This window comes from Urocitellus parryii, chromosome 8 (assembly GCF_045843805.1).
Source record: "Urocitellus parryii isolate mUroPar1 chromosome 8, mUroPar1.hap1, whole genome shotgun sequence".
Lineage (NCBI taxonomy): Eukaryota > Metazoa > Chordata > Mammalia > Rodentia > Sciuridae > Urocitellus > Urocitellus parryii.
The window spans coordinates 70,743,110-70,815,198 of NC_135538.1; the positions used below are offsets into that span (position 1 = coordinate 70,743,110).

At 38.5% G+C, this 72,089-nt stretch overlaps 2 protein-coding genes across 4 annotated transcripts in view; one reads left to right on the forward strand and one right to left on the reverse strand.

Moving 5' to 3' along the window:
- The first annotated feature begins 377 nt into the window (after positions 1 to 377).
- LOC113198448 (gamma-aminobutyric acid type A receptor subunit rho1) lies at positions 378 to 37,264 on the forward strand. Of its 3 annotated transcripts, XM_077801915.1 has the most exons (10): positions 378 to 499; positions 16,503 to 16,556; positions 18,802 to 18,908; positions 20,806 to 20,873; positions 22,112 to 22,335; positions 27,298 to 27,380; positions 30,158 to 30,298; positions 34,437 to 34,589; positions 35,805 to 36,007; positions 36,971 to 37,264. In XM_077801915.1, the coding sequence occupies exons 1-10, from the start codon at positions 378 to 380 to the stop codon at positions 37,262 to 37,264; spliced, it is 1,449 nt and encodes a 482-aa protein (XP_077658041.1). The 3 variants fall into 3 exon arrangements, with proteins under 3 accessions (XP_077658041.1, XP_026266985.2, XP_077658042.1); XM_026411200.2 differs by lacking the exon at positions 16,503 to 16,556; XM_077801916.1 differs by lacking the exons at positions 378 to 499; positions 16,503 to 16,556 and having other exon boundaries at positions 18,860 to 18,908; positions 35,805 to 36,020; positions 36,945 to 37,264.
- A 23,471-nt stretch (positions 37,265 to 60,735) lies between these two features.
- The window catches only part of Pm20d2 (peptidase M20 domain containing 2), a 19,523-nt gene continuing 8,169 nt past the window's right edge, over positions 60,736 to 72,089 (reverse strand). The window contains exons 4-7 of the mRNA XM_026411086.2: positions 70,381 to 70,535; positions 67,634 to 67,769; positions 63,249 to 63,356; positions 60,736 to 63,032 (exon numbers count right to left, since the gene is read on the reverse strand). Coding sequence (XP_026266871.1) covers positions 62,878 to 63,032; positions 63,249 to 63,356; positions 67,634 to 67,769; positions 70,381 to 70,535 — 554 coding nt within the window. The 3' untranslated portion in view covers positions 60,736 to 62,877. The remainder of the gene's footprint in view (positions 63,033 to 63,248; positions 63,357 to 67,633; positions 67,770 to 70,380; positions 70,536 to 72,089) is intronic.

Genomic DNA, 72,089 nt, shown 5'->3' on the forward strand with positions numbered 1-72,089 from the left:
TTTCATTTTGGAAATTGCTGTGGTCCGTTTTTACGTCCTTCTATGCAATGGACAAGAAAATACAGACGTTGACTAACATATTTGCCCCATTTGATGATGAACTAATTTAGACCAGCCAAAATAATTGTTCCCCAGGGACACAGGAATTCAACCTCAGTTCAGAAAATCCCTGACATCTGACGTAGGAGGATTTATAGGTTTAGTGGAAATTGCTTTCTCCTGCTTGCCAGATTACATACTGCCGGTTAATTTTTTTTTTTTTTTGCATGAGTAAACATCCTTCCAATAATGAACAGACCAATAATGTCTTAAGAGAGAAAAGAACATCCGTTTCCTTTTTGTGGTTTCTTGAGAGACGTGTTTGGATTTTGAAACCCATGTTGGCTGTCCAGAATATGAAATTTGGTATCTTCCTTTTGTGGTGGGGATGGGTTTTGGCCACTGAAAGCAGAGTGCACTGGCCAGGAAGAGAAGTGCACGAGATGTCTAAGAAAGGCAGGTGAGTGAACATTGAGCGACAGAGGATTTTAGGGAACGAGGGTGTGCAGAGCAAGCTTGGGCATTGTTCTGGGAACCGAGCATCATTTTCAGTTTCTGTGTTCTGTGTGGATGCCCTTTCCCTTTGTTCTCCCATTTCTCCCCTTTTCTTTTACAATGATGCGAGATTAGATGATATTATCATCCTATATTCTTAAACTCTTAACTAATAATTGTTCTGAGTGACAGAGATTCTGGAAAAAAGAATATATGCACATTTTCTAAAATATTAAGGGCAATTCTTTGATATCCGTATCCTAGGTTTAGAACAAATCTGTGAGTTCTCAGATCACCTATTGGACCTTTAATCTTGGAGAATTATTTTATTATTTCTATTAGATATGTGGGTCCCTTCTTAATCTTAAAAAAAAAAGGTAGATTGTGTGACTTGAAGGACCATTTGATCATTGCCTACCTGTAAACTGGGAGGGGGCAGGGATGGAGCTTGCCAACACAGTACGTGCGGCCCCAGCCGTACCAGCTTGTGCAGATGGAGCTTAGACAGGGAGCGACTCCCCACCGGCCCTTCTGCACTTGGCCTCACCTGGGTGCTCTGATGGCAAGGTTGCATGTATGTGCACTGCCCACCTGCTTGGATGCCATTAGTCAATAAAGCAGGACTGTGGAGACAACCTAGTCCAGCACTCTTTCTTGACTGATGAGGAAATGAAGTCAGTAAAGGCATCTTTGATTTTTGATCCTTAGCCTTAGCTCCAAGTCTGATTTTGGCTTTCTAGAAGAGCTGGAAATACCAATGAATATGAAAGGAAATTGAGCTTTTGGAAGTTTAGGGCTGGGGGTAGGTTATGTCTTGCTTCTCAGTGCCCTGCCTCTTGGGATTTGAGAGACACTTATACGAATGGGCTCCTACACAGCCAGTATCGCTCATAGCACTTATTTCAAGCTGCTTTGCAACATCATAAAACTAGGAGCTTAAATATCTAAAGGCTACCATGAGCCCTGGTGTACTGAGAAAGCCCACTGTGCCCACCAGGATCAGTGGCAAACAGTGTAATTTGTGGAGTGAAACAACCATAGAGATTGCTTGAACCAAATATGCTCATAGGAATTAAAGGTAACAATAGCAATGAACCATATTGGTTGTCATCAAAAACTTCTCATCCTCTCTCCCAAGTTAGAGTAAAAACCTATTAGCAAATGCGGGTGATTAAGAAGTCACAGTGAATTAGACTTTTGTTTAAAAAATTTTTAAAAAGTAAAGATTTTAATTTTATTTATTAATTTTTTATTTTATTATAAACTCATAAATTATAACTATACATTTATGGGGTATAAAGTGATGCTATTTTTATGTATTACATATATTTATATGTGTATAAATACATACACAATGCAAAATGATTAAATCAAGCTAATTAACATGTTCATCACCTCAAATACATTTCAGGGTTTTTTTTTGTGTGTGTGTGTATGAGAACATTTGAAATGTATTCTCTTAGTAATTTTGAAATGTAATGTTAATAACTATAGTAACCATGCTGTGAAATATATTGCAAAAAAAACCACTAATACCTCTGTCTATTTGAAATTTTGTCCCCCTTGACCAGTATCTCTTCCCAATCCCCCTCCCCACGCGCCTCTGGAAACTGCATTCTCCTTTCTGGTTCAAAAAGTTCAGTTGTTTTAGATTCCACATATAAGTGACATCATGTGGTATTTAGACAGGTCTATTTTTGGACATTAAATTTAAGAAAGTGGTCAGATAGTCTGTGGAGATCTCTTTTAGGCATTTAGAAACAATTAGTCTATTGGAGTTGGGGCTTAGAAAGGAGACAGAGTCATTGGCTTTAGGTATTTGTCTCTGTGCCTGACTTGTTAAACCCAGAATAATATCTTCCAGGTTCATTTATTCTGTCACAAATGACAGACTCCCCTTCTTTTTTGAGGCTACCATTCATCCAACAATGGACCCCTGGGTTGCTTCCGTATCTTGGCTATTGCAAATAGTGCTTTCAGTGGACCCGGAAATGCAGGTGTCTCTTCAACATCCTGAACTCGGATCCTTTGGGTATATACTATGAAGTAGGATTGCTGGATCTTATGGAAATTCTATTTTTCTTTTTTTTTTTTAAAGAACCTCCATACAGTCTTCCATGATAGCTGTATTAATTTATATTCTCACCACTAATGTACAAAGATTTCCTTTTCTTAACATCCTCTCTAATGCTTAGCATTTATCTTTTTTATAACAGCAATTCTGACAGGTGTGATGTAATATCTCATTGTGGTTTTAATTTGCATTTCCCTGGTGATTAATGTTATTGAGCTTTTTTCTTTTTTCATTTATCTGTTGGTCATTTTTTGTCTCCTTTTGAAAAAAACAAATTGGCCCCTTGCCCTTTTTTAATAGTTGGGGAGAGGGGGTCTTACTGTATTGTCCAAGTTGGTCTCAAACTCCTGGGCTTAAGCAATTCTTTTGCTTCATCCTCCTGAGTGCTGGGACTATAAACATATATTGCTGTTCCTGGTTTGCTCTTTGTAAAATCAGGTTATTCACCAGGCATGGTAGTGCACGCCTGTAACACCAACAACTTGGAAAGCTGAGGCAGGAGGATTACAAGTTTGAAGTCAGTCTCAGCAACATAACAAGACTCCATTTTGAAACAAAACAAAATAAAAAACTTAAAGGGTTGTGGATGTAGCTCAGTGGTAAAGCACCTCTGGTTTTCATCCCCACTGCCACCAAAAAATACATAAAAATTAAATCTAGTTATTTGCTTTTTTACTATTGGGTTGTTTGAGTTCCTTATATATTTAGGGCAGTAATTCATTCTCAGATGTACACCTTGCAAATATTTTGTCCTGGTCTATAAGTTAGCTCTTCACTCTGCAAATTGTTTCCTCTGCCGTGCTTTTTAGTTGGATGTAATCCCATTTATCTTGCTTTGGTTACCTCAGCTTTTGGAGTCAGATTTTAAAAAATCATTACCTAAACCAATGTCTTATAATTTTACTGCATGCTTCCTTCTAATATTTTTATAGTTTCGGGTCTTACATTTAGGTCTTTAATCCTTTAAGAGTTGATTCCCATAGGATGTGAGATGAGAGTCCAAGTTCATTCCTCTGAATGTGATCCAGTTTTCCCACCACCCTGTATTAAAGAGACTGTCATTTTTCCATCATTGTGTTCTTGGGACCTTTGTTGAAAATCAACTGACTATAAATGCACAACTAGAAATACTGTATATTCTGAGCCATTGGTTGATGTGTCTATTTTTATGCCAAGATCATGCTGTTTTAAATACGATAGCTTTGTAATACAGTTGGAAATCAAATAGTATGATGCCTCCAGCTTTGTTCTTTTAGCTTAAGATTTTGTTTTGGTTATTTGGGGTCTTTTGTGTTTCCATGAACAATTTTGGATTGTTCTTTCTATATCTGTGAGAAATACCATTGGAATTTTCATAGGAATTGCATTGAATCTATATATCGCTTTGAGTAGTTATGAATATTTTAATAATATTAATTAGATGGGCACAGAGGTACACGCCTATAATCCCAGCAGCTCGAGACACTGAGGCAGGAGGATTGCAAGTTCAAATCCAGCCTCAGCAAAAGTGAGGTGCTAAGCAATTCAGTGAGACTCTGTCTCTGAATGAAATACAAAATAGGGCTGGGATGTAGCTCATTGGTCAAGTGCCCCTGAGTTCAATCCCCAGCAACCCCCCCCAAAAAAATAATATTAATTATACCAATACATGGGGCTGGGGATGTGGCTCAAGCAGTAGTGCGCTCGCCTGGCATGCGTGCGGCCCAGGTTCCATCCTCAGCACCACATACAAACAAAGATGTTGTGTCCGCCAATAACTAAAATAAATAAATAAATATTAAAAAATTCTCTCTCTCTCTCTCTCTTTAAAAAAATTATACCAATTCATGAATGTGGAATATCTTTCTACTTACTTGTGTCTTCTTCAATTTCTTTCATCAGTTTTTATAATTTTTAGTGTAACTGATACCTCCCTGGTTAAATTTATTCTTAAACATTTTATTCATGTTTCAATTTAGCTATGAGGCTGTTTTCTTTATTTAATTATTAGAATATATAAATGGGGCTGTTTTCTTTACTTCATTATTAGAATATAGAAACCCCAATGATTTTTGTGTGTTGGTTTGTATCCTGCAACATTAATACATTCAAATATTAGTTGTAACAGTTTGGGGATGAAATCTAAGTTTTCATTTGTAAGATCACATTATTGGAGCTGGGGTTGTAGCTCAGTGATGGAGCCCTTGCCTGGCATGCGTGAGGCACTGGGCTCAATCCTCAGCACCACATAAAAATAAGTAAATAAAATGGGTGTATTATGTTCATCAACAACTAAAAAAAATTAAGAAAAAAGATCATATTGTCAGCAAACAGCAACAATTTCATACTTTGCTTTCTTTCTTTGGATATCTTTCATTTCTTTCTCTTGTGTAATTGCTCTGGCAAGGACTTTTAGTTCTATAGTTAAGTAGAAATACTGAGAGTAGACATTCTTATTTCTGATCTTAGTGAAATAGACTTCCTTTTTAAAGATTACTTTTCAAATTTTCTTTTTTTATTATGTTGACGCATATAACCAAAAATCTTCCACATTTTTATCGGTGCCTTAGGCATAATGGTGAGAATCATTGTTACATATTTGTACTTGCACACAATTAACAATATAATTTGTTCAGTATCTTTTCTAGTAATTCTGCTTTCCCTCCTCTCTTTCCTCTCCTGGTTCCTTTTCCTCTACTCTACTGATATTCCTTTAATTTTTATGAGATTCCCTCTCTCCACACACACATACCTTTCTTTTCCTTTTTCCTATCTCGTTTCTACATATGAGAAAAAAACATACACCCCTTGACTCTGAGTTTGAGTTGTTTCACTTAACATAAGGTTCTCAAGATCCATCCATTTTTCCTGTAGATGACATAATTTTCTCCTCCTCCTCCTTTTCTTCTTCCTCTTCCTCCTCCTCCTCCTTTTTTTTTTTTTTTTTTTTTTTTTTGTACTGGGGAGAGAATCCAGGGTACTTAACTACTGAGCAATATCCCCAGCCCTTTTTAAAATTTTTAGTTTGAGGCAGGGTCTCTCACTAAATTGCTGAGACTGGTCTCAAACTTGTGATCCTCCTGCCTCAAATAGCTTCCCAAGCTACTGGGATTACAGGTGTATGCCATTTTTTCTTTAAGGCTGAATAGAACTCCATTGTGTGTGTATGCTACAGTTTCTTTATCCATTCATCCACTAATGAACACCTAGGCTGATTCCGTAACTTGGCTATTGTGAATCGTGCTACTACAAACATGGGTATGCACATATGGCTATAGTATGAAGACTTTAATTTTTTAGGATAGACAGTAAGGAATGGTATAGATGGATTGTATGATGGTTCCATTTCTAGTCTTTTGAGGAAACTCCATACTAATTTCTATCGTTGTTGTACTAATTTACAATCCCACTGAGAGTGAAATGTATTCCTTTCCCCCAACATCCTCTCCAGCATTTATTATTATTTGTATTCTTGATGGCTTCCATTCTAACTGGAATGATGAAGTAGCTTTGATTTTCATTTCCCTCATTGCTAAAGAAGTTGAATGTTTTTTCATACATTTATTGGCCATTTTTATTTCTTCTTTTGAAAAGTGTCTGTTCAATTTATTTGCTCATTTATCAATTGAGTTATTTGGTTTTCTTGGTTTTGTTTTGGGTGTTAAGTCTTTTGAGTTCTTTTTATATTCTGGGTATTAATCTTTTGTCAGAAGAGTAACTAGCAAAGATTTTTCTCTCATTCTATAGTTACTCTTATTCTTGTTTCCTTTGCTGTGCAGAAACTCTTAAAATTTATGCCACCCCTTTTATTAATTCTCAATAATATTTTCAGAGCATTAGCAGTCCCATTGAGGAAGTCATTGGCTGCACCTATATATTGGAGTGCTGACCCTGTTTTCTTTGAGGAGTTGCAAAGTCTCTGATCTAATTCATAGGTCTTTTATACATTTTGAGTTGACTTTTATATAGGGTGAAAGTCTCATTCTTCTATATATGGATAACCAGTTTTCCAAGCCCTATTTATTGAAAAAAAGTGTGTTTTAACACCTTTGTTGAGGACCAGATATGACTCTATCTGTGTGGGTTTGTCTCTGTGTCCTCTATTCTGTACCATTGGTTTATGCATTTTTTATTCCAGTACCATCAGTTTTTATTAAAATAACTTTGTAGTATAGTTTGAAGTCAGGAATTATGATGTCTCCAGCATTTCATTTTTGGCTTAAAATTGTTTTGACTCTTCTGGGTCTCTTATTCTTCCAAATGAATTTTAGGATTATTTGTTCTAGTTCTGAGAAGAATGTTATTGGTATTTTGAGAGGAATACTTTGAATCTATATATTGCTGTTGGTAGTATTATCATTTTAACAATATTGATTGATTTTTCCAATCCATAAACGTGGGAGGTCTTTCCATATTCTAATGTCTTCTTTAATTTCTTTCTTCAATTTTCTATAGTTTTCATTGTAGGGGTCTTTCACTTCCTTGGTTAGATTACTATTAGGGTATTTTTTCTTTTTTTTTTTTTTAATGGCTACTGTGAATGGAATTATTTTCCTGATTTCTTTTTCAGCAGACTCACTATTGATGTATAGGAAAACTTGATTTTTGTATTCTGATTTTGTAACCTATTACTTGGATGAATTAATTTATTAGCTCTATCAATCTTCTAGTGGAGCTTTTTGGATCTTCTAAGTATAGGATCATATCATATGCCAACAGTGATAATTTATGGGAAAACAACTTTAAAACACAAAAATTACCCATAATCCTCAATCCTGGAAGGAACTTTGTTAGCATCTTAGTGTATTTTCTCCTGGTCTTTTTTCTAATTATATATTGAATATTGACTGGTTTGGGGTTATTCTATGTCTATAGTTTTTAACCTTTTTGTATCTAATATATTACCTGCATGTTTGCTTATTTTAAAAGTCTATAGAATTCTCAATTGATTGGCTGCACAATAAAGTAAAATATGTATAATAATACACAATGTGCCAATACTTAAACATTTTCCTTTATGTATATTTAGTTGCTTCTTCTTTGAAACTATAGATATTCTGTATGTACATCTTTGCACATAAAAGTAGTTATCTGTATACATGAATATTTAATTAGGAGAGACTCCTGGGTATGTTCTGCACTAAAATGTATTCCTTTCCCCCAACATCCTTTCCAGCATTTATTATTATTTGTATTCTTGATGGCTTTCATTCCATGAGAACATTTAAAGTTCTAGGTATATTTGGCCAAATTTCTTTCCAAAATGTCAAGTGGACCCAATTTATAACCCATCAGACAGGTTAAATTTTATTTTATGTTGCCTAAACTTTTAAATGGCCCACTTAGTTTCTCCCAGACTCTAAACCCACAAGCTGCTGATAATAATTCATGCTTGTCTTCTTTTCATGGTTCATGCTAATAAAGTAGGAAACAAGGTAAACACAGACATACCTGGGGTGAGGAAGCTGAGGTTCCTAGGGTGCAAAATTTAGGGAGGTGCTTGCATAGCCCTGACAATGACTGTCTCTTTCGATTTTGCCCTAACTTCTGACTGTCTCTTTAGATTTTGCACCTCACTTTTCTAACTCTAGTCTCTACTCTGGCAAATAACTCATATGTTTTCACAAAATCTCCAGGGAAGGCATATCCAGGTGGGCTCACTTTCACAAATCAGATGGTAAAGATCAGAATGCCACAACATTGGAAAGTGTTTCTAGAATGATTCAACATTACTGTCTCTCTTCCTCCCTGAAGGAAAGGAAACATAACCTGTTCATACCACAGGCTCCAGGAAAAATGACAGCTCAGGCTCTAGGAGAGCAAACTGACCATACCAGAAGCCAGAAGAACAATTATTATACATTCTTTGCAATGCTAAAGAATTCACATTTATAGTGAAGGTAAAGAGGATCTGACCAGTAGATTTCCATTTGGAGAGAGAATGATTTAGGATAATAATAATGGAATAAACAAGGATGGAGGAGATTGAGATGAGAAATTTTATGGAGCAAGAATTGCCAGAATTTGATTGGCATCAGGGTGAGAGAGAAGTTTAGGTATTTGGATTGTATGACTGGGTAGATGGTGGTGCGGGAACTAGCAAACAGGAGAAGGAGTTTCAGGAGTAAAGATGATAAATTCAATAGAACCTATGGATCTGGATGTACCTGCAAGATACCAACAGACACCTTACCAGTAGCAGGAGGGGATATAGGTATGCAACTGAGGAGGGATATTGGGCTGGAGATATGGATTCCAAGGTAGTCTCTATAGGCATGGTGGATGAAGTATCCGGAGAGAGCATGTAGCAAGAAATAAGAGCAGGATCAAGGTTAAAATCTAGGGAAGAACAATATTTAAGGAGAAATTAGAGGAAGAGGACTCAGTGGAGGAAACTAGTAAAAAGAGAACAGAGAAATAGGTACAGAGCTGGATTAGAAAAGCACTAAGAAAGCCATTTATTTGACAGTTATTAAATATGTTTAATGGCAGTTAACATCCTGGGCAATGGGTTCTTCACCAATGACTAAATCAGATACAACCTCAAGAGGCTTACAGACTGGGAGGCATTCCAGTGAGGGGTCCAGGGTTTCCAGAAGGAAGTGATCAGTAGGGTCAGATCACACCAAGGTCCAAATCCATTGGGCAGAGGAGTAAGAAGTGAGCCTTAAGATATAGGATAAAGTGGGCTGGGGTTGTGGCTCAGTGGTAGAGCACTTACCTAGCACATGTGAGCCACTGGGTTCAATCCTTAACATCACATAAAAATAAATATATAAAATAAAGGTATAAAATAAAGGTATTGTGTCCAACCACAACTAAAAAGTAATTTAAAAAGATATAGGATAAAATAATTAAATACCGTTAATACTTTAAAAAGAAGAGACAGGTGTCAATACAGTGTAGCAAGGACAGGAGAAAATGGAATGACTATAGACAACACTTACAAGAAACTTGACCATGAACTGAAAGATTAAGCTTGAGTGAAGACAAGACAGGGAACCAGGCAAGAATTTTAAGCTAGGAGAGACTTGGACAGGGTCAGACGATGAAGGGTAGAAGCCATAAGAGCGCAACAATAAGATTTTGACCTTGCTGCATCAGATGTTGCTATCAAATCTCTGTCACACCTGACTAAGTGGGAGTCAATACATTATGAGATAGATCTCTCTGATCATCCTAAATACCCTGAACTTTGATTTTTCTCTTCAGCTAGTAGTGCTCTGTCTTCATCTTGTTCCTTTGTTCTCTAGAAATTTTTGCCTGGACTGTTAAGTCCCCACCTTGTGTTTCCTGGGTCTTTTCTCTCTGCCTAAGATCTGCCCTTCTCTAAGGTTTCCTGAGGCCTCTGCACATGCTGCTCCCATGCTCACGACACCCTTCTCTTTCTTCTGATTTCAGCCCATTGAAATATTTAAGAGCTATCACCTCCTCTCAACCTGCACCATATATCTTTGTTTCTTCATGTTGAAGTACAACATCTGATTTATGGTGAATGCTTAAAAAATGCTGGACATAAATAAATAAGTGGCTCCTCTTGCCCTTTGCTATTCCTGTACTTCATTAGTTCCTTCATTCATCCATCCAACAAATATGTATGTAGGGCCCTCTGCTCCAGGCACCATGCCCATGGCTTGGGAGACAATGATGGGCAACATGGACCTGCTCCTTCCCGCAAGGTGATCACAGTCTGGGGGCAGGGTGGATGTTAATCAAATAAATCTTGCAGAATCTCAGACTTCAAGGACCTTAGAAACCATCTCATATTAAAGATGAGAAGGGTAAGGTCCCCAAAGGTACAAATCTTATGTTACAGTCCCACAGCCTACCCTGAGTCCCATAGCCCACTTTTTTCCACTTCCTGGGTTCTCCTCTCATCATCGTAAAATGAAAACTCAAAGTTATGTTGACAAATATAAACCTCAAGTCGAATGCTTTTGTAAGTCAAAAATGATTCAGTGTCAGCTGTTTCATGTTTCAGATCTACAAGTTAGAAAGTAGTCTTTTCTATAATAAATAGGAAAAACACAATCTGAGAATCTATCAAAGAGAATAGGTAGGAAGAAATTCAGAGCTTTAAATTCCTAAAAGGAACCAGTGCCTTCAAGGGGAAAGGCACAGGGAACTTATGTCCAAACTTACTTACAAGAAAAAAAAGGAATGGGCTAGACTGAGATTTTGCCTGAGAAGCAAGTTGATAAAAGTGCCCTTTTCACTCCCTGGAAGGCGAATGCAGGCCAAGTCTGTGAGTCAAGGACCCACCAGGTTGGCAGGAACAAAAGTCAGTGATGGGTGGCAGAAAGATAGCTTGATTTGATGACCCCAAGATAGAATACAGTTGGCAGGTTAGTTCTGCCCACACCCACAACCCCTGCTATTCTTTGGCTCCAGGCTCAGACCTCAGAAGCCAAGGAGTGTTCACACTGTATATTGAGGGATCTCCAGCTAGTAGTGCTCTGTCTCTTTTCAGTTACATACCTATATCCCTTTCCTTCCAGAGAAATAGGCCAGTAGCATGCATATGTACATGTTCATATGTATGCATGTATGCATGTGTGTATCCCTCCATCCATCAATGAGAGAGGGAGAAGGGAAGAGAGACTTAAGAAATCAGCTTTGAGACATTTGTAGAGGGGCCTGGGGTTGTGGCTCAGTGGTGGAGCACTTGCCTAGCATGCATGAGGTACTGTGTTGGATCCTCAGCATCACATAATAATAAATAAATAAAATTAAGGTATTGTGTCCGTCTACAACTAAAATAAAAAAAGACCATTTGTAGGGGTTGCCAAGTCTGAAATCTGTAGGACAGGCTAGTTAGCAGCCTGGAAATTCTGGCAGGAGTTGATACTACAGTCTTAAGTACAAAGGCAAGTTGGCAAGCAGAATTCCTTCTCCTTTGGAAACCCTCAGTCTTTTTTTTTTCTCTTCAACTGATTAGAGGAGGCCTACTCACATTATGAACAGCACCCAGTAATGCTCCCTGGTCTGCTAACCTGGAGGCCCCACCTAGCGACATGAGATCAGTACAGGATGTTTTGCTCTGATTGAACTCACACTGGTTTATGTTACTGGCACATGATCCAATACAGTAATGCTCCTAAGTCCTTTTGTAACCAAAGTTCCAGAACATGGTCAGGAATCAACCTGGAACATAACCTTAGCAGTTTCCACAGGACCCTGTTCCACCTTTTGAATATCGAGAAAGCATTTCCCCATCTTTAGTTGTCTGGCCACTCTCCCATCTTCCAGGTTTTCTCTGCTACAGTATGCTTAAATTTCTGGAGATGTCATTCCTCTGGGTCTGCAGACTTGAACTCCATATTTTGAAATTCTGAATGTTGTCAGAACATCAGAGCCACCTCTGATGTTTTGACAACATTCAGAATTTCAAAATATGGAGTTTGATGACTTGATGACAGGGTCCCATTCTCAGGGATTCTGGTTTAATTGCTCTGGGATATGGTGTGTTTGTTTGTTTTTAACTCCTTAAGTGATTCCTCGGATGCACAAGCAGGGCTGAATCATTGAGCTGGTTGATCTCATGCTGTCATGTTCACTTTCCTGGGCAGCAACGAATTCTCTTCACTTTTTCCAGATTGAAGGCTGTTCTCTTTGTGGGAGAATATCAAAGTAAAGCAGGATTCTGTTAGCAGAACCTTAGCCTCACTGTAATCTTTTACTAACATGGTCCCTTCTTCAAGCAGCTTTTTCCTTCTACGGACTCTCCCAGCTAGAACTCAACTTTATAAAATTTTGCTTTACTTTATCATGTCTTTGAGTCCTATTGATGACATCATTTCTGAGAAGATAGAGACATCAACTTTGACAAGGAAGTAAGAACTAGCTAGCAAAAACAATCCTGATTTCTTGGCATTTGTAATAACCAAGGGGAAAAAATGCTTGTTTGTGGTCCAAATGCCTGGATATTATCCTTGAATCCTCCTGTCTCTCACCCTCACCCATGGGAACAATTGGGCATGTCCAGTCCCAGCTCCACTGCTTGGAGGTGTGTCTGCTCCTGTGCACCAAGGAGGCCTCATAGGTTCATTAAACTCTCTAGAATACACCCTTGGGTTTGTGCTTCTCCTTCCGCATTCTGTTAAGTCTTCATAAAATAAGCTGTGCACACTGCTAAGGGCCTATGAGTTGTATAAGGAAGAGGCTTTCCTGTACTGAGCTCAGAGTGGAATAAGGTGGTCAGAAAGCTCATTGCCACACAGGATGGTTCACATCCTAACAAAAGCCTGTAGAGAATTCAGTGGGAAAGAGAAAGGCCCAGAAATGCCTCCAGAGGCAGTAGTACTCTACCTGGGAGCACATGGAGTTGTTTGGGCAGGGAGGGGGTGAAGAATGGTGGGAAGGACATTGCAGACACCTGGGACATCAGGAGCAGAGTGTAGAGACGTAATTGCAAACTGTAAGTAATTGGACCAGAGTGGGAGCCAAGGCAGAGGGTAGAGACTTATTATGGGCTGTGCATGCCCAATGTCTATGGATTTGACTTTGAGGGTGATGGTTTTTAAGAGGGGGAGTGGTGATTACAATTCTCATTACGTGGTGTTGATCTGATGGTTGGATTAGAGAAAGGCAAGGCAAAAGCAAGAAAGCCTGCTGCCTCCCTTGTGAGAAAGAATGATGCATAGGGCAGTGGGAGCAGGGCAGGGAGAGAAATCTGGAAGAGGTTCAGGATTGGTGGGATGGGTGGTATGGGTAAGGCCCCAGCTGGTCTATTCAAAGACTTTTTGCACATCAGAAAAGGGTATCTCTACAGCCAGACCTACCTCCAAACAGTGCAGCTAGAGCTGGACATGCCCAGTTGTTCCCACAGTGAGGAAGTAAGGAGAGAGAGAAGTCAGGACCATATCCCAGTATTTGGACCACAAATAAGCATCTCTTTCCTTGGTTTTGACGAATGCCAAGAAAGCAGGACTGTTTTTGCTAGTTCATTTTTGCTTCCTTGTCAAAACTAATTTCCCTATCTTCTCAGAGATGACGTCATCAATTTATCAGGTGCACTCTTGTGCGCTGGCTGAGCCTTCCATAGTCCTCCATCATCAAAGGTCTCCCATCCCCACCCCCCGCCTGCCGCCGCCACCACCTCTACCACCACCACCACCACCACCCATTCAACCTGGGAGAAGTTTTAGAGACCTATTGTGGGAAAAAATACACACTAGCTGAATAGAAACTACAGCACACAGACACCAAGTTTCATAGGTGGGAATTTTATTCTATCCAAAATGAAAATAAGCATTCAAAAAAAGTAACTTGGAACATGTATATTCTTTTTTCAGAGCCCTCCCTGAGGGCTCATTCAATGAAAACTTATTGGGCACCAATTTTTTGTAAGGTCCATGCTAACTTCTGCATGAGAGAAAGACCTTCGCCTCTGACCCAAATTCCTGGCAGTGGGGAGGCAGATCTTTCAAAAAGACACTGTGACCAATTTTGCTTCCAACCTTTGGAGTTAGACCCCCTGTGTCTGACTCCTAGTGCCATCATTTTAAGTCATGTAAGCCCTCTGTGTCTTAGTTTTATCATATTTAAATTGAGGGGTAATGATAAGGCCTGCCTCACAGAGTGTGGAGAGGAATATGTGAGCTGAATATATGTCATATGAATCACAATAGTACCTAGCAGGTCCTAAGTGCTCAGCAGTGTTCATTGTTCCCACTATTTTGTGTTCCTACTATTTTCAACATTCATAATCATATCCACAACCAGTAAAAAGATGTCAATGACACGAGAAAGTATTTCATGGTGTTATAATTTGAGTTTAAAAGCAAGTTACAGTGCAATCTGTCTCTGAGGACTGTAAAGATATTTATAGAATGACAGGTTATTTCTGAATTGCTTTCATCTTCTTTATGCTTAACCTACTTTCCAGTTTTTCTTACACAGGTATTCAAAAATATTAATCAACAATAAAAAGACTTTAAGAGTCCTGTTTATCAGTCTTCCCTACTCTAGACCCTGAGCTTCATGGAGGCAACATTGGTGGCATCTCAGAGTGTGACAAACCTCCTTTTGGGCAGTGTCCAGTTCTGCAGGCTGGCCTAAAGTCAGAGTCAGTACTGGACCAAACTTGTTTTCTGTTGTGACCCCTGTGTTCAGTCCTGCCTATCTCTTTTTCCGGGTGCCCATGTAAAGGGGATGGTGCCTTCCTTTATTCAACTAACCTGTGCTGTAAGTCCACTGGGGACCAGCTCTACCCAAGGTGCTTGATGTGCTGAGGATTCTGCCCTTCCTGGCCTATTGCCCTCCAGTCTTAGCTTTTGCCCTTCTGCAGAGCTCACACCTGCCTCTGCTCCACTTTACTACAGATAACATAATCCCTGCATGTCCATCCTAATGTGCCCTACTGCATCAGTGAAGTCCTAGCAGAAAACAGCATTGCACTCAAAAGGGCTTAAACAATAATAAAGGAATTAAAGAAATACTCACAGAGACATGGGTGGGATTCAGGGAACTAACCAGGCATCCTCCTGTTCCCAAGGACTAGGAAGAGCAGGAAGCTTTGACTACCCCCAGGCAGAACAACGCAGGCATTGCTAGTTCCTGGCATCAAAGAAAGGAGATAACATATACTCTGATCTCTCTCTCCTTCTTCTTCATCACTTCCCATAGTCATTTGACTGAAACCATAGCTAGAGGGTAAGGACCAAGGGAAAACAGCTTACCAGACAATGTATTACTCTCCAAAGTTTTATTTATGGTGGATCCAATTTAAAATGTGCAATCTAAGCGTACTATAGGGATACTGCTACAACGATGTTCATAGCAGCACAATTCACAAAAGCCAGTCTGTGGAACCAACCCAGATGCCCTTCAATAGATGAATGGATAAAAAAAATGTGGCATTTATATACAATGGAGTATTACTCTGCACTAAAATGACAAAATCATGGAATTTGCAGGGAAATGGATGGCACTAGAGCAGATTATGCTAAGTGAAGCTAGCCAATCCCTAAAAAACAAATGCCAAATGTCATCTTTGATGTAAGGAGAGCAACTAAGGACAGAATAGGGAGGAAGAGCGTGAGAAGAAGATCACCATTAATCAGGGACGAGAGCGGGGAGGGAAAGAGAGAGAGAAGGGAAATTGCATGGTAAAGGAAGAAGACCCTCATTGTTATACAAAATTACATATAAGAGGAAGTGAGGGGAAAGGGGAAAAAAACAAGAGAGAGAAATGAATTACAGTAGATGGGGTAGAGAGAGAAGATGGGAGGGGAGGGGAGGGGAGGGGGGATAGTAGAGGATAGGAAAGATAGCAGAATACAACAGACACTAGTATGGCAGTATGTAAAAAAGTGGATGTGTAACCGATGTGAATCTGCAATATGTATACGGGGTAAAAATGGGAGTTCATAATCTGCTTGAATCAAATGTATGAAATATGATATGTCAAGAGCTTTGTAATGTCTTGAACAACTAAAAATTAAAAAAAAAATTTTAAAAAATGTGCAATCTAAATAAGGAAAGAGGATCACAAGTTCAAAACCAGACTCAGCAACTTAGTAAGACCTTGTCTCAAAATAAAAAAGGGCTGGGGATGTGGCTCAGTGATTAAATGCCTGTGGGTTCAATTCCTGGTATCAGAAAAAGAAGAAGAAGAAGAAGAAGAAGAAGAACCCTTTGAAAGAATGGCATCAATTTCAGCCTTGGGTAAACCAGAGGGGGAGAGATTTTAAGTCAGTTTTTTTTAATCACTTCTTTAAAATAATTAATCTTTCAGTCCCTATAGATACTTGGAAGAAGCTTATTGAAAGCCTAAATTAGTGCTTTGAATCTCAGTTTTTTTCCCCCATATTTGATTCTGATTAGATTTGAAGCAATCTGAAGAGTGCGGGGGGCTTGGTTGATTTGAGTGCCCAGACTGTCTCTAGAATGTCTTTATTTTTTATTTTCATAGTCGGCCTCAAAGACAGAGACGGGAAGCACATGAAGATGTCCACAAGCAAGGCGGGTATGGTCATAAAAGCACACGCACCCTTCTAAAGAGGTTTCTTCCCACACCTCAACTGCCCCACCCCACCCGCCACCCAAGGACCTGGAAGCAGAGGGTGGGACCAGAAGAAGGGGAGCCCAAAAGGAAATGGCAGTGGCTCCTGGATGTAGGGGGCCAGGAGGTGGGGGGTGAGGGTGGACTCTCTCCTGACCAGCAGCTCCAGCAGCATCCCTGACCTTGTTAGAGATACAATTCCTGGGCCTCAGCCCAGACCTACTGCATCAAAACTGCAGGGGGTGGCGAAGGTTCCAGAATCTAGGTTTTAGGAAGCCCTCCAGGAGATGCTGGCTCATGCCCGAGTCTACACTGGGGAAAGGAAGTGTGTGTGATGGTCCCCTAGAGAGGACACAACCTGGTGTCAGCATAAGACAGAGCTGGGAAGACGGTTAATTGTGTGTGTGTGTGTGTGTGTGTGTGTGTGTTTCCCCAGAGCATACATAAAATTTTTTATTGGCTGCAAAGCAGCAGCATGACAATTTCTTTTTTTTAAATTGGTTTTATTTTTTAAATACATGACAGCAGAATGCATCACAATTCTTATTACACATATAGAACAATTTTTCATATCTCTGTTTGTATATAAAGTATGTTCATACCAATTCATGACTTCATACATGTACTTTGGATAATGATGTCCATCACATTCCTCCACCCTTGCTAACCCCTGCCCATTCCTTTCCCCTCCCATCCCTCTTCCCTATCTAGAGTTCGTCAATTCCTCCTGTGCTCCTCCTCCCTACCTTACTATGAGTCAGACTCCTTATTTCAGAGAAAACATTTACCATTTGTTTTTCGGGGATTGGCTAACTTCACTTAACATTATATTCTCCAGCTGCATCCATTTACCTGCAAATGCCATGGAAAGGAAGTGTGTGTGATGGTCCCCTAGAGAGGACACAGCATAAGACAGAGCTGGGAAGATGGTTAATTGTTTCTGAGGATTCTAAAGATGGTGTTGACGGGTAAATGAAGAATAGTGAAGGCCACTGCTGCATTGCTTGTAATGGCAAGAGACTGGGGTAACTCAGTGTCTGCCAGTAGAGGACTGGTCACATGGATTATGGTGCATCTGTTTTTGGAATGTTATGCTCTGTAAAAAGAACAAGAAGCTTGGGGCACTCTGGCATGGGAAAAAACCCAAGACATATTAAATAAGGGAGAAGCAATGTGTAGAAGAGATTATATAATGTAAACCGTATAAAGAAGGGGAAAGCTGATAGGCGCTGTGGTGCACACCTGTGATTCCAGTGGCTAAGGAAGCTGAGATAGGAGGATGGCAAGTTCAAGGCCAGTCTCAGCAATTTAGCAAGGACCTAAGCAACTTAGTGAAAACCTTGTCCCCCCTCCCCCCAAAAAAGAGGGAGAGAACCAAGAATATATATCTGTATTTATTTACTTATATCTGGAAGAATACAAGAAACCAATAAGAGAAGTACCTGTGGATGTAGGAAGGGATGGGTAGAGGCAAAGGTGGGAACCAACTTTTCGTTGCATTTTTTTAAATTGCAAAACTCTGCAATTATCTTACTTATTTTTTAAAAAGTGACAATAAATAAAAATTTAGATGTAATTCAGAAGCTGCCTGCCATGGATAAAGGGTGGTTAATTTTCAAGAGAGTCCACCCTCCCAGCACTGTCCAACAAAAGGTCAAGGACATGAAGCTCAATCACACCCACTGGCTTTAATCTCCCCCAAGAAGACTGGGGTATTTGGGGAGGAGTTTAGGCTTCTTAATAAGACCAGGACAGTGGCTCTCAGTCGTGGTTACACATAAAAATCATCTAGGAAGTATGTGTGTGTGTGTATGTGTATGTGTGTGTGTGTGTGTGTGTGTGTGTGAGAGAGAGAGAGAGAGAGAGAGAGAGAGAGAGCGTGCATGTGGTGATGTGGTGCCTGGGGTTGAACGCAGCTCTACTACAGAACAATATTTCCAGCCTTGAGAAGGTTTTATTCCCAGATAATCCAAATCAGCATCTTTGAGGCAGGATCCAAGCTTTACCATGACTCCTTGGAGAACCACTGTCCTAGACCTTCAGGGTCAGTTTATTTATCCCAAAAGGCTGGAGAATGGAAGAGGGGATATCCAGTGACTAGAAGAAGAAATAACACATCCCATGAAACCTGTCAATATGGTCAGAATATGAATAGTTTTTACCTGCCTTGGTTAGGATTTGTGATCCACCTATTTCTTCCCCTCAGCAGCCCAATTCTGAAACGCAGCCCTGACATCACCAAATCACCTCTGACAAAGTCGGAGCAGCTGCTGAGGATAAATGACCACGATTTCAGCATGAGACCTGGCTTTGGAGGTATGAAATGAGCCCTCTTGGGGGGTGTCTTATTTCCTAGGGTCCTTCTATCCAGGAAACCAAGCCTAGGGGCTTTGCTCAGGTCCTGATTGAGTTGGCCTCAGCTGTGTTGGCATAAAGCACCACGCTCACAGCATCTTCTGAGCGTCCACCCTCCCCACCCGGGGCTCTCCTGAACACCTTCTCAGGAACGCCTGCTAGTGGGTAGCCAGGCTAGACCAGCCAGCTGTCCTTGGGCCACTGCTCCTGAAAAGGATGGCTCAGGATCAGTGGGGCCAACAGCTGGCTGTTTAAGGTGGGGGCAGCTGCAGCCCAAAGCTGCCTCCTGAAAATGCTCGGAGATTTATTCCAACAACCTTGACTAAATTTGTCCTCATCTGGGAGCTGGCAGATGAACTCTGAGTACATATCTGAGGGAAGAGTGTGGTCTACTTGGTTTAATTACATGAAAATAGCTTAAAAATTAATGATGTAGTGCAGAAGAATGCCAAAGCCCTTTGAAGAGTAGCCTGCAGCTGCCGGTTTCAGCCCTTTTAGTGACAAATAGAGTTTTCCTCTTTGACAAATAGGCTTTTCTCCTGAAAAAAAAAGCTTTTTTTTTTTTTTAAAAAAAAGAAATTATTTTTATTCCTTTTATTTCTTCTGCAGGTTCTAGAAAGATATCTCTATTCACTCCACAATCTACCTTTTCCATAATCTCTATAACCTTCCTGGACTCAAGTCTACCTTTTTACTCTGTGATGATTTTAGTGGGCTCTCTGCTTGACCCACATCCTGCAGAGAGGAAAGAGGTAGAAATCTACCCCTTTAAAAAATTTTTTTTTTGTTGTTGTTGTTGATGAGCTTTTTTTTTAATACTTACTGTCATGGTATAATTTATTTATTTATTTATTTATTTTTAAATAATTTTTTTTATTTGTTTTAATTAGTTACACATGACACTACAATGATCTTGACATATCATTCATTTGAATCAGATGGGATATAATTTCTCATTTTTCTAGTGTTCAGGTTGCAGAATCACATTGGTTATGCAGTCACGTATATACACACAGCAATAATAATGTCTATTTTATTCTGCTCTCCTTTCTTTCCCCCTCCCTCTCCCCTCCCCTCCCATCACTTCTCTCTACCCAATCTAATGTGACACACTTCTTTGTTGACAGACTTTTTATTTATTTGTACGTGGTGCTAAGAATCAAACTCAGTGCCTCATGATGTTAGACAAGCGCTGAGCCACAACCCCAGCCCACCTATCCCCTTTGTTATGCTTTCTTGATCAATATTAAGTTTTCATGGTTCAGAAATGATAACAAGTCTAATGTTTCAAAGGCCATCCTGGTATATCGTGTTCCCCTAAAAGCTACTCCATGTAGCCCATATGCAGATCTGTGGATCTGACAAATAAATGATCTGAAAATTACTTCAGTTCTGGGAATTATTTCCAGGCTATGCCTTTCTCATGGTCAGACAAGAACTACCGGCTTCTATGATGATGCAAAATTAGGAAGTGCATATAGAAAATAAAGTGGGTGGCCTCATGCTAAGGAGTAAATCACTGACTTCTCAGGTTTGACCCAGCCTTTGACCTGGGTCTTCATCCTAGCTTTGGATGAGCATGTACCAAAGAAAAATTCTATAGGTTAACCTCATCATTTCAGAATCACCTGAATGATTCAGACCCAACCCCCCACCTTTTTTTTCCTTCTGGAATATCATGGGGAACCAGCCCATGATTTCTTCCTTTTATCTCAGGTTTGACTTCAGGTTGGCATAACCAGACCTTCAAATCTGACTTGACTCTGAAGATCCAGAGAAAATGTTTCTTTTGCTTAACTATTGCATAGTAAAAGTTTAAGTTAAAAGAATAAATGCTCTTGTTACGCCCTGTCCCCAGGCCCAGCCATTCCTGTTGGCGTGGATGTGCAGGTGGAGAGCTTGGACAGTATCTCAGAGGTCGACATGGTAAGTGCTTCTCTGACCAGGAATGTGAGCAAGGACATTCACAGGGACCTGAATTCACAGCTTCCTTGGGAGGTGGGCATTCCTGGGAAGTGGGCATTCCCAAGCTGACTTTACTGACAGATCAGGAAGATTGTGACATTTGCCCAAGGCTACCCCATTGGTATGACAAACTTGACCTTTCTCCCTTTATTACATAGTCTCTTGAGGCCAGAATGCACTCTCTGGGCAAAGGCTGTCAAATATAAACTGCAGGGTCTAAGGTTGCAGCTGCCAAGTAGCCCAACACATCTTACTCCTGCAGATTCTACGCCTGGCTCCAGAAATGCAGAAGCAGCAAAAGAGTGCCCTTCCATTTCATTTAATTTGAATTAATTAACTTATTTATTGGTGGGTTCTGATAAAATATTAGAACATTTTACAGCACTTAACTTACAGAACTTTTTAGGATGTTATCTTAGTTTGGGTCCCTCAGGAAGCACACCTGAGCCAGGCATGATGGTGCACACCTTTATTCCAGTAGCTCAGAAGTCTGAGGCAGGAGGATCGTGAGTTCAAAGCCAGCCTCAGCAACTTAGTGAGGCCCTAAGCAACTGAATGAGACCCTGTCTCCAAATAAAATACAAAAAAAAAAAAAATGGGATGAGGAGTTAAGTGCCCCTGGGTTCAATCCCTGGTATCAAAAAAAAAAAAAAAAAAAATCGGAATCAAGCATTCTAGCATAAGTTTATTGGGGAGCTGATCCTGGGAAACACAGGAACACAGTGGAGAGGTGAGACAGGGAAGGAGAAGGGTGCAAAAAGGACTGTGCTCTCAAACCAGTCATTCCTGGAGGACTCAATCCCACTGTGGTTCTTCTGGAATCAGAAAAGACCCAGGGTTGTCCCATCCGAAGGGTGAGAGAGCTGGACCATTTACCCATCACCCTCCTCTCCGGTTGAGGGAAGCCCAAAGGCATCAACTCTCAGGCCGTGTTTCTGTTTAATTCACAAGTTGGTGAAGCAGCCTCCCCAGCACAGATGTAAATGCTGGAGACAGGGTGGGACTCAGGGACACTGTCTGCCACAGGTCTTTTGCTGGGCTCCCCCTCCCTGAAAGTGTCCTCCTGCTGTAGCAAAAGCAAGACCTCACCTGGCTCAGTTTCATTCCCCAGCAAGGTGACTGCTCCCCAGGGGTACAGAATCTCCTGCTGACATTCCAGCAGGTGTGTGTGTGTCTGGATTTTCTCTCTTTGCCCGCAGGACTTTACGATGACCCTCTACCTGAGGCACTACTGGAAGGATGAGAGGCTGTCTTTTCCGAGCACCAATAACCTCAGCATGACATTTGACGGCCGGCTGGTGAAGAAGATCTGGGTCCCGGATATGTTTTTCGTGCACTCCAAGCGCTCCTTCATCCACGATACCACCACAGACAACGTCATGCTTCGGGTCCAGCCGGATGGCAAGGTGCTCTACAGCCTCAGGTAGGAAGACAGGTAGCTCACTGGACAAGCGTGGATTGTGCATCAGTAATTTTGCTTTTGGGCTCTGAATAACTTCTAACTTTTCCATAGCTGCCAAACTTATCAACATCAAGGAAACCTAACTTGACACATGAGTAGAAATTTTATGGAATTTTGAACATACATTTGGGGAAATTTCTCAAGCTGGTCAGCTGTGGCTTATGCTGCATCTTGAATGTTATATTTTAAGTTTCAAAAGTTTACTTGAGGTGACTGCTGGGAATATAGCTCAGTTGATGGAGTGCTTGCCTCACACACATGGCCTTGTTCAATCCCCAGCACTGCAAAAAAAGAAAAAACAAAAAAAGTTTACTTTAATGAAATGCTTACTCCTCAAGTGGGAGTCAGAAAAATAGATAATGTGTTCTCCAAGTTTTGCCTCCTCTGATCTGTTTGATTCCCATTGGGGGGTAAATTTTAGAACCGTGTTTAAAAAAAATAAAATTCTTTTGTTCCACCTGCAGGCCACAGCATATTTTCTGTTTTGAGAAACTATGGGTTTCTGGGCTACTTTGTAACATTCAATGACATTTTGAATATAACACTTTTACAACTTTTACAAATTAATGAATAAAAATTTTTCTTCTCATGAGCTCAAATGCCTTAGAAGTTTTTAATTGCTCATGGAGCACTGACCTGTGGAAGGTTTTCCTAAACACAGACACAGCCTCCGCTTCTGTCCTGGTGCTCACCTCCCCAGGAGGTGGACATGGAGAGGGACATGGTTATTGGCTGTGGTTGAGTTCTCTGTAATTTACTCTGCAGATGGTACAGTTCAAGTTTGCGAACTTTGCTTTGGTTCACATGTTGATTAATGGTAAAGATGAATCCACATTCTATTATCTAAGAAACACACACACACACACACAGGTTTACAGGTTGGTAGAGGGGCATTCTACCATGAGCTATATCCCCAGCCCTTTATTTATTTATTTATTTAAATTTTGAGACAGTTTCTCACTAAATTACTGAGGCTGGCCTCAAACTTGCCATCCCCCTGCCTCAGCCTCCTGAGTAGTGGGGATTACAGGCATGCCCGGCACACTCTGCAGAGTGGAGCACTTTTCTCCCCAGCTCCCCATTAAGTGACAACAGGTTAGAGCCAGAAATGTCAACGCTAAATTTCTGCCCCATGTTCAAAAGCAATATTTGTAATACTCATCTTGATTTGGAATCTAAGCAATTAGGTTCCAAACTGGAGAGTGGGGTTATGGAATTTTCATCTCCAAAGCTTAAAATGCCATCTCTTATAGGAAGTACTTGAGGGATCAAGGACAGACAACTCTTTCCCAAGCCACATTGCTCAGGTTCTCCTTGCAATATTCATTTTTGAAGGGTTGTGAAGCTATCTTAAGGTTCAAGATCCACCAAAAATACAATTTCATAATACACCAGGGCTGCAGAAAACTAGACCAAATCACATACAACCATTGGTGTGCTAATGACTACTTGTCTGGAGACATAGTATGCAGACATGCATTATGTAAGTTTATTATGAACATTACTGTTAGAAAGTATGTATAGCACATGATTTATAAAATTAAATAAAACTTTATACTATTTTTGTAAGTTTCGTGTACATATAACTTGAGCATTATTTCTTATTTTTTTTCTTGTTAAAACTTTCATCAGTTTTTTATAATTCAACCACCAATAATCATTCTACAGAGTCAGCAATGAATAAGTGTTTGTAAATACCTGATCCCTTATATAAATGTCAAATTAGTGTAGATTTGATGAATGTTGGTGATATTTTTGCTACATTAGTGAGACAAAGTGAAACTATGAAGAACTAAGCAGGAACTTTACTCACTCATCAATAAATAAGCAACCTCCTAGCTAAACTAGATAATAGTCTTCAAATGTTGGAAGAATATTTCCTTAATATGTTGTACTATTAAAAAATGAATAGCAATGGACACAAAACACTTTTAGTTTAATCTACTTTTTCAGTCTAAATAAACAACAAAACAATAAATGAAGCCTCAATTTCTGCAAATACTCCCATCATGGCTGATTTCAAGTTTCCAACCTGTTGTTGATGAATGGGGAGCTGGAGACACAAGCAGGCAGCACACCACTTGGCAGTATTTCCACCACACAGACACATACACAGGCATAAAGAACTTTAGGAGCACAGATAATAGTAAAATGTAATAACATAAGTAGGAGTGAGTTTTGAATATTTTTTATTTTTGTTTTTAGTGTAACTGGCTTAGTTTATTTGTGCCACCATGACAAAATACCTCAGTTCAGGTAATTTATAAAGTACAGACATTTATTTTCTCATAGTTCTAGAGTTGGGAATCTAAAGTCAAGGGTCAGGAGATTTGGTGCCTAGTAATGGCCTGTTCCTCATACAGTGACTTTTTGCTGTGTACTCACATGGTGGGAGGGTACATGGGCAAGAAAAGGCTAGCTCCTTTCAATTCCTTTCTTTAAGGGCACTAATCACATCAATGGGGGCAAAGCCTTTTGACCCACTGCCAACAGCCTCACCTCTTAAAACTATCGTGATGGTATTTAAATTCCGTTACAAGGGGCTGGGGATGTGGCTCAAGCGGTAGCGCGCTCGCCTGGCATGCGTGCGGCCCGGGTTGGATCCTCAGCACCACATACCAACAAAGATGTTGTGTCCGCCAAGAACTAAAAAATAAATATTAAAAATTCTCTCTCTCTCTCACTCTCTCTTTAAAATAAATAAATAAATAAATAAATAAATAAATAAATTCCATTACAAGAATTTCAGAGGTACACATATATTCAAACCATAACAGTAACTTACTAAATTTTAATTTTTATTAATAGCTGTGTTTAACAAATGGCTCACAAACTTTCTGAAAATCTAACAATCAGCTCTCAAGAGCTTATAGACGACTAGTCCAGCACACCGCTGGTTGTGACCACAGGAAGCAGAACAAAGGAAACAGAATGGAAAACCTCCTGTGTACAGTTCAGGAAACCTCAATCAGCCTTACCAGCAGAAACACGTTCTTTCCATCTCTGTGCCTAAAAACAGAGTATTTGATTTCTCATTACAAATAAAATCATGGGTTTTCTTGATTTAAATGGAAAAAAAGATTAAGGATTAAATTACTGAGAATGGTAGAAAACCACTGTCCTTAGTGTGATTGAAGGCTAATGGCCACAGGACAGGCACGGAACCAAATGATCAGAGTGGCTTCCACCAGATAGCAGGTCCTTAGAGCCATGAAGCCACTCAGCCTGAGACCCATCCTGCCCTCTTGCTCTTCTCTCACTAGACATGGGTAGAAACCAACCACTCAAATGCCAGCCTTGTATCTTCATTGAGGAGCAGAAATCTTAATTTGAATGACGTTTGAAGCATTGATTAATAAGATCTCAGACTAAAATGCTTTATTTCTGAATTGAGACATAATTTGTGACCCAAAAGAGTTTTGACTATCAGGTGAAACTGAGCAGAGAACAAACAAACAAACAAAATAGGACCTGCTAAGTTTCTATCCATTCCATCCAGGGCAAGGGAAAATCTCTTTCCATGAACTAATTAAAAGGACTTGGAGAAACAAAGATAAACATGGGTTTTGATTACACCACAAATGCTTGTGTGATGTAAGGTTTTGAATGGAAAAGCATCAAGCCAGGAGGGGCCAGTCTGATGATGTTTGTGATTCTAAAAAGATCTGCTTCTGTACTGGCTAGTAAAAAGACAGGAGATATTCAGTCCTCTTGTTCATAACCAAAAAAAAAAAAAAAAAAATCCTGCATCTGATATTTTAAGTTCTTAAAGTTAGCTCCAAATATCCCCAAACTTCCTATTTCTTCCTCACTAGTGATACCATTAGGCATAGTTAGGCTGATGATGGAACCACAGAAATGGAAGCCCACCCATTAGGTGTCCCGGCAACTGCTGCCTGAATCCTCGCTCCCGTCAATATTCTAATATACCCTGTTTATTAGAATTTCCAGGGGTCGTGAGACTACCTAGCTCATGACCCCAAATACCTTGTAGAACACAGCCATTCCATATATAAAGGAGTGGGGTGGAAATAAGGCAAATATCTGGATAATTGCATTTCTTGAATACTCTTCCTTGAAATTTCTATTTAAATTTCAAATGTATATGTATTTCTTTCTTTTTAGCTACATATTATCCAAATCATTTCCACAATTTATGCATAGCAGATTTTGTATGGTTGGAGGAAAAATGGTACATCCAGCATGAGCCAACAACCAGTATTGTATCCTGCCATGAAATTTCCCACTGACTAGGAGATTTTCATCTATGACTAATGACCTATATTTGTTTGTTCTTTGATGCAGAAGCCACTTTTGCTGTGTAAACTCTGGAACAGAACCATTCAATGCCAGCTAATGTGTTCATATTAGTATAACAAATCTCTCAGTGTTTTTCTGTCACTATGATTGCCATAGAATTATAAACACTATTATCAATATAAAAATATCAGTATATTTTTTTAAATGCCAAATTTGGCAACTGGAGTTAAGTATACATAACATTGTAAACAATGTTGAACATCAATACAATCAATAAAAGAACAGAAGAACTTGAATGTATCTAAAACATGAGAAATAATATATGCTCCTAAAGCTTGTTTTAAGAGATCATATTGAATGAGTTTTTATTTCACATGGCTATTTGATTGAGACCATTGCTTCTTTAAAATGCTTGAGTGTGCTAGCAGTTAGAGACATTCTATGTGCCTCACACTGCTCTTAAGGTTAGACATAAATACCTAAGAGTTTTCCAGAGGTGTCATTCATAAGCTTCTTATCTAAATCCCAACACTTTGCTTATGAATTATAAGAAAGAGGCAGTTATCATACTGCAAGGAAGCAGAGACCTTTTCTGTTTGCTTTGTCATTTTGCACTTGTCTTTTGCAGGCTCTGAAAACTGGGTGTTTGTCTTTTGTTTCTAGGGTTACAGTGACTGCAATGTGCAACATGGACTTCAGCCGATTTCCCCTGGACACACAAACGTGCTCGCTTGAAATTGAAAGCTGTGAGTAGACTTGTCCCGGGCGTCGGCACACAGCTCCTAAAGTAATTCTAAAGAGTAGTGGGAACAGTATGTGCTCCTCATTCATGGCTATGCTTTTAAAGTGATTTTTTAGATTGAAGCTGAGTCCAGAGTAATTTTACAAAGGAGCACATGAAGAAGCTGGGGTCATGGCTCAGCGGTAGAGCACTTGCCTAGTATGCTCAAGGCTCTGGGTTCAATCCTCAGCACCACATTAAAAAAAAATTATTTATATATATATATGATATATATATATATATATATATATATATATATATATATATATATATGAAAGGTATTGTGTCCAACTATAACTAAAAAATAATTTTTTTAAAAAAGAAGTACATGAAAAGATGCTCAACATGGCTAATGATTAGAGAATGCAAATCAGTACAGTGAGTGACCCATTTGCAGTTATTAGGATGGTCACTATCAAAAAAACAAAACAAAAAAAAGTGTTGGTGAAGATGTGAAGCAATTGGAACCCTTGTGCACTGGGGATAGGAATGTAAAATGGTGCAACTTACTGTGGAGAACAATTCAGCAATTCCTCAAAATATCAAAAATAAAATAACCATAGGTTCCAGCAATTCCACTTCTCAGCATATACCCAAAGAAATGCAAGCAAAGCCTTGAAAAGGTATTATTTACAATAGCTAAAATGTAGAAGCAACCCATGTGTCCAGTGATAGGTGAATGGACAAGGAAAATGTGCTGTATACATGCAATGAAATATTATTCAGCATTACAAATCAAGGAAATTCTGACACATGCCACAACATGTACTGAACTTGAGGATATCATACTAAATAAGACAAGTCCATCACAAAAAGATAAATACTGTACAATTATACTTTTATGAGTACTTAGAGTAGTCAAAATAATAAAGATAGAAGGTAGAATAGTGACTGTGAGGATCTTGGGGGAGAGAGAAAACAAAGAGCTATTGTTTAATGGGTGCAGTGTTTCAGTTTAAGATGAGAAACTGTTTGAGTGGTAATGATTTCACAACGTTATAAATATATTTAATGTCACTAACCTGTATACTTAAAAATGGTTAAGAGGATTTTATGTTATTCTTGTTTTACCACAATAAAACAACCATCCAAATCAGGCACTGGGAAGAGCCAGGCTGAGGCAGGATAGCCAAGCTAGCCACCACACGCCTTGCTCTCCACTCTCTCGCTCTGTTCTCTCTGCCAAAGCACTCCTTCTGATGGGCTTAGTCTGGATTCCTCCATCACTCCAGTTTGCACACTCCTCCTGAATACTGGCAATCCCTGCAGCATCCAAGTCCTAGTGTGGCCTTGTTTTGATCTTGGGCCCCTTTGTAAGCCAAATCTGGGCTTATGGTGGTGGATCAAGTGGCTCCTGACTGTAATTAACTGAAACCTGGGAGTGTGGGGATGTTGACACCACACATAGCTGGGACAAATGGACCCTCTGTTAGGCACTGAATGTGGGAAAAGGGCCAGGCCTTAGTAGCCTTTAGTGGCTACTAAGTGCACAGTGTCTTTATCTCCGTGCTGTCATTTAACCCTCACAAAATCCCTACAAGAATGTTATCTCCATCATTCATGGCACAAGGCCTGTGCCTTGGACATAGAGATGAATGGCAAAGCTGGGCTGAAATACCAAGTTTGCTGGCTCCAGAGCTTCCCCTACCCTCACTATACAAGGCAGCTTCTGCCTCCATCTGTAAATGTAGCTTCTTCAAGGTTGTAGCAGTCAGGGTCCTGCCAGAGAAACAGAACCAATCCATTACATATGGTAAGAGATGCATTGTGAGGAATTGGCTCGCAGGATTATAGGGGCTGCTCTGTTCTCCCAGGTCTGCAGGGAAAGTTGGGAACTCTTAGCAGGAGCAGATGCCACAGTCCAGGTCAAAGTTCTTCTTTCAGAAAACCTCAGTTATACTCTTAAGGCCTTTCACATAACTAGATCAGACCCACCCAGATTATCTAGGATAATCTTCTTTACTTAAAATCCACTGGTGGTAGATACTAGCCACATCCATAAAATACCTTCACAGATTAGTGTCTGATTGAATGACTGTCTACTAGAGTCAAGCTAAGCCAACACAAGAAATCTATGATCACAGATCAAGGGTTAGAAAATGGGACTAAAATGGTGTCAGGAGACCCAGCAAGAATGGTTTACACATAGGGCTGGGCACACCTGTAATCCCAGTGACTCTGGAGGCTAAGGCAGGAGGATCTCAAGTTCAAGGCCAGCCTTAGCAATTTAGTGTGCCCTGTGTCAAAACAAAAAATAAAAAAGACTGAGGATGAAATAAAGCATCAGCAATAAAGCATTCTTGGATTCAGTCCCCAGTACCCACCTCCCCCCACCCCCCAAAAAAAGGATAAGAAGGAAAGGATCAGCACTCCTGGTTTATGAGGCTGAACCATGTGAAAATATGCCAGTATTTAGCCATTTCTGACCACAAAATAGCAATTTCTTTTGGTTTAATCTTATAAGGGTAGGCTGGATTATTGGTGTGAGCCCTTCTGCAGGAATCAGGAGGCCTTAAGCTTGAGTATTTTTCTCTGAAGACTTTTGGAAGACTGGAGAGAATTATATTTGTCTTTTTGCCTTTTTTTGCATTGTTTATACTGCAGTTTGTTTATTCAAATTATCTTAGCACAATCCTAGAGATTTGTATTTGTATGGGAGATCAGGACACAGTTTCCATGTAGCCTGGTAGGCAGACCTGCCTTGCCATACCTCCTGCCTGATGCTGGCTCCCATCTTTTCAGATGCCTATACAGAAGATGACCTCATGCTCTACTGGAAAAAGGGCAATGACTCCTTAAAGACAGATGAGCGGATCTCACTCTCCCAGTTCCTCATTCAAGAATTCCACACCACCACTAAACTAGCCTTCTACAGCAGCACAGGTGAGCATGGGGTGGGGGCTGAGTATGGGGAGGCTTTGGTTTGGCTGTGGTGGTACATTTTTTTATTTCAGAAAAGGTGTGACTTGCTTGTCAAGTAAGCAGAGCCTGTTTCACTTGCATTTGAAACTAAAGATGACAGTCCTAAGTGAAGTTTAGTGGGTGTCAGGCATTGGGTGGAGGTGATTTTTTTTTTAATACCACCAATGCACCAAAAGTGATAACCTAGAAAATACTATTAAGGACTCAAACATGTAAGTAGTTTTATTTGAGACTTTCACATTGCCAGATTAGTAGATGGCATATCACCCCCAATATACTCACCAGAATTCTCCTATACAGCAAGAAAGAAGTGCCCTTTGCCCTGATTTCCATTCACATTCTCCCTGCTCCAGTCAGTCCCCATGTGATGCTCCACTCTTGGCCAATCCCCTCTTGCTACATGGCTTACATGTTTCTTCTGGATGATCTTCTTCTGAACTGCAGTGCAGGAACCTCTGGTCATTCCCCTATGGGCCTGGTCATTGTTTTTGGAGTTCAGGCAAACAGGTCTGCCCCCTCATTGCTTCCTGAGGGCATGTTCTGTGACCTTTCTCTGGGCTGCCAACCTGTGTTGCTGGATCAGCTGAGGTCAACTCTCCATCCTTTGCCTGTCTTTTGACCAAAATCACCTTTCAGGATGGTTTTGCTCAAATTTTTATGCAGTCTATATTGCCAAAACCTTGCATGATTATTGGCTGTATGGGGAAGTGTGGCCTTTTAAGTGTTCTCTCTAATCTGCAAACAAGAGAACCAGTTAATTCCAGTGTAGCGTCTCTCTCTCTCTCTCTCTCTCTCTCTCTCTCTCTCTCTCCCATTTAAATTTATTTTAACTGATACATAAAGCATAAAATTGTACATATTTGTGGGTTACCATGTTATGTTTCAATACATGTATACATTGAGTAATGCTTAAATCAGGGCAAACATATCTATCTCCTGAAACATTTACCAGTCCTTTATGGTGAAGACATTCAAAATCCTTTAAGCATATCTTCCATATCCATCACCCACAAGCCCTATTTCATGGGAGGGGATGGGAACTGTTCTTTTGACTCTCAGCCTTCTGACAGTTCTTCCACAATAACTTACTGGGGCCAAGAGGCACATTCCATGAATCACAGTTACCCAGGATGCTAAGTTCTAAGTTAATCCTACCAAGTCCTGGGCATGTCATGCTCATCCTGCCTTTCCCTTTCATTCTATCACCCTTCCATTCCCTTCACCTCCTCCTTGCATACTTTTTCCTTGTAAAGAACACAAAAGCAAAGTAAAGCATAGCTGGACCAAGGATTGTGCACTCTGTTCCTAAATACAATATTGTGTTTAGCTTTATCTTATCTTAAAACACATTTCCTCATAAAGAAATGCAAAGGGGGTTATTTAAATCAGTGTTTCTCAAATATTCGTAATGCATGTGAATCATGCAGGGAGTGTGGTTAAGTGGAGATTCTGCTTTAGTAGATCTGGGCTGTGGTTTAAGAGTCTGAATTTCTAACAAGCTCCCAGTTGATGGTGAGGCTGCTGGTGCTGGGCCCTATACCATATTTTGAGTAAGAAAAGCTTATATGTGACCTTCTTTTTTTATAATTTTAATATTTATTTTTTACTTCTCGGCGAACACAACATCTTTGTTTGTATGTGGTGCTGAAGATCGAATCCTGGCCGCACGCATGGCAGGCGAGCGCGCTACCGCTTGAGCCACATCTCCAGCCCCGTGACCTTCTTCTTTTTTTTTTTTTTTAAATCTTTAGTTATAGATAGACACAATATCTTTATTTTTTTATGTGGTGCTGAGAATCGAGCCCAGTGCATCACATGTGCTAGGAAAGCACTATACTACTGACCCACAACCCCAGCCTTTATATGACCTTCTTAAGAAGTCCTCTTTACATTTAGGATGAAGTCCAAAGATTTCTTGAGATGGATTCAGATGATATGAATTACTACATAATCCTCTGTTCCCTGATTTTGTGTACTTCCACCTTGTAAAGGGATGATAGAGTTCCAGAGGAATACCAAAGTCATTTATGTTTCCCTGAATAAAATTTATTTCATGAATACTGAGAATTAATAAATGGGATGGCATCAAATTAAAAAGCTTCTGCACAGCAAAGGAAACAATTCAGAATGTGAAGAGAGAACCTCAAAGTGGGAGAAAATCTTTGCTAGCTACTCTTTGGACAGAGGATTAATATCCAGAGTATATAAAAAACTCAAAAAAAATTACCACCAAAAGCCCAAATAACCCAATTTTAAAAATGAGCAAATAACTAGATAGACACTTCTCTAAAGAAAAAGTGCAAATGGCCAACAAATCCATGAAAAATTCTTCAACATGATTAGCAACGATAGAAATGCAAATCAAAACTACATCTCCAGTTAGAATGGCAGCCATCAAGAATATAAACAATAATAAATGTTGGAAAATATGTGGAAAAAAAGGAATACTTTTACACTGTTGATAGGGTTGTAAATTAGTGCAACCACTACAGATATCAGTATGGAGGTTTATCAACATACTAGGAATGGAACCACCATATGACCCAGCTATAGCACTCCTTGGTATTTATTCTAAAGAATTAAAGTTATCATACTATAGTAACACTTGCATACCTATGTTTATAGCAGCACGTTTCACTTCACAATAGCCAAACTATAGAACCAGCCTAGATGTCCATCAACGAATGAATGGATAAAGAAAACATGGTATATATACACAATGAAGTTTTATTCAATCATAAGGAAAAGTGAAATTATATTATTTGCAGGAAAATGGATGGAACTAGAGACCATTATGTTAAGCGACATAAGTCAAACTCAAAAAGTCAGGGGTTGTATGTTTTCTCTCATATGTGGAAGCTTGAGAAGAAAAAAGAAAAGAAAGATGGGAGGGCTGGGATCTCATGAAAATCTAAGGGAGATCAATAGAATAAAGCGAGAAGGAGAAAAGGAGGAAAAAGGGAAATACTAGAGAATGACATTGGCCAAATTATGTTGTTAAATTATGTGCATCTATGAATAAGTAACAACAAATCCCACCGTTATGAACAACTACAATGCACCAATAAAAATGTGGGAAAAATTTTTATCAAAGGGTATTAGCAGCCATCTCTCCAGAGAAAATGTACAAATTGACAATAAGGATGTGAAAAGATGTTCAACATCATTAATCACCAGGGAAATGCAAATCAAAGTCTCCAAGATATACTGCTTAATTCCTAGGAGGATAGTTATAGTCAAAACAACAGATAAGAAATGCTGATGAGGATGTGGGAACAGAGCTCTCACACTGCTGGTTAATATATAAAATTGTACAGCCTCTTTGAAAAACAATTTGGCAGTTTCTCTGACCTGAAATGTTTAATGGGATTAGAGATTGGGGAGTAATAGCTATATGAAATGTATCTTGTTTTATGTGATTAAAATATTCTAAAACAAAAGATAAAGTCAGCATGCTATAGCAATATATGCATAACCCAATCAATAAATGGGCAAATGAATTAAGCAGACACTTCCCAAAAGAAGAAATACAAATGGCCAAATATATGAAAACAAATGTTCAACATCTTTAGAAGCATAAGGCCAAATTACAGAACTAGCTTAGGTATCTGTCAGTGAATGAATGGACGAAGAAAACCCAGTATGTATATACAATGGAGTTTTATTCAATCATAAAGAAGAATGAAATTATATCATTTGCAGGAAAAATGGATGGAACTTGAGACTATTATGTTAAGCAAAATAAGCAAAACTCGGAAAATCAAGTATGTTTTTCTGACATGTAGAAGCTAGTAAGAAAAAAAGGAAGGGGTGTATGATAGGTGTGGGAAATCTCATGAAAGAAGGGAGACCAGTAGAAGAAATGGCAGGCAGAAGGGAAGGGGGAGGTACTGGGGAATGAAATAGTCCAAATTATATTGTTACATGTGTGCATGTACAAATACATAAAAATGAATCTCACTATTATATATAATTATAATGCACCAATTTTAGAAAAGGAATAAAAAGGAACACAGCTACCCCCCCCCAAAAAAAGAATTCTTTTTTGATATTGCCGAGTAGCTATGACTTGTGCTCTTTTCTTCCTTGTGTCTCTCAGGCTGGTACAATCGTCTATACATTAATTTCACTTTGCGTCGTCACATCTTCTTCTTCCTGCTCCAAACCTATTTCCCTGCCACCCTGATGGTCATGCTGTCCTGGGTGTCCTTCTGGATTGACCGTAGAGCGGTGCCTGCCAGAGTCCCCTTAGGTAAGGAACATCTCAACTGCATGTTTTAAGCATCTGAAAATTGAAGTTATTCCAGATAAAATCATTCTTTTCAAATTGGTCCTATACTCTTTTGGGTGCTTGAAAATACTTCAAGGTATTAATTCACAGGCAAAGTTTCATAATTAAGACTCTACATAGCAAGAAGTTTTTTTCAAAAGGTGGCCTAAGGGATCTTTGTGACAGAATCTCTGAGGGAAGTGGTTTAAAATGAACTTTTGAATATTATCTTATTGAAAGAATCTGACTCTCTGAACAAAGGCAAGGAACCTGCATTTTTAACAAGCTATCCCAGCTTGTATATTCTCCAGGCTAGAAATCCCCCCATCCATAAGCATTCCATGGATGACAAGTAAATACTGGACCCGTTTAACCACACACACACCACCACTGTGCAGACAGTGCAGGGGCTGCAAGGGACAGTGTGACCCACCAGGTTTTAGTGAAAATGGATTGGAGATGGCCTCTAGGATGACCCCAATCCCCTGTGATTTGATGTTTGCCAAGCAAATGTTCTGAGCTTAATTTGAAATCCTGGGCAAATTTCCACAGACAGATGCCCTGTCCTCTAATGGTTGTTGGGTAGCTAAAACTGTTATTGTGTTAAACAAATATACATTCCAGCTTTTAAATGTGTCTCCTATAAATGAAGTTAACAACATCATACTTCATAAAATTGACTTCTAGATTCTCAAGTGGGCAGCCAGATCCAGTGTAAAGGGGCTGCCAGAGATGCCTAATAGCTGATAAGGCAGGTTCCGGACCATAGGTTTCTACAATAGCAGCAAGGACAAAAATATTAAAATAAATCCCATGCACTTTCATTGCCTAGATTGAGCAGTACTTACAAGAAGCATATGTACATACCTGCTTAAGTAGGCAATTTCTTTTTAATAATTGAATTGAAAGAAATGTCTCAATGCCAAAATGTCTGGGATTCTTTGCAAAAGGATAAAGTGATCCCGGGCTAAGATGAACCTATAAGGTACACAGAGGAGAGAAAAGGTGGGGATGAGGGAAAGGAAAACTTCCATAAAAGCTAAATCTTGAAAGATGAGTAGGTGTTTGCTGGACAGAGGGTCTGGATGGAGACCTTGTAGGCTGAGGGAGCAGTAGGGACAAAGAAGCAGAGGCACAGAGCCATCCAGCATTTGGTGGAAGATGAGCCGTGTGCATCATTCTCAATGTCTGCTACAGGCATCACGACGGTGCTGACCATGTCCACCATCATCACGGGCGTGAATGCCTCCATGCCCCGCGTGTCCTACATCAAGGCAGTGGACATCTACCTCTGGGTCAGCTTTGTGTTCGTGTTCCTCTCGGTGCTGGAGTATGCAGCGGTCAACTACCTGACCACGGTGCAGGAGCGGAAGGAACGGAAATTGAAGCTGCGAGAGAAGGTGACTTTCCCATGTACATAATGGGGCTGGGTCAGGGTGGAGCCTGGTCTGGCTGTGGGACTGTGGGTAAGTCAGACTTTCTTTGTAAAATGGGGTTGTGATACTCCTTCCCCCTCCTCCTTCACAGGGTCGTAGTAAAGAACAAACAAATTGATGTGTATCATAACAGTGTAACATTTACTCGACTACATCTTTCATTCACTGAAACTTTTCTTTAGCAGCTACCATTCACCATGGGCCACTAAGCCAACTTAACTAAGGCATGGTTTCTTTAATCTTGCTGCTGCTCAGAGTTTAATGAGAGAATCCCAGGAGAAAAATAAATGGCAATTTAACACCGTGGAACAAATTATGAAGCAGAGGAGGAATAAAAGAACACACCAGGGATGAAGCTCCTCCATTCTGGGAAATTTTCCTTCACATATGACCTCATACATCTCCCTTACCTTCCCAGGTTACCTTTCCTCCCAGTCTGGCTTTCCTTTCTTCATCCAGTCTGCAAATTGATAGTTATCTCCTCCAGAAAAATCTTACCACACAGTACTAACCTATTTCCACAACCTATTTGCCACATCTTTCCAATTCCTACCTCCACCACTCACGTGCGTGCACACGCCCATAATAATGTGATTTTGTAAACACTTTTAACCACAGGCTCAGTATGTTTATAATCTCACAGAGAACAGGGTGATTTTTCTAATCGTGAACCTTCTTGATAGTCTGTTGCATGACACAGCACTGTTTCCTAAGCGTTAATTTGTAGACTTTGATTCAATAAAAAATGAATACCTGCTCTTTTAGGCTGTTGATAGTGAAAACACTGTCGTTTTCCCACCTTTCCCCCAAACTGGGAATAAAAGAAACTGGAGAAATGCAACATCATCATGCAGTTGCATTGGTAGGGCTTCCTTCCGAGCGATGACACTGAGCTGGAAAGCCAGTGAGTGTTTGCTATGTTTGCAGCTCCCCTGCGCCTGTGGGTTACCGCAGTCGCGGGCTGTGATGTTGGATGGCAGCTACAGTGATGGCGAAGTGAACGACCTGGGCAACTACATGCCAGAGAATGGAGAGAAGCCCGACAGGATGATGGTGCAGCTGACCCTGGCCTCAGAGAGGAGCTCTCCCCAGAGGAAAAGTCCAAGAAGCAGCTACGTGAGCATGAAGATCAACACCCATGCTATTGATAAATATTCCAGGATCATTTTTCCAGCAGCATATATTTTATTCAATTTAATATACTGGTCTATTTTCTCATAGATGCCTGTAATTCTATAAATTTCACATTTTTTTTCATGGTATGTACTACAGAAATACCTGTATGATGAAAAAAGATTTAAAATTTTGTTTTTTTTTAATTCCCAGTACCATCTTCACTATCCCTTCTCCAGCTTTCCAAAATTTCATTGGCAAGATAGTTTTTGCATTTATTAAGCATCTATTGTATACAAAGCATCATATTAGGTGCTACAGCAACTGATGTTATTTGTTACCCTGGTCTCCCTGAAAAGCACAGTACCAGTGTGGTGGACACTGTAGTTTTAGATCCCAGATGCTTGTTCACCTGAATGCTTTCCTTGGAATGAATGTCATTATATTCTTTGGGCTAGTTGGAATTGGAAAACACTTACAGTTCACTTGCATGGAACCCACATGCACCTAAATCCCTACTTCAACAGAAACTCATGCTTCAGTTTATAGTCTATTACCTATTTCTTATGCATCTCCTTGTATTTAATAAAAGGCAATAATATTCAATGTTCAGTTTATTTACAAGTTGCACTTCATAAGACTTTGCCTCTTCACAAGCTCTTTAGATTGGAGCAATAGCTTAATAGCTTCTGGTGGAAACATCTCTGATAGGAAAATTTTGAAGATGAGGATGTATGCATGCCTTTTGTCTATTTTGTCATAGAGATAACTAGGCTAGAAAACTTGTATTTAAGTGTTCACTTGTATTTAATTGTTCCCTTTACATAATCATTGTTTCAAGCCTTGGGGCAGGTTTTCAGTCAAAACGAAGGACTGCTCAGTAACATGGTATCTTCACTGAGGAACTTGGGAAGAGACTAAATAAACAGCATTTAAAGAAAATGCAAAATTCAGGACTACATATAACTCATGAGAATGAGAAGTACTCACCTGGTTTCTTAAAGAGAAAAGAACACCAAAAATCGAAAGATGTGGGAAGACATCCCTGGATGTCTGCACTTACATTCAGTGAATATCAGCATTTTCTTTTTTTGTTTTTAGTCCTAGGGATTGAACCCAGGGGTGTTCTACCACTGAGCTATATCCCAGCCTTTAAAATTTTTATTTTGGTACAGAGTCTCACTGATTTGCCCAGGATGGACTCAAACTTGTGATCCTCCTGCCTCAGCCTCCTGAGTAGTTGGGATTATGGTATGTACCACCACGCCCAGCTAAGTTACCAGCATTTTCTAAGAACCACAAAACAATTGTCATTTAGATTTTAGGTTAGGCAGCCTCTGTACCCGGCAGAAGGATACCCAGTAGAAACTGATGTCAGGACATAGGATAAAGGAGAAGGTTCATTTTATGTTTTATTCAAAAGGCATTCTTTTCGCGATGTATCTATAAACTGTATAGATCAACTCCAACCAAAACCACCCAAACAACACTTGTCGTATTTGAAACTCACTGTAAAAAGTGATTCTTTCCTTTGTCATTTTCATTTCCAAATTAATTTGACCGATTGACACTAAATAGCATCATGGTTATTTTTTTTTCCCGTAGGCCTATACTTCATTCTAACTTGAAAAAAAAAAAATCTATTTGCACATATCCGAACTATAAGAAAATCTCTATTCCCCTCAATAAAAGTTCATCAGAAGATTATTGGCAAACTCAAAAGGTAAACTTAAATCTAGATGAAACTGTTAAATGTTAACTTTGGGGAGAAGTGTAGCTCCGTGGTGGTATGCCTGCTTACGATAAGCAAGGCCCTAGGTTCTGGGTTCCATCCTCAGCACCAGGAAAAAAAAGTTAACATTTGATATTTAACAATATTATTTTTAAAACACTGCTTTTTCTATTCTTATCTCATGAAATAATTTCAGTCAAATCCTTCACAAACATCTTTGCCACCGTCTTCTTCCTCATCAGGAGGGCCACCAAATCATCTAGAAGTTTTCCAGGGCAGACCATCTGACTTTCCATGGACCTTGTTCGGGATACTCCACGTTTAAACCAGCATATAGAATGATTCCTTAGTCTGCTAAAACTGCCGTAACAAAATTCTACAAACTGGGTGACTTAGAGAAATTTTTTTTTTTCACAGTTCTAGAGGCTGAAGTCCAAGATCAAGGCGTCAACAGATCTGTTTTCTTCAAAGGCCTTTCTTCCTGGCTTGCAAATGGCTACCTCCTTGTGAAGTCTGCTCGTGGTCTTTCCTCTGTACCTGCATGTGTCCTGATTTCCTTTTCTCTCATCACATTAGATTAGAGCCCACCTTTAAAGTCCCTGTTTCCAGACACATTAGAGGTTAGGGCTTCAACATATAACTTTTGGGAGCGGGAGGACAAAATAACATGCTCGTGGAAATTATCTGTTTGCTCAGTAATACATCTGACGCTTTTATTTTGTTTGGTTTGGTATCAAGAATTGACTCAGGAGTGCTTTACCACTGAGCCACATCCCCAGCCCTTTTGTTATTTTTTTTTATTTTGAGACAGGGTTTCCTTAAGTTGCCACGGGCATCACTATGCTAAGGCTGGCTTTGAACTCATGATCCTCCTGCCTCAGCCTCCTGAGCCACTGGGCATATGCCCAGGCATATGCCACCACACCCAGTCATCTGATGCTTTTGTGTGTGGGTGAGGGTGTGTGGTACTGAGAACCAAACCCAGGGCCTCACTCCCTCACTCATGTACTAGGCAAGTGTTCTACCACTGAACTACACTCCTGGCCCTCTAATACATCTTATAGATATTTATCCTGACTTTTACAACACAAGTACATACAGTATTATTTTTTAAAAATTTATTTACACTGATAGCCATGCTAGCCATTGTAAGGAATAAATGATTAAATTTATATTAAATTTATTTATTTATTTATTTATATTTTGTTTCTTTTCTTAAAATTTTTTTATTTGTTCTTTTTTATTTATACATGACAGTAGAATGTGTTTGACATATCAAACAGATGGAATATAACTTCTCATTTTTGTGCTTGTATGTGATGTGGAGTTTCACTGGTCATATATTCATATATGAACATATGAAAGTTATGTCCAATTCATTCTACTGTCTTTATTATTTCCATTCCCCTCCTTTCCCTTCATTCTTCTTTGTCTAATCCAGTGAACTTCTATCCACCCGCCCCTTATTGGGAGTCAGTATTTGCATATCAAAGAGAAAATTCTTTGTTTTGGGGGGATTGGCTTATTTCACTTAGCATGATAGTCTCCAGTTCACCCTTTTTCTGGCAAATGCCATAAACTCATTCTTCTTAAAGGCTCAGTAATAGTCCATTATGTATATGTACCACATTTTCTTTATCCATTTATCTGTTGATGGGCACCTAGGTTGGTTCTATAGTTTAACTATTGTGAATTGAGCTGCCCAAAACATTGATGTGGCTGTGTCACTATAGTATGCTGATTTTAAGTCCTTTAGGTATAAACCAAGGAGTGGGATAGCTGGGTCACATGGTGGTTCCATTCCAAATTTTCTAAGGAATCTTCATGCTGATTTCCAGAGTGGAAAGTGCTTTCCAATTTGTAGTCTCACCAGCAATGTATGAGTGTACCTTTCCCCCCACATCCTTGCCAACATTTATTTTTGATAATTACCATTCTGACTGAAGTGAGATGAAATCTCAGTGTAATTTTAATTTGTATTTCTCTAATTTCTAGAGATGTTGAACGTTTCTTCATATATTTGTTGACCATTCATGTTTCTTCTTCCATAGAGTGTCTATTCAGTCCTTTTGGCCATTTATTGATTGGGTTATTTGGTTTTTGGTGTTAAGTTTTTTGAGTTCTTTATATGTCCTGGAGATTAATGCTCTATCTCAGATGCAGGTGGCAAAGATTTTCTCCCATTCTATAGGTTCTTTTCTTCATATTCTTGATTGTTTCCTTTGCTCTAAAAAAGGCTTTTTAGTTTCATACCATCCCATTTACTGATTCCTGATTTTACTTCTTGAAGTCTTGTTGAGGCCGTTGGTTCCTAAGTCAACATGATGAAGAGTTGGGCCTACTTTTTCTTCTAATAGGTACAGGATCTCTGGTCTAATACCTAGTTCCTTTATCCACCAGAGTTTTGTGTAGGGTGAGAGATAAGGGTTCAATTTCATTCTGCTACAGAAGATGCTATCTTTTCTCCAATGTATGTTAATGACGCCTTTGTCTAATATGACTGTATTTATGTGTGTTTATATCTGTGTCTTCTATTCTGTACCATTGGTCTTCATGTCTGTTTTGGTGCCAATACCATGCCATTTTTGTTACTATAGCTCTGTAATATAATTTAAGGTCATATTGTGATGCCTCCAGCTTCACTTTTCTCACTGAGGATTGCTTTGGCTATTCTGGGACTCTTATTTTTCCAAATAAATTTCATGACTGCTCTTTCTATTTCTATGAAGAAGGTCATTGGAATTTTAATAGATTTAATAAGATTAATTAAATCTCTATAGACTTTAGGTAGTATGGGCATTTTTTAAAATTGTAGTTGAACACATATCTTTATTTAATTAATTTATTTATTTTTACGTGGTGCTGAGGATTGAGCCTCGCATGTGTGAGGCAAGCACTCTACCACTGAGCCACAACCCCAGCCCCATGGTAGTATGGGCATTTTGACAATATTAATTCTGCCTATCCAAGAACATGGGAGGTCTTTCTGTCTTCTAAGGTCTTCTTCAATTTCTTTGTTTAATGTTCTGTAGTTTTCATTGAAGAATTCTTTCACTTCTTTTGTTATTTTGATTCCCAAATATTTTTTTTCAGGCTATTGTGAATGGGATAGTGTTCCTAATTTCTCACTCAGTTGATTAATCGCTGATATATTCTGCTACTTTGGTGAATTTATTTATTCGTTCTAGAAGTTTTCCAGTGGAATTTTTTGGGTCTTCTAAATATAGAATTATGTCTTTGGCAAATAGGGATAGTTGAGTTCTTCTTTTCCTATTCTTATCACTTTAATTTTTTTCTTCTGTATAATTACTCTGGCTAGAGTTTTCAGGACTATGTTAAGTAGAAGTGATGAAAGTGGGTATCCCTGTCTTGTTCCAATTTTTAGAGGTAATGTTCTCATTTTTTCTCCATTTAGAATGATGTCGGCTTTGGGGTTAGCATAGATAGCTTGTACAATGTTGAGGTATGTTCCTACTAGCCCTAGCTTTTCTAGTGTTTTGAACATGAATAGATGCTGTATTTTGTCAAATGATTTTTCTGCATCTTCTGAGATAATCATGTGATTCTTGTCTTTAAGTCTGTTGATGTGATGAATTACATTTATTGATTTCCATATGTTGAACCAACCTTGTGTCCCTGTCATATTAAATTTCTTTACTACCTTTTCTTTTTTTTAGTACTTTTAAAATGTTGATGGACCTTGTATTTTATCTATTTGTTTATTTCATCTATTTGTATGTGGTGCTGAGTATCAAACCCAGTGCCTCACACATGCTAGGCAAGTGCTCTTCCACTGAGCTACAATCCCAGCCCCTCTTTAGTACCTTTTCTAGCAATTCTCTTATGACCTTTAAAGCATCTAAGACTAGCATTGATTGAGATAATTACCATGCTACTGTTTTGGGGTTTTTTTTTCCTCCAGGCAGTGCTTTGCTGTCAAAGATAGGTAATTGAAAGAGAGCTCTGAAATGATGTGGTAAGAAATATAAAGCATCTCTCTCTTTTCTAGTGGATAATTTTGGAGAAAACATCATATATGTGGGCATCTATAGTACTTATTAAACTTTTATTGGTATGAGTAGAAAGATTTGGTTAATATTATTGTCTGATATTATGTGATCATATTCATTTTTATAATCTTTAATAAATTTTTTAGTTTTAGGTGGACACAATACCTTTATTTTATTTTTATGTGGCACTGAGGATTGAACCCAATGCCTCACACATGCCAGGTGAGCGCTCTATCTTTAAGCCCCAGCCCCAGCCCCACTTTTAATAATTTTTAAAAAGTTAAAATACTGCAAAGTATTTGACTAAAACTATATTAAAAGTAATGTAGTCTGTACCTGATAGTTCAGAAGGTACTTCAGGATTTTGTTGTAATACAATGTGAAAATAACAATAATGTGGAGAAGTGTTAGCCAGGAGAGAACTGGGATTTAAGTCAAACCAACTTTTACTTAATGACTATATTCTCTTTCTGTGTTATGTATTCCTAATCAGTATTCTTTAGTTTTTCATAATTCATATTTTATGGAGAAGAATAAAAAATGTTAGGAACAATAAAAGCTAACATTTGTAAATTCAGTTTTACAAAAAGCACTTTCACATTCACTGTTTCATCCAAACTTGAATGAAGTTGAGAAAGACCGGCTGACCAGGAGGCAGATCACAAGGTTAGTAAGTAAAAGACTCCTAACCCAATGCTTATTCATCTTATCATATAATAGATGACCACTGGACAAGCAAATAATCATACACATTACATTGCACTGATACAAGGCAACATTCTAGGCCACAACCCCAGCCCCCTAAATTTACTTTTAATCTATTTTTGTTCAATTCTTGCTGGTACCTTTGGGTGGAAGGGGACATCTTTACCCTTTTTGAGACCAAAGTATTTTATAAGTGCCCTTTGGTTTACCTAAAAAACAATTTACATATTGGTGAATTTAGCGTGTTTTTGGAAACTTGGATGCTATTGTACATAACTTGCATTTGTAGGGTGCCTGGCTGGTACACAGGTCTTGACCATGAGAACTGAATGGAGGTAACTGGGTCTCCTTGAGAATCAAATCCATGCCAAAGTGAGGCTAATTTATGTGATACTTTTTATGTATAACAGGAGGAAGAAAAGGAGAAGCTTCTAGCTTTTTCATTTTCCATGACTTCCATGTTTCGATACTCCAACCCTTAAGTACAGAAACCTTTCACTTAATAATAATGGACTGGAGAATGAATATTAAGAAACATGGACTGAGATGTTAAGGAAGAAGTTAAATAAAAACTCCTGATGAAAATCTTAAAGCTGGTTACTGGAGGGGGAGGCAGGGGGCCGGGGGAACACTTTCCATTTTGGGGCCAAATGTGAGTTAAACACAACCCCCCAATGACTGCAAGATAAAGTGCAAACAATTTCTTCAGTCTATATAATGCCCAACAGTTTGACTGGTATGCTGAATTGAATGGTTGCTGTGGCATTTTTAAGATTGTACACTTGTGGGAGCTGGGGTTGTGGCTCAGTGGTAGAGCACTTGCCTTGCATGAATGAGGCCCTGGGTTTGATCCTCAGCACCACATAAAAATAAATAAATAAAGATAAAGATATTTAAAAAAAAAAAAAAGATTGTACATTTGTGACTTTATCTAAACCTGGTGATTCTCCAGTAAATAAGAGCCCTTTAAAACTGATAAGTCTAATTTATCCTGAAAAGCAAAAATAAGAGGACTACAATGCTATTTTTAAAATGCAAAAAAAATAAGTCTTTCCAATTCCCTCCATTTTCTTTGGTTTAAAATTTTTGACATTTCTAAAAGTACTCATTCACACTGGGAAAAAAAAAACCTACTAAAGCAAGAAAAAAAGACTCTGGCAACAAAAATACAAATACAATCTTAAGTTTCAATTGCAATGTAAAACCTAAATGAATGTAATTCCAAAACAATGTCCCTGAAAAAAATGGATTCCAAAGGGAAAGAAATTTTTGCAGGCTAAGAGCTCAATGGAATTATTTGGTTAAAGGATTAAAGAAGCAAAAGTTGATTTAGGGGGAGCTGGGGTTGTGGCTCAGTGGGAGAGTGCTCACCTAGCATGTATGAGGCACTGGGTTCAATCCTTAGCACCACATAAAAATAAATAAATAAACAAAATAAAGGTGTTGTGTCCATCCACAACTAAAAAAGGAATTCTTTTTTTTTTTTAAGTTGATTTAGGAAATGTTATTGATACAATGCCAAAATTTTCCTTGGCAAAGGCCAAGTTTCAAATCTTATTCAGGCATGTCTTAATAGGATTTCACTTGTAATTTTCCAGCGGTTTCTTTTTCTTAGGCCTTCTATTGGAAAGCAATCAACTTATATTGCCCAATTTAATGGTATGCCCAAAGAAACAGTTCAAACATGATGACAGAAGAAAAACCCTCTCAAAAAAATGTCTTAATCTTCATCCAAAAGTGTACCATTTTTTCATGTTATGCGTCTGCACATAGTTATCCTTATTTTAAAATCCATTTTAATGTTCTGGCTTCTTGCCAAAAAGCTGTGAAAAGTGGTCTTTAATTGTGAAATATGGCATGATTACATATATCTAGCAGTTTCACCTCAAAACTAGATTGAAGTATAGCAATCAGAACTATTTTGCCATTTCATAATACTGTTCCATAATAGGATTTAATTACCATGGCATTCCCCAAGTTGGATTTTGATCTTTGAGTCATCATTGCACCTATTTTTAATTGTAATAAATGCAACTAGTTTCCTAGACGTAATCCCAGAAAAAAAACAAAAACCTCTGCACTGCCTTACTAGGGATGAATATAATTCCAAAACATGACAAAAAGCAGAATCTTGGGCCCTACCGGAGACCTACTCAATTAGACCCTGTATTTTACAAGATTCTCCAGGTGATTTATATGCACTTTTGTTAGCAAAGCTCTGAACTAAGTTCTCAGAACTACTCACCTTTCAGTATCATTCACTAAAAGTGATATGAGCACTGCATTTACCCATTCAGCTATGTATATAATAACTATAAGTCTTAAACTGATTTATTTTTTTATTTATTTATTTTTAAAACATTTATTCTTTTTTTAGTTTTCGGGGACACAACATCTTTGTTTGTATGTGGTGCTGAGGATCGAACCCGGCCGCACGCATGCCAGGCGAGAACGCTACCGCTTGAGCCACATCCCCAGCCCCTTAAACTGATTTATTGATCTCAGAGAAGTTGGTGAAGTACTCCCTGACACCCTCTCAAGGTCCAGCTGAAAGAACACAAATGCCTCTTCAGAATATGAAGAAATGTTTGTCCAGGAATATTCTTAAAATATTCCTCTGCCACAACACTCAGGCAAGCTTAAAAACTTGTTTTAATTCTGAGAGAGTATGCATCTGAGTTACTTGGGTGTAAGTGCTAATTTGGAAGGCGAATTTCCTTTTGTTCCCTGCCCATCCCTTTTTTTGGGGGGAAAGAAGGAGTAGTTTGTGAAGTTCATCAAGTTACAGAAGACAGTCAAAAAAACTCTTTCATGGGTCAAGTGTGGTGATGCAAACCGGTAATCCCAGTGTCTCAGGAGGCTGAGGCAGGAGGATCACAAATTCAAAGGCAGCCTCAGCAACTCAATAAGGCCCTAAGCAATTTAGCAAGACCTTGTCTTAAAAAGAAAAAAAAGGAGGGAGGGTGGCCTGGGGATATGGCTCAGTGGTTAAAACAACAACAACAACAAAAAAAAAAAAAAAAAAAAAAAAAAAAACCCTCTAGGTTCAATTCCTGATAACCCCCTGCCAAAAACAAAAACAAACAAACAAACAAAAACCCCCATTCATAATCCTTTTAGTCAGCAGTAACTAGTATTATTTCCTATCTTTGTGTCTACAAATTTTTATATAGCTGCTATCATGCTTTCTGTGCAAATTGCTTTTGATTCTTTTGATTCTTTTCCATAACATATCATGACCTTTTTCTACTAAACTTCCCATGATATATTGCAGCCATTTAAATTACTACATACTATGGATATACAAGTCAAAAATTTCCTCTAATAGTGGATAAAAAATAGCATTATGATGAAGAATCTGAGGCATACATTGTCACTCCATTTCCTTATATTAACAATGAATGCATACAGTGGATGGTAATTGGAGACCTAGGGTTTTTTTGTTGTTGTTGTCATTGTTGTTTTGTGGTGCTGGGGATTGAACCCAGGGCCTTGTGCGTGCAAGGCAAGAATTCTACCAACTGAGCTATATCCCCAACCCGGAGATCTAGTTCTTTATGTTACAATAGTCTAATTCTAGCTTCCCAGCTTTATTACACTCTAATAATCAGGAACCCATATGAGTCTATACCTCAGCAATACAGTAATTCCCTAGTATCCATAGGGGATTGGTTCCTAGTATCCATAGGGGATTGGACCCCCAAATTTTGTATTTTTTAAATCTTTCCTAAAATCCAATGATGCTCATCTTTCCTATAAATGGCATGGTATTTTATTTGTGTGTAATCTATATTTTCCTGTATATTTAAAATCATCTCTACATTACTTATTATACCTAATACAATGTAAGTGCTTTGTAAATAGCTGCTAAACTGTACTGTCTAGAAAACAGTGGCAAGGAAAAAAAAAGTCTGTACATGCTCAGCACGAATACATTTTTCCTGAATATTTTTGATCTGCAGTTGGTTGAATCCATAACCTGTATATAAATAGTATGGGCCAGTAACCCACTTAAGAAAGAGAGAAGACAGGAGAGTCTCACAGATATGAAATTAAGGAATTAAAGGGAAGCACAGCTGGCTCTTATGAAAAGTAGCAAAAATCCACAACAGTATAGTTGTGTAGTACCTTCCTTTATTTCTTGATAGGTGATTCCCTTATGCTTTCTAGATTGTCCTTCTCTCCTCCAATATAACATTCAGCTCCAGGCTTATTAACCTCAGAATTCCAGGGCTCATCATCACCTAAATGATCCTGTCTGAATTCTAAGTTCTCAGTAGACTTAACTCCCACCTTTATCAGAATTCTATTTTAGTTTGTGGTAGGCCTTCTAAAGGGCTGAAAGAGGGAGAAATGGACCTCCAGGGAACTTAGAAGGAATAAGTAACTGGAACCCAGTCAAGATTTTTCCTACTAGCTGACTATGAGCTCAACAATAGCCAGAACTAGAGAAACCCTTCAGACTTAAAAAAAAAAAAAATCAGCAACTGGTTCAATATGAAGGACAGGCTTTTGAAATATGCAGAAAATATATTTCTTTGGTAATGGAGCCATAATCAAGGCATAGAATTGAAAAATAAGAAATATAGCCAGGGGTGGTGCATACTTATAATTCCCCAGGCTGAAGCAGGAGGATCCCAAGTTTGAGGCCAGCCTGGGAAAATTAGCAAGACCCTGCCTCAAAAGAAACTTTTTTTTTTTAAAAAGGACTCTGGATATAGCTCGGGGGCAGAGCACTTGCCTAGCATACACAAGGCCCTGGGTACAATCTCCAGAAAAAAAGAAAAAAAATATTTACATATATAGTCTTGTGTGTTTATTTCTTTTATTTATTCCCCAGTTTTTAAAATTATATAAAGGACAAGGAATTATTTTAATGTACTACATAAAATAATGTATGCTATACTGTGCTATATTTACAAGTTTCTGTTGATCTTGTTGATTGAACGTGCGTGACCAATAAATATTATATAATAAAAAATATTGATCATAAAAAATAAACAAGTAAATATGGTGGTAATATATTGAGGTAAGAACTAAAAACACATTTTTTGTTAGTTTTCCATCACTGTGCCAAATACCTCAGATAATCAACTTAATAAGGGAAAAGATTTGTTTTGGCTCATGATCTCAGGTTTTGTCTGTGGTTGGCCCTGTTGCTTTGGGCCTGTGGCAGTACAGTACATCATGACAGGAGCAGGTGATGGAGGTGGTCTATTCATCTCATGGCAGCCAGGAAGCAAAGAGAAGAAGGGGCTGCATCTCAATATCTCCTTCAAGGGCACAACTGCAACGACCCAACTTCCTTCCACTAGGCTGCACCTCAAAGGTTCCGCTACCTCTCAACAGTGCCAGGGGCTGGTAACCATGCTTTTAAACACACAGGCCTCACCAGGCTCGGTGGCGCACGCCTGTAATACCAGCAGCTCAGGAGACTGAGGCAAAGCCAGCCTCAGCAAAAGCAAGGCACCAAGCAACTCAGTGAGACCATGTCTCTAAATAAAATACAAAATAGGGGATGTGACTCAGTGGGTGAGTGCCCCCCCAGTTCAATCCCCAGCACACACACACACACACACACACACACACACACAAAATAGCAATAACAACAAAAAACAGGCATTTAGGGGACATTCCAGTTCCAAGTTCCAAACTGTAAGTTTTATTACCAAATTATTGTCATCTTAGGTTAAGAAATTTGTGCTTTGTGAATCAATTTGTTTTTGTAATTTTTCCTCTGGATTGCCTTAATTCTTTTTGTTCAAATTTAGATTCAATGAAACAAAAGAAATTATATTATGGCCAGAAATTTCAAAATTGCAGAGAGCAGGCTGGGTTAGTAACAACATCAGAATTGAGGAACATGAATTCAAATGTGCTTAGAGAAAATACCTGGAGATAAAAACCCAAGAGAATCATGGTTGCAATCTCCTGCCCAAGATTTTCTATAAATGTGTGCGTGCGCACGCGCGCACACTCACTCACACACAATTTCAAATGAGACTTTCTCTTTAAAAACCCATAGGTGTTTGGGGCTGGGGATGTGGCTCAAGCGGTAGCGTGCCCGCCTGGCATGCGTATGGCCGGGTTAGATCCTCAGCACCACATATAAAGATGTGTCCGCCAATTACTAAAAAATAAATATTAAAATTCTCTCCCTCTCTCAAATAATAAAAAAATAAAAACCCATAGGTGGGGACCACCTACACCAGCCCACAGCAGGACCCAGGCTAATAGTAGGCCCTGGTCCACCCCTCCACAGGCAAGTCAGTCACCCGCCAGAGCCTAGCCTCTGGTGCAGGACCAACCCTTCCGACCAGCAGACTACTGCGGAGTCAGGCAGGCCTAGATCTGTCCACACTGACTTGCGAAGGACCCACCCAGGCCTAGGGTAGGTCCAAGTTCACCACCCCCCAACACCTGGGAGCCTAAGCCTAACCTACTTCCATCTTGGGACACTGCAGTTATCCATAGCCTTCCCCACACAGTAGCCCCTAACTTTTTGACAACAGACAGGGCCTACAAGCAGCAGCATCTCAGAGCAGGCACTCCCAAAAGGAGTGTGAGGCCCAGTCTTGCAGCCCCTTCTCTGTAAGACATTGCTTCCATCTTGGGGTACCTTAACTATTATCTCGAGTTACCGCTGCTATTGCCACCAACCTTAGATGCAATAGCATACACTGAGGGACACTGGCAGGATCTGGAAGCCCAACATCAAAGTGAGGTATACACAACCTGCACAGGTACTACAAGAATATAGGGAAGAAATTGTAACATCTCAGATCCACACTGCAAGAAAGGAAGACACATAGACATCATGAAATTGTTCATCCAGTGGGGCAATGTCTACTTGATTTTTAAACTAAACAGATGCTTGTCTGTTGAGAGCCACAGCCAAAGGGGCCCCAGCAAACTTCCAGCTGCCAGCAAACTTCAGACTGCCAGCTGATGATTGGCTCACAGCGGCCCTAGCAACTTCTAGCTGATTGGCTCCTCTGAGGTGATGCTCATTGGGCTGTTTCCCCGCCCTTTCAGACCACGGAGCTGCTCATTGGGGGACTTTTTTGGCTCCGCCCACATGACCCAGCCAATCAGCCTCAAGAGCAGGAGGAGTGGGAGAGGTTGAGAGGCTTGGGAGAAGCCGGTGATGGCAGTTGGGCTCTGAGGGTTTTTCCTGAGGAGCTGTGTGGTGCAGTGTGTGGTTCTAAAAATAAAGTTCGTTTCTTTTGACAAGTGGTTCCTGAATTGTGCCCAGCCAGACTGCGGCATTTGGTGGGCCACACGGGAACGCCTGAGGGTAAGTGATAAGGTAAACTGCTCGCCCCTGAGGGCAAGGCGAGAGGATGGGTAGCCATTTTAAGATTCTTCTTTTGTTTTGCTTCACTTTTGTTTTAAGTTGCCTGTCCCTGGAGATGAGTGAGACGGAAGAAAAACCGCTCACATCTGAGGAAAAACTATTTACGTCTGAGGAACAGATAGGGACAAAGGACGGATGCACATTTCAGGAGGATAGAAAGGCTATAATGATTTTTTGTTGTTCCCTTTTTATTTCATTCTGTCTCGGTTTTGTTTGGTGTCATCTTGTTGGGTTGTATTATAGTAGAAATATGGGATCAGAAATTAGTAAAAAACAAACCGAAAGAGTGTTAAGTAAATTGTTAGAGGAAGGAGGCATCCCAGTAAAATCAAGAGAAGTCAGGGCATACGTTGATACAATACAAAAATGTAGCCCATGGCTTTTAAGGAGGAGTTGTTGAATATATCACAATGGAACCATCATGGTGAAGATTTAAAAAGAATAGAAAAGAAAAGCCCAGGGACTCTGCCAGTTGGCACATTGCCATTGTGGATGTTCGTATTTTGTTTGCTTAGTCCAAAGCCTTCAGTTCAGACAATGGTAGAGGAAGGAGAAGACATATTGATTCAAGTAAAAGAGAAGGTCTCTCAAGTTAGTCAGAGGAAAAGAATCAAGTAAAAGAGAAGGTCTCTCAAGTTAGACAGAGGAAAAGATTCAAGTAAAAGAGAAGGTCTCTCGAGCTAGTCAGACAGAAGAAGAAAGTATAGAGCAGAAAAAGCCATCAGGGGAAAAGTTACAACAAGAGACTGCTACTAACACCTTTCTATCACCAGAGGGTGTAAGTGTCCAACCAACAGCACCACCTCTACAGGACACTGCTACTAACACCTTTCTATCACCAGAGGGCGTAAGTGTCCAACCAACAGCGCCACCTCCATATGCTGGGAGGCTCCCAACCCCCGCAGTTGATAGTTGGGATCCTGAGACAGGATCTCAAATATTAACATGTCCTGTATTTGAGGCAGGGGGGCAGCGAATTCACCATGCTTTAAATTTCAAAAGAATGAAGCAGCTATAAGAGGCTGTAACAACCTATGGTCCTCAAGCACCCTTCACTGTAAGCATGGTCGAATCCATTACCAACTTGAACATGACGCCAGCAGATTGGGCTAATATGTGTAAAGCTGTGCTAAATGGAGGGCAATACCTGTTATGGAAGGTTGCCAATGAGGAATTTTGCAAGGAGACGGCTAGGCAAAATGCAGCAGCTGGTTATCCTCAGAGAAATCTAGATATGTTGTTAGGAAAGGGACCTTATGAGGATCAGCAGCAACAAATTGCATATGATCCTGGCGTATACTCACAAATTGCTGTAGAGGCGATTAGGGCATGGAAGACTTTACAAGGGCATGGAGGTTTACAAGGTCAATTATCTAAGGTAATACAAGGAGCTAATGAGTCTTACGCTGAATTTGTAGATAGGCTTATTCAAATAGCTACCAGAGTTTTTGGGAATACAGAACAAGCAATGCCATTAATAAAACAACTGGCTTATGACCAAGCAAATCGTTGGTGCAGAGAAGTCATTAGACCATGGAAACATGAAGATTTAAACACATATTAAATTATGTAGAGACATTAATGAACAAGGGCAAATCATGGCAGCTGCAGTAAAACAGGCTTTAGATGCCAGGCCAAGAACATGCTACAATTGTGAACAAACAGGACATTTTAAAAGGAATTGCCCCATAGGAGGAGAGTTTAACAAAACTAGGTATCAAAGGAGTAGAATACCGGGTATTTGCCCACGATGTCATAGAGGGAGACATTGGGCTAATGAATGCCGTTCTCAAACCACCATAGAGGGTACTCCATTATCAAAAAATGAACAAGAACCAGGTGTTTATCCACAATATCATGGAGAAAGGCATTGGGCTCCATTGCAAAAAAATGGACAGGGGGGCCCAATGCTCCAGGGCCCAAAACCACAAATATATGGAGCACTGGAGGAACGCAGTAACCCCATCAGGGTAGTGCCCAGGACACATTGTCCATTAGATCCCTCATCAGACAAACCAGAGGGAGCGCAGGGTTGGACATCTGCGCCTCCGCCAGATCAGTACTAACTCCAGAGATGGGAGTTCAAATCATTCCCACAGGAGTAAAAGGACCTCTTCCCAAAGGAACAGCAGGCTTATTATTGGGACACAGCTCTTCTATTCTAAAAGGACTTATGATAAGTCCTGGGGTAATTGATCCCGATTATGAAGGTGAAATAAAAATTATAGCCAGTTCTCCAAAGGGTATATCAGTAATTTCACCAGGAGATAGAATACCACAGTTACTAATAGTACCCAGCCTACATGATAAAATTTCCAGTCGTACTGTAGAAAGAGGTTCCAAGGGATTAGGCTCCACAGGTGTAGATTGGGCTATGCTTTCTTTAAATTTAGATTCTCGCCCCATGCTAAAACTAAATATTCAAGGACATGAATTTAATGGGCTATTGGATACAGGTGCAGACCTTAGCATCATCTCTCATCAAGAATGGCCAAAACATTGGCCATTACAACAAGCCACTCAAACGCTTCGAGGCCTAGGAGTGGCATCTAATCCCCATACAAGTGCAATGGTATTAGATTGGAAGGATCCTGAAGGATGTGAAGGAACTATACAACCATATGTATTAGATCATCTTCCCGTAAATTTATGGGGACGAGATGTCCTAGATCAATTAGGTTTGACATTAACAAATAACATCAACCAAAATTCACCCACTATTATGACTAGACAAGGTTTTAGGAAAGGAAAAAGATTAGAAAAACAAGAACAAGGTATAGCAGCACCAATACAAATATATCAAGGAACGGACAGACATGGGTTGGATTTTCAGAAAGGACCACTGAGACAATAAAAATTACTTGGAAATCAGAAAGACCAGTATGGGTTCCTCAGTGGCCCCTGACTAAAGAAAAGATACAAGCAGCCTGGTCAAACAACAATTAGCGGAAGGACATATACAACCTTCTGTATCTCCCCATAATACTCCCATTTTTGTCATCAAAAAGAAATCTGGTAAATGGAGATTATTGCAAGATTTAAGAGCCATTAATAATGAGATGGTTATTATGGGATCTGCTCAATCAGGGATTCCTCAATTGTCTGCTTTGCCAAAAACCTGGTATGTTTTAGTTATAGATATTAAAGATTGTTTTTTTTTCAATTCCAATTCATCCTGAGGATAGTCCATATTATGCATTTACTATTCCTGCACTGAATCATGAAGGTCCTGATCAGAGATATGAATGGAAAGTACTCCCTCAAGGGATGGCTAACAGCCCAACCATGTGTCAAATTTATGTTAACAAAGTAATCCAGCCACTTAGAAATCAAAAGCCTGAACTACAAATATTTCACTATATGGATGATGTATTATTAGCACACAAAGATAAAAACACATTGCTAGAATGTTATGCCACACTTACAAACTTATTAAAAAATTATAATCTAGAGATAGCAATAGATAAAGTACAATTAAATTTTCCAATTAATTATTTAGGAGTTCTATTATCCTCAACCATGGTCCATCTACCAAAAATTCAAATATGAGTAGATCAACTCAAATCATTTAATGACTTTCAAAAGTTATTAGGAGACATAAATTGGATAAGGCCTTATCTAGGTATACCAACAGGAGAGTTGGGACCTTTATTTGATATCCTAAAAGGTCCATCAGATCCAAATTCACCCCACATGTTAATGCCTGAAGCAAGAAAGGCATTAAAAATCATTGAAACATATATGGAAAATATGCATTTGGATAGAATTGATATAAGTTTGCCTTTATTATTTATTGTACTACCAACAAAAAATATTCCTACAGGAGTATTTTGGCAAGAAGGTCCATTATTATGGATATATTTATCTTATTCTCCTAACACTATTCTTACTAGGTATCCTGAGGCTATAGGACAATTAATACTCAAAGGAATAAAAGCAGCAAAGGGAGTGTTTGGAATTTCTCCCAATAAAATTATTACTCTATATACTATGAATCAAATTGATGAGTTAGCTAATGAGTTAAATACTTGGGCAATAATCATGTGCAAATCTAATGTTTCATTTGATAACCACTTACCATCTAATCCTTTATTGTCTTTTTGGTCATTGCATCCTGTAATTTTTCCAAAAATGACAAGAAAAACACCTATCATGAATGCTCCAAATATATTCACTGATGGGTCTAATAATGGTACAACAGCAATAGTTACACATGATCAAACTCTTACATTTTTAGTACCCAAACAATCAGCTCAAAAGGTAGAGCTTAATGAAGTATTACAAGCTTTTGTGATGTTTAAAGATTCTGTATTTAATTTATTTTCTGATAGTCAGTATGTACTTAATGCTATAGTATCCCTTGAAGATGCTGGTAGGATTTCCCCTTCCTCTACTGTTTTCTCTTTGCTTTCCACTATACAAAGTCTAATCTGGGACATAAAAGATCCATTCTTTATAGGACATATCAGGGCACATACAGGATTGCCTGGAGCCCTTAGTTTGGGCAATGATATAACAGATAAAACTACACATGACATGCATATTTTCTCTACACTAGAAGAAGCTATAAATTTTCATAAAAAGTTCCATGTCAATGCTAATACTTTACAAAAGCGTTTTAAAATAACTAAGGAACAAGCTAGACAAATAATAAAACAATGTCAAAATTGTGTGACCTTTTTACCACAAGTTAATCTTGGAATCAATCCTAGAGGACTGATACCTAACCATATTTGGCAGATGGACGTCACACACTTGCCAGAATTTGAAAAATTAAAATATTTGCATGTTACAATTGATACTTCTTCTGGATTTTTGATGGGCTCCCTTCATGCCGGAGAAAAAACTAAAGATGTTATAGCTCATTGCTTACAAAATTTTGCCACTGTGGGCATTCCAAAACAGTTAAAAACAGATAATGCCCCTGGTTATACTTCTACCTCTTTTAAACAATTTTGCTCATCATTTGGCATTACTCATATAACAGGAATCCCATTCAATCCACAGGGACAAGGCATAGTTGAAAGAGCTCATCAAACTATTAAAATGTACTTATTAAAGCAAAAAGAGGGAATTGGGAAGGGGTATATATTCCCCAAAGATAAACTTAAAATAACACTTTTTACTCTAAACTTTTAAAATTTGGATTCATCAGGGCTTAGTGCTGCGGAAAGGCATATGTGTACAAAAAATGTACATAAGCCCAAGGTACTTTGGAAGGATATTCTAACAGGACAATGGAAAGGTCCTGACCCAGTAATTGTCTGGAGTCGGGGGTCTGTTTGTGTGTTTCCACAGGGAGAACAGCAGCCGATTTGGATTCCAGAGAGATTAACTAAAGTGATTTCTACAGACCAAAGAGATGATTTGGCTCAAATCCATAACAGCTGATATCCAAAACTCCAGTTTGGCTATCCTTACATCTGCGACAGAACCAGGATGCTTTTTTCAATATCTATTTTATTATTACCCTTTCCCATATCATGAAGTTCTATTTTGTTTTTTGAGCTCATACAGACCTAGGTTAATGTTTTGCTGATCAGTTCTATTTTTTGACTATAGAGTTTCTAAACATTGCAATGGAGATTTCATCTGTAAAAAGTTATCAATGAACTGCTTGCAGAACTTCCCTGGACTATGTATCACTTGTATGCATTGTGAACTCACTTGTATGCATTGTGAACTATCTGTTGGTGCAGTGACTTGTGGTAGTGTTGGGGTATTTTTGCTGATGGTGCCTTTGGTGGTACAATTTTTCCAAAAGGAGCAGTCAATTGGCATGGTGTATCTTCCTCCCTTCTGCTTGTCATAGTCGTTCAGCTAAAATTTGGGGGCCAACAGAGGTGAGGCAAAGAACCTCACCCCCCCCACACTGGTACAAAGACCTATCCACAGGTGTGGCTGTATGCTGAACTGGTAGTCAATAACTGGTAAGATCCAATTGCAATGGTACCAACCTAAGACAGGAGGCTGACGCCTTGAGGTCAGCTCATCCGATTACGGGTAAGAACCATATGTACTATTGGACAACCTAAGGCAGGCATGGTCCCTAAGCCACATGCTTGTTGTTTAAACAGAGAGGGGGAGATGTTGAGAGCCACAACCGAAGGGGCCCCAGCAAACTTCCAGCTGCCAGCAAACTTCAGACTGCCAGCTGATGATTGGCTCACAGCGGCCCTAGCAACTTCTAGCTGATTGGCTCCTCTGAGGTGATGCTCATTGGGCTGTTTCCCCGCCCTTTCAGACTACGGAGCTGCTCATTGGGGGACTTTTTTTGGCTCCACCCACATGACCCAGCCAATCGGCCTCAAGAGCAGGAGGAGTGGGAGAGGTTGAGAGGTTTGGGAGAAGCCGGTGGTGGCAGTTGGGCTCTGAGGGTTTTTCCTGAGGAGCTGTGTGGTGCAGTGTGTGGTTCTAAAAATAAAGTTCGTTTCTTTTGACAGGTGGTTCCTGAATTGTGCCCAGCCAGACTGCAGCACTTATCCATTTAGGACTCTGATCTAGATTCTTTTCATTCTATATTTCTAAGGTTATTGGATGCTTTGACCCAAACTAACTAACCAAAACTAACCTTACATTTTAATCACTAAAGAAAAAAAAGTATGAACTCTTTTAAAAGCGAACTTAAACAAATAAATTTGGACCCATATTATGTTACTCACATGAGATACTTATTCTCTAGCTACTGATAACAATCTAATAATCTGTTCTATTGCATTTGCATTATTACATGGTGGAATTTTTTAAAAAATGGAAATTCAAATTCTAATTCCTGTGTATTCAATTTCTACCAGGTAAAATTATCATTTTTCAGCTGCTGAGACTAGTAAAACATTCTTCTTTAAATAAAAGATTTAACTGTCCTTTTAAAATCACATTACATGAATAATATGTGGCATTTATACAGTTGAAAGGCAACCTAACACCTACAATACTGATAAATTAATAAAATACAGTATTACCATAGTGCATTTGGGTAATTGTGCTTTATGTTCATGTATTTTCATATACGTCATTTTAAAAATGTGTTATTAAACATACTTAACATTTTATATTTCATACACATTTTAATATATATTAAAATATTACAAAAATTATCATAATCTGATGGTAGTAGAGTGATTGCTTACTTGAAAATTTCAACTTCACACATCAAAATGCACCACCCTCAACCATAATTGTACTACAAGATGCTTGAAGTAAAAAAAAAAAGTATTTTGTCATAGCTTGCAGCCTTACAAAAATTGCTAGACAATTTTTGCGAAGGCTTGTGTATGTAGGACATTTACCAAAAGACTTCTTAAGGTAAAAAGTTAGAACTGCACAAAAACTATCAGAAAGGTTTTAATATTTTTTTTACAGAATATATTATCAAACAAGACATTCATTCCTTTTTTAAAAAAAATTTGCACACCAATTTCTTCTGTTCAAACAGTTTGGGGAACCTCAGATATTTTAAAATATTTTAGAAACACTTTTTCAAAAAATTCCAAGACAATAGCTTTCAGTTGTTGCTTCAGCCCCAGTGTTGTTCAGATGAAGAAAGAATTAAGAAGTGAGAATTGCCACCAACAGCAAGCTTTCTGAGCAGAGACTTTGTCTTATTCTTTCACCAAGTTCTTAGAAATAGGCACTCTTCAACAAATGTTTATTGAGCTCAAATGTCAAGATTACAAGATAAAATATCAAAGAAAATAACTGTGGAAAATCAAAATGCTTTAAGTTCACATACATATTTATAAACATACAAAATGTTCTAGTTTATCCGAAATGCCCCAGCACTTCTGAGTGCTACAGAGAGAAGCAATGAAAAGAGGAAAATGTCCTGAGTAGTTCAAATAAGGAGAATTTGCAAGACTAAAAAGCAGACCAAAATTTTAAGAGACAAGCTAAATACTAACTGCATTCAATCTTATATAGCAACTTGGTAATTAATAAAACAGGTTGAATATCCCTAATCTGAAAACCCAAAATGATCCAAAATCCCAAACTTTCTGAATGCCAACATTATACAAGTGAAAAATTTCACACTTGACTTCATGTGACAGGTTGCAGTCAAAATGCAGGCACACTAAAAATACTCGATAAAATTATCTTTGGCCCAAGTGTATAATATATATATGTGCAAACATGAAAAAATTCTGTGGTTAAACTTGGGTGGCATCCCCCAAGATATCTCATTATGGATATGTAATATTTCAAAATCCAAATAAACTCCCAAATCCAAAACACTTCTGGCTGGGTGTGGTGGCACACACCTGTAATCCCAGTGATTTAGGAGACAGGCAGGAAGATCACAAGTTCAAGGTCAACCTCTTCAATTTAGAGAGGCCTTAAGCAACTTAGCAAGATCTTGTCTCGAAATAAAAAAAAAAAAAAAAACAAAAAACGGCTGAAAATGTGGCTCAGTGGCTAAACATCTTTGGTACCAAACAAAAACAAAAAAACAAAATACCACTTCTGGCCCCCAAGCATTTCAGATAAGAGATATTCAGCCTATAACACATAATTGTTTTACAGGGTCCCATATTCAAGCCTGCTTAAAATTGTCACTATAGAAAAAGCATCTTCAGTTTGTAATTATATTTAAACCATTAATTTACATTACATCTTTTAAAGCATACTAATTTTACACAGCCCAAAGTTGGTATTTGAGGAAAAAGCTTAAAGTGTAGGGTATGAGCATGAAAGATTATAAATGCGTGCAATAAAAGACCTTTTCATAAAATAGACACCTCAAGAAACTAATTTTAGATCAGAAACTAATTTTTTAAAATCTTTTAATTTTAAACTTTGCATTAAACCAGTGCAGATTTTTTCAGAAATGAATCTCGTTTTCCTGCATCTGAAGCAAAGTAATATAAGGTATCTATTTCTACTCCAGATTGTACAAAAGATTGCTATGTTCACAAAATTAAAACATATTTTGTACCTATGATCTCTCCACAGAGCAACTTTAATGATTTCAAGCAAGGATGCAGTATTTTCTCATTCAAAAAGGACAGAAGGCAGGAGAATCATGTTTAAGGGAAGCCTGAGCAAATTAAAGATACCCCATTTGAAAATTAAAAAGGTATGGGGATGTAGTTCAGTGGTAGGGTGCCTCTGGGTTCAACCACCAGTACTCCAATCAAAACAAAACAAAAAGTACTGAATATTCCCAGGTAAACTACTATGCTAGATACTGTTAAGAATTTAAAAACAATCCAAGCACGGTGACACACGTCTGTAATCCTAAATACTCCAGTGGCTGAGGGAGGAGAATCACAAGTTCGAGGCCAGCCTCAGCAAGTTAGCAAGTCTTGTCTCAAAATTCAAAAAATAAAAAGGGATGTGGCTTAGTGATTAAGTGGCCCTGGGATCAATCCTTGGTATAAAAAAAGAGGGGGCGGGGGCTAGGGATATAGCTCAAAGGTAGAGTACCTCTGGGTTCAATTCCCAGTATCAAAATAAAATAAAATAAAATAAAATTTAAAATATGCACACACCAGCTTCAAATATATAGGCAGTGAAGGAAAACTATATATAATCACAGAATCTCTTAGTGATAATAAAATGTCATGAAACTAATGAACAAAAACTTGGTTATCTCCTTCTTCAAAAACAATATAATTATTCTAAATAAAAGAGTCTTGGGCTGGGGTTGTGATTCAGTGTAGAGCGCTTGCTTAGCATGGGTGAGGCACTGGGTTCCATCCTCAGCACCACATAAAGATAAATAAATAAAGGTATTGTGTCCATCTACAACTACAAAATATTTTTTTTTTTTTTAAAATGAGTCTTAGCCTGAGGATGTGGCTCAAGCGGTAGCGCGCTCGCCTAGCATGCGTGCTGCCCGGGTTCGATCCTCAGCATCACATACAAAGATGTTGTGTCCACCGAGAACTAAAAAATAAATATTAAAATTCTCTCTCTCTCTCTCCCTCCCTCTCAGTCTTTAAAAAAAATGAGTCTTATTTGCTAACCATCTAAGAATTAACATTCATCTTGTAAGAATAAAGAGGTAAAGCTAGGTGCTATGACACAAGCCTCAAACCCAGCTACTTGGGAGGCTGAGGCAAGAGAACTAAAAGTTCAAGGTTAGTGAGTCCTGGTCTCAAAAAAAAAAAAAAAAAGGGAGGAGGAGGAGCTGAACAGAATCCTTCCTTTTCTAAAAGGAACACTTTGTTTAGATAATAATTTAACACTTCCCTCTTTACATTTTAAAATATTTAGAAATTTGATGTTGTAAAAATCAACCAATGGTAATTTCAGTTAAGTAAAGGTTTATGAAAATACCTTTGAAGTGTGAGGGTTAAGAAAGAAATTATTTCTAATCACAGCATTAGAAGTCATTGCTAAAAGATATGGGGGTTTCTTTATGAAGTTTTATGCCAGAAGATCCGACCATATGACCTAAGTCAAAGAGACACGGATTTTATTTTACTGTTATACACAGCCAGGGCTGGCAACCTTTTTTGAAAAAGGCCAGACAGAAAAGATGTTAGGTTTTGCAGGTCATATTATTTAGTCTCTGTTTTGTTTTGTTTAGCAACCCTTTAAAAAATATAAACCCATTCTTGGCAGGCTTTAAAAGAAGGCAGCTATATGCCAAAATCAGGCACATAATCCACAGACCCTTATACAGAAGAAAGGCAGTTCTCAACTACTAACTCTCCCAAACACAACCACCTCTCTTGCAATTTTAAATAATTTGAAATACAGCAGGAATTAGGGGTTCAAAAGACTGTAAGTAGAAGATCTAACTTTTCAAAAAGTGAGTTGATAGCTCAGAGGGCCCAAGTGACTTGCTTATTATACCATAAAAGCCAAATGCACACTTTCTCTCCTTCCCTTTCCATTTCTGGAATGCTTGTTCAAAGCTGAGGACTTCCTTTAAAATAAAGTACATTGGAGCTTTATTGCATTCGCAGCTTAAAATATCTGTTTTACCAAATATTTTTTTCACACATTCTTTTTAGCATGTTCAAGAAATTCACACTAAAATAAGAATCATGGAAAACCTGTAATAATTTTTAAAAAATACTGAGCTAGCAGGAGGCTTAAGGAGGCTCAGAATTCAGTGCAGCCAGGTGGGGCAAGCTGGCTTCTGAGTGGGAGCCTAAGCAGGCTGCTGGCTGGAGGGGCAGTGCAGGATTCTGAACATTCCAGAGAGCAGGGTAGGTGCCAGCCAATGCTCCTCCCTAGAACACACAGGGCTACCATGCAAATGCCTTAAAGGAAGAGTCCGATCCTGACCATCCAACATTTACCCTCTTACTGTAACATTGAATTACCAATTACTTTAATGCCACTTCCCAGAGTTGATCATGTGTAAAAACTAGAACATTCTCATTTTTCTTCAAATGGTAAAACTAAAGTTATTCTTTGTATCTGAGTTTCTAGTTGTTACCCGTAAGCATTTCTAATTAAAAGCTACTTTTATTATAAATGAAGAGATTTTTTGAAGCAAAAACAGAAATATTTGAAACAAACTTTACCTAAATTTAGACCATGAACTTTAAAACTACATTAAATAAGTTTACCACTCTGTACCACAAAACCATTTCGTGGGTGTCAATTCTGTATATAAGGTTTGAAACCTCTTGGACCTTTTAAAATATATAATATATAAATCTGTAAATTATTATACAGATTTTATCAATATTATTTTGACACATCATGTACCATCCATCTTAAGCAGCAGTATCACCTACCAACTCCTGAAATATCACAATTCCATCAAGTATAGATTCACCCAAAAATTTCATTTTAGATATGAGTGAATATGTTTTCACCATACCCTGTTCTTACATATCAGGTAAGAAGAATTTGATTCCTTTAAGATTCAAAACAAGCATGTTCTCTTCATTAAAAAAGATTAAAGAAAAAAATCATCACTTCTTAATGATTCATAAACCACTCCTAAGTCTCCTTTTTATTCTACTGTATTTAAAAATTGTTCTTCCTGAAGTTTCAATTTAAAGTCCTCTCTGATTCTTTCCAGCAATTCTGGTTTAAAAATAACATCCAATGCAGTCATTGCTAGAGCCTTGGCTGTTCGCAAAGTGTAGAACTGAGCTTCTTGTGATCCTAAAGGATAGAGAAAATGAATTAAAATATTTCTACGTTTATTAAAAATCAACTTATTAATTCCTCAGGTTAAGTCCCCCAATCCCTAAGTTGCCTCTCCAACTACCCACCACGGAATCTATTTCTGAAATAACAAGCTAAACTAAGTAGTTAGAAAGGCACTACTGATAGGAAAAGAGTGAGCACATGTGAAAACCTGCACTCTCAACAGCCTACCTGCAGCTTTAGTGTACTCTTCAGTATGATTCAAGGCGTTGGATCCAATATAAAAATATGGATGAATTCCAGGGACCACAAAAGAAACATTTCCAAAATCGGTAGATCCTTGGAATGCATAAAGAAAGATATATTTGGTTAAATACTTTGCATGACGAAATTGTAACCTGAACTTGGTTATGGTTCTCTGTCCTGTTAGACCTAGTGAAGTGAACACCCTGCAGAGTTGGCCACAGGCTCATGCTCTCACTGCCTCCCCTTTCACCTGCATCAGTCCCCACACAGCTGTCAGAAAGGTCTCCCAAGACCTACTCTCTCCCAACCAAGACTACTCTCACTTGCCCTCCTAGCAGCCTCCACAGTGGGCTGCTCCCTTTCCTGCCTTCTGTGAACTATGATGGTCCCTTCCTCTGTTTCCCTTGGAGGTTTAACTTCCTCTCTGCAACCATGAAACATTACTATTCAAGACTCAATTCTAGGCTCTTTCCTCTTATCCTGCCATATTCTTTTTTTTTTATTGGTTGTTCAAAACATTACAAAGCTCTTGATATATCATATTTCATACATTAGATTCAAGTGGGTTATGAACTCCCATTTTTACCCCAAATACAGATTGCACAATCACATCAGTTACACATCCACATTTTTACATAATGCCCCATTAGTAACTGTTGTATTCTGCTACCTTCCTATCCTCTACTATCCCCCCTCCCCTCCCCTCCCATCCCATCTTCTCTCTCTACCCCATCTACTGTAATTCATTTCTCTCCTTGTTTATTTTCCCATTCCTCTCACAACCATCCTGCCATATTCTTGCTCAAGATTTTGTTCATACATATCGCTTCAAATAACCACCAACTCTAACTTGGTCTTTTCTGAGCTCCATGCTTGTACATCCAATTGTTAACTGTTAACTCTTTTTTTTTAAAGAGAGAGGGAGAGAATTTTTTTAATACTTATTTTTTAGTTTTCAGTGGACACAACATCTTTGTTTGTATGTGGTGCTGAGGATCGAACCAGGGCTGCTCGCATGCCAGGCGAGCGCGCTACCGCTTAAGCCACATCCCCAGCCCAACTGTTAACTCTTCTTGGATGTCTTCAAAGTAGATCAAACACAGCCAAAGTGTTTGGCAATCTTTGCAGTCCCCTAGCTGCCACTTTAAGACTTACCATGTGAGGGCAGGACTTCCAGGGAGGGCATCTCTGAACTCCTGCCCTCCTTCCTGAACACTTACCTGCATCTACTTTTCTCAACTACTCTTTGTGTGTGTGTGGGGGGGGGGGGGGCTGCTGGGGATTGAACCCAGGGCCTTGTTCAACTATTTCTTTTAAAATCAAAATTCATAAGCTTCCTGTTCTTCAACCCTACCCATCAATACTGTTTTCCAAATGCCTCAGAAGCCTAACACTTTTCCCTTGACCATCACCATCACCATCACCATCACCTGTCCCTAGTGTACATAATTACCACCTCTTGTTGGAACTGATATAACAGTCTCCTAATTGGTCTAGCAGCATCTACTTTGCCAATATTTTTTCCATTTTTTAAAAATTTTTTCAATCTTAATATGGTCTGACTCCATTCACCTTCCTAACCCTGGTTTCAGACCACACTCCCACTGCTCCACCTCAGCCACTCTGGACACTATAGGACTTCTACACATGCAGTCCCCTCTCCACCTGCTTTAAACATCATTTCTTCAGTGAACTCTTACTTTATCTCCATGGTAAGGTCCTCTAGCAAAGGCTCTCACAGTATTGTATTACAATCCTCCATAAAATTTTCCAGGTTTCATTTTATTTTATTTTTTGTACTGGGGATTGAACTTGGGGGCACTTGACCACTGAGTCACATTCCCAGCCCTATTTTGTATTTTATTTAGAGACAGAGTCTTACTGAGTTGCTTAGCACCTGGCTTTTGCTAAGGCTGGCTTTGAACTCATGATCCTCCTGCCTCAGCCTCCAAAGCCACTGGGATTACAGATGTGCGCAAAGGTACCTGGCTTCATTTTCCATTTATTGGCTTATTTGGTTAATGTCTCTCATAAACCACATTCTGAAACTCTCTAAGGCAAAAAGCAATATTTTAAATCACCATGCTTCTAGCCTCTCACTTGACTGACACTAACATCTGCTAAATATATCATAGTAAAAACAAAGCCTTCTGTTCACTCAATAGATATTTACTGAATGCTTATTATGTGTCAAACACTGTTTCTGGCAAAGTTAGACTATACAAGAATGAGTGGTAAGAGAATGAAAGCAAAATATTTAACAGCAGTTAATGTTTATCTGGAATTACCATGTTCCAAATGAAATTCTAATGCTTCATTAACATTTGAAAAGTTCTTATTTTATACAGGAAGAAACCAAAGTATAGAGTCATGTATCCATAATCTCATAGCTACTAGTTATGTAGTAAAGGCAGACCAAGGCCAAGCTTTGGAGCTCTGGAAAAATGATTCACTGGAAAACATTCATTGAGCACATAGTAGTACCAGGAATGGCTCCAGACACTCAGGATACATGGTGATGGCACATCAGTGGACAAGATGGTCAAATGCCTGCTAAGTATTTTAATATCTTACTTGTGGAGGTAGATCCTAGAGCCTGCAAACCATATCCAAATTATAGCCACTTTATTCTACTGTTTGTCTATTATATAAAATCCAATCTGGATACCACAGGATCTCTGCACATGCTGTTTGTCTATTATATAAAATCCAATCTCTGGGTAGATCTGACCATGCATCTTCCCTCCCACAGCTAGACTGCATAAACATGCTAGCATAAAAGTACAGGAACATGAAAGTAGCCTTGACAATAAATTCATGGTCTTAATACTGAGCTGAGTTCTTGATGCTGTTCAGAACATACACACACAACTGATGCCTGGCCAACTCCTGACAGTGGCAATTCTTTCAGTCCTCCAGCTGCCACTTCAAGGCTTACCATGTGAAGGCAGAACCTCTTAGGGAGGGCATCTCTGAATTCCTGCCCTCCTTCCTGAACATTTACCTGCATCTACTTCTCTCAGCTATTTCTTTTAAAAACCTTTTCTATGTTTTCATCCACTCTGCTTTCCTTTAAAGCTAACTTTCTTTTTTTTTTTTAAAGAGAGAGGGAGGGAGAGAGAGAGAGAGAATTTTAATATTTATTTTTTAGTATTTGGCGGACACAACATCTTCGTTTGTATGTGGTGCTGAGGATCGAACCCAGGCCGCACGCATGCCAGGCGAGCGCACTACTGCTTGAGCCACATCCCCAGCCCCATAAAGCTAACTTTCTTGAAAAAAGAAGGATCTTCCTTTGCTATCTCTACTATCTCACCAGTCAATGTAGTGGGTAAAGATGTGAGATCTAGCATCTGGTCTCACCAGCCACCCATTATTTTCTTTCAAACAATCCACAAATTTCTAATTGCTGGTGCAATGAATACTAGACCATACTTACCTTATTCAACCTCTATAAGCACCTGACATGATTTATTCCTCCTTCCCTTCTAGAAGTTCTCTACTCCTTTGGCTACCATGACCTCACTCTCTCCTGATTATCTTCTCTGAGCATGTTGTCTCTTTCTCCATCAAGGAGACAATGTGTCCTTGCTTATCTCTTAAAAGCTGTTGACCCCAGTGTTCCATCTTCGGGCATCTTCTCCCTCTTCATACTTGGGCAATCTTACTAACAACAACCTCCCTAAATCTCCTACCTGTACAATTTTTGTGGTTCTAGATTCAAAAGACTTCTGAATAGCTCCACTTTAGAATTTCTACACTTTCTCTTGAACTTCTTCTCATAAATGATATCAGTACTCCATTTTTATTATGATGTATTTTTGGTTCTACTTCACAATATCTATTTTTCTATCTTAGGAGGTACATCTGTAACTTGCAGGTCTCTTTAGTAATAATATTCTTTAAAAAGAAAAAATCTAAATAGTCCAAATATTACTTAACATATTAATTATGCTATTTAATGCATGCATATATATTTTAAATCCTAACAGCTGTCTGTGACTCTTCAGAATGTGAAAATGCCCCAAATAACTAAATACTTTATAACCTGCTCATTATAATAACTGAGAATAAATTAAAATTCTACATCCCATTTTAGTAGCTTATTCAAAAATTAGAACTAAGGAAACTGAAACACTAGAAATATTCAGAAAACAGATCAAAAATTAGGTTGGCTACTTATAAAAACAAGTCTGCTAACTTGACAGTCTATACACACTGAAGAATCCATTAGTTTTCCCCCAACCATTAAGTTTGTGAAAATGTCATTAAAAACATTAGCAGTACTTCCTTACCTCCAAAACCATTTAATTGAAGATGGCATTACTCATCCTCAGGTAGCTCGCAATACAATAAAAGAACTTAATTACCTGAAGTGTCATTCAGCATTATATCTTCTGAAATGAATTCCATTCCCAGCTTTTCTCCATTCTCCATGTAAGCTTTCCATAGGCTCTTGTTGGGTAGAACATTGTAATAATCATGTGCTCCACCTTTAATTTCTACCTAATAAAAAAAATTACAAAACAAATTTTGAAATTTAAAAAAATGCAAATTCTCTAATTTTCAATCCAGTGAGGGTTCTCTCTAACAGGAATAGATTTGTTGTTTTTGGCCAGGGATGGGGGGGTGTACTGGGGATTGAACCCAAAAGTGCTTAACCACCAAGCCACAACCCCACCAGTTTTTATATTTTATTTTGAGATAGAGCCTCGCTAAATTGCTGAGCCTGGCTTTGAACTTGCAATCCTCCTGCTTCAGCCTTCCAAGCCACTGGGATTTCGGGCATGTGTTACCATGCCCAGCCAAGAGGGGCACTTTTCCATCTAGACATAAGCTTACTCAAATTCCCTACCTTAAAAAAAAAAAAAATGTATCTTATAGTGAAAGTCTTTAAGACCCTATCTCCCTAATGTTTTAAATTATCTAAACCACATAATGTCACCAAGCTCTAAACTAGCCAGCAAGTGTCAACTTCAGTCATCTGAAGAAGGTGTAGGGAGAGCCCAGAAATTACTATTTTAACCAGCATCCCCAAGTAATTCTGATGCAGGTGGCAAAAAAAAAAAAAAAAAAAAAAAAAAAAAACAGTCTGAGGAATACAACTCTAGTTTCAGTGTCCAAAAGAAAAAAAATTGAGCTTCACTAACATTCAACATACAAAATGACACTGATACCCCTGCCTGGTCCGAAAGGTACCCTGCAAGAAATACCAAAGTTTCACAATGAGAAGGGGTTGACAGTGGTCCTCATTTATTAATTTAAGTGTATGAAGATACAGACAGTGTATGTTAAGTGTACTAATAGTAATGTGGATAGTAAGTTTCAGGAAGAATCTGAGGCAAGAAATCACTAGCCTGGGGTGTGTATGTGCCCAGTTAAGTGGATTTATAGATTCAGGACTAACTCAAATCGACAATTCCCTTGGACTAAATATAATATCAAAAATGATAGCAAATGCCAATCATGAAATAGCAGAGATCACATTTCTTCCCTTCTTGGTAACATCTAAGGTAGAAACAATGACAATTTAGTCACATCTTTCAAGTCAGTCAAAATATAAGAAATTATTAAAACATCACTTAAATAGATTTAAATACTATAACAATAAACTTTACTAAGGGAATATTGTACACTTTGAGAGATAGGCTAATGGTAAGAGTTCACATATATATTTTATAAACAAATATTTAAATATTTATAGGTAAGTAAGGGAATAAAAGCTTAGTTTGTACTGCCCTAAACTATGGATGCTTTATAATTATATACTAATTCTATACCTACTGTCTGTAATGGCATATGAGGCTATGTACTTTCTCTTACAATTGTCCACGTATCTATTTATCTATTCACAACAACACATGAGCTTTTACAGAATTCTTCCCTTTGTTGATCACATTTCCCATCTGTGCGCTCTCACTCTGTCCTTCACATACCTGAAAGTATGATCATCCTTAAAAGCTCCATTCAGATCTATAGTCTTCCATAAAATCTTCCTTTTTACACCCCCAGGCCAGTGATTTCCTGTCTCATATTCTTCCTAACACTTACTATCCACATTACTATTAATACACTTAACATACACAGTTTGAGAATTACTGCTACCATGAAACACTGCTACCATGTGAACAAATCATACATCACTAGACTACGGAGGACAGAAAAAATGTTAATACTTGTGAAGGTTATGCTCTTATCTGTTCACAAACACTATTTCATTTATCTCTCAAAAGAACTCTAAGATTGTGTCATTATCCCTATTTGCAAATGAGAAAATGGAGACTCAGAGATACAAATAATGTTTCGAGGCTGAGCAGCACAAGTCAAGATCTTGTCTCTCCAACTAGGTTATGTGCAAAATTCTTATTTTATATAATCCTAAAACTCACCCCACTTTATACCATACATGACTGATACTTAAATGCAAATCAGCAAATTCTCTTGACTAGCTTCTGTGTTTAACTTCCATTCCAGCCATTTAAGAGTATTTATATCACTATTTTAACAAAAACAGCTTTTGTAGATTTTGACATTAAGTTCCATTTACTGTAAGCATTTCTAAAAGCATAACTGCCAACAATGAAGGTTGTAACTTGCCAAAAGGCAGGGATTCTAGAGCAGCAATATCCAAATTACTCTATAAGATGATGTATAAGCCAGGAGTGGTGGCACATGCCTGTAATCCCAATGGCTGGGGAGACTGAGGCAGGAGGATCACAAGTTCAAAGCCGGCCTCAGCAAAAAGCAACTCAGTGAGACCCTGTCTCTAATAAAAATACAAAATAGGACTGGGGATGTGACTCAGTGGTTAAGTGCCCCTGAGCTTAATCCCTGGTACCAAAAAAAAAAAAAAAAAAGATGTGTAGTCTTCCCTTTTCAGACAATGAGTAAAATACATAAGAATTAAAGGCTTTCATATTAATTATTAGACCAACTCACTTTACAAATTCCAGACATCACTAGTGAGTACAGGCCCTGGGTTCAATCCCCAGCACCAAAATATTACCACCATCAAATGAGAAGGAGGCAAGCAAGTTAGGTTTCAATCTAATTTAACATAAACAGCCCAAGCCCACATATATACCTCTGATTATAATTAACTCTGAAAAGTTCTTACTGTGCACCCTGTAGCCAAAGCTGCAGATCTGAAGCAATCTTCTGCCTTTTTGGTCAAAACTTGAAGTTCTTTCAATGAGGGTGCACGGAAGTAATAAATTAATTCAGAGTAAGAGGGAATGATATTTGGTTTTACACCACCATTTTTTATTATACCTATAAAAAGAATCAAATTACTGAAATTAAGCCTATAATCATTACTTTAAGGTTAAATATAATCCATAAGTTTTTTAGACAATATGTACATAAAGAAAAATAATCTAAACCTATTTACTTCACTGATATACCAAAATCAAACATTTTAACAGTTATACAATATAAGTTTCTATTGAGAGAGTGATATTTCCTAGCTAAGAGGGAAAAAATTGCTTATAAGTACTTTATTCTAAGGAATCTATTTAACATTAGGAAATTATGATTCAGGGCTGAGGGTATAGCTCATTGATAGGGCACTAGCTTAACATAAGCAAGGCCCTGAGTTCTATCCCCAGCACCTCAGAAAGAAATTATAATCTAGATTATTAAAAAAAATTTAAAAATGTATAACTATAAAAAATGTGGTAATATCATAAACTATCTGGTAAATTTTTTCATTATTTTACTACAGTTGTACTGTTTGATAAAATTTTGACATTAAAAAAAAAACAATGTTTGAGGTTCTATAATTACCCTCATACTTCAAGAATTCCATAAATCCTCTAAATGGTATTTAGCTCTGGGAAAATAATTTTCATACCAAAAAGAAATCATTCAGGTCAGGATCCTAAGTACTGCAAACTGTCAAAACAAACACATTTGGAACTACACAGAATGAAGATTTATCCAAAGTAATAACAAAATAGATATGCACAATCTAATTCTATATGACCTACTTAAAAATGTCTTTCTTTTTTTAATTTTTTTTAAATTTATATATGACAGTGGAATGCATTATAATTCTTATTACACATATAGAGCACAATTTTTCATATCTCTGATTGTATACAAAGTATATTCACACCAATTCCTGTCTTTCTACATGTACTTTGGGTAATAATGTCTAGCACATTCCATCATCTTAAAATATATTTCTAGGGGCTGAGGTTGTGGCTCAGTGGTAGAGCACTCACCTAGCATGTGTGAGGCCCTGGGTTCAATCCTCAGCACCACATAAAAATAAATGAAGGTATTGTGTCCAACTACAACTAAAAAATAAATTTTTAAAAATATATATTTCTATTATTTAAAAATTCCTATTTTTTTTCCTTTTAAAGAAAATAAGGCAGGAAATTGACAAAAGTGCAATTACTAACTGATTTCAGCCTATAGCAAAATTAACAGGTAAAAAAATAGATATTAAACTATAACAAAATATGTACCTTTAAGACAGTATACTTTATTACTGTATTTATATTATGGTGACACACATAATTTTAAAAGATGCTCTTCATGGGGCCGGGCTGTGGCTCAGTGATAGAGTGCTTGCCTAGCATGTGTAAGGCATTGGGTTCAATTTTCAGCGCCACATTTAAATAAATGAATAAAATAAAGGTCCATCAACATCTTAAAAAAAAAAAGATGTTCTTCAGGATGTAACAACCTTTATTAAAATCTTTACACCTTTTTAAATTTGAGGAATGGACAAAATGTTGTTAACATTAAGAGACAATGGGATAACCAGAAAATCAAGTTCTTACTTTCAAACACTGACAGAAAAAACAGTTCCCCACA

Excerpts from the sequence above, each read along its gene's own strand:
- LOC113198448 (XM_077801915.1), top strand. The coding sequence starts at position 378 with ATGTTGGCTGTCCAGAATATGAAATTTGGTATCTTCCTTTTGTGGTGG. Across the intron at positions 30,299-34,436 it reads AGCCTTCTACAGCAGCACAG|GCTGGTACAATCGTCTATAC; the intron begins GTGAGCATGGGG and ends TGTGTCTCTCAG. Across the intron at positions 34,590-35,804 it reads GCCTGCCAGAGTCCCCTTAG|GCATCACGACGGTGCTGACC; the intron begins GTAAGGAACATC and ends TGTCTGCTACAG.